The sequence below is a fragment of the Seriola lalandi genome, unplaced genomic scaffold, assembly GCF_002814215.2.
Source record: "Seriola lalandi dorsalis isolate HSWRI2012SDOR001 ecotype SW California unplaced genomic scaffold, Sedor1 jcf7180002054767, whole genome shotgun sequence".
Lineage (NCBI taxonomy): Eukaryota > Metazoa > Chordata > Actinopteri > Carangiformes > Carangidae > Seriola > Seriola lalandi.
Genome location: NW_019525320.1, coordinates 490,898 through 552,251, shown reverse-complemented (window position 1 = coordinate 552,251; position 61,354 = coordinate 490,898). Strand labels below are relative to the sequence as shown.

At 42.9% G+C, this 61,354-nt stretch overlaps 3 protein-coding genes and 1 long non-coding RNA gene across 4 annotated transcripts; 2 read left to right on the top strand and 2 right to left on the bottom strand.

Moving 5' to 3' along the window:
• Positions 1 to 1,392: 1,392 nt before the first annotated feature.
• On the bottom strand, positions 1,393 to 5,339 carry mafba (MAF bZIP transcription factor Ba). The gene has a single exon (XM_023425275.2). It carries the CDS (start codon positions 4,821 to 4,823, stop codon positions 3,597 to 3,599), a length of 1,227 nt encoding a protein of 408 aa, XP_023281043.1. The 5' UTR covers positions 4,824 to 5,339; the 3' UTR covers positions 1,393 to 3,596.
• A 22,167-nt stretch (positions 5,340 to 27,506) lies between these two features.
• Positions 27,507 to 34,370, top strand: LOC147818013 (uncharacterized). Its single transcript, XR_015438391.1, has 3 exons — positions 27,507 to 30,818; positions 32,945 to 32,986; positions 33,412 to 34,370. It is a non-coding gene; the product is annotated as an uncharacterized LOC147818013 (long non-coding RNA).
• A 9,377-nt stretch (positions 34,371 to 43,747) lies between these two features.
• rnf114 (ring finger protein 114) lies at positions 43,748 to 49,186 on the bottom strand. The gene is made up of 6 exons (XM_023425261.2): positions 49,012 to 49,186; positions 48,013 to 48,166; positions 47,617 to 47,723; positions 46,005 to 46,119; positions 45,770 to 45,877; positions 43,748 to 45,663 (listed from the first exon to the last, which is right to left on the bottom strand). The coding sequence occupies exons 1-6, from the start codon at positions 49,146 to 49,148 to the stop codon at positions 45,598 to 45,600; spliced, it is 687 nt and encodes a 228-aa protein (XP_023281029.1). The 5' UTR covers positions 49,149 to 49,186; the 3' UTR covers positions 43,748 to 45,597.
• A 1,911-nt stretch (positions 49,187 to 51,097) lies between these two features.
• On the top strand, positions 51,098 to 56,992 carry spata2 (spermatogenesis associated 2). The gene is made up of 3 exons (XM_023425085.2): positions 51,098 to 51,229; positions 52,290 to 53,132; positions 53,960 to 56,992. The coding sequence occupies exons 2-3, from the start codon at positions 52,782 to 52,784 to the stop codon at positions 55,313 to 55,315; spliced, it is 1,707 nt and encodes a 568-aa protein (XP_023280853.1). The 5' UTR covers positions 51,098 to 51,229; positions 52,290 to 52,781; the 3' UTR covers positions 55,316 to 56,992.
• Positions 56,993 to 61,354: the final 4,362 nt, after the last annotated feature.

Below are 61,354 nucleotides of genomic sequence, written 5' to 3'. Positions count from 1 at the left end.
CACCCCACCCCCACTTGGACCACGAAACACTTGTTTGTTTTGTTATTTTTGGTTATTATCATAACTGTAAATACATAGGCCCTCTTTCTGCTGGTTCACCCCAGGTGCACTCATACCCCCGGGCTGCAATGGCTGTCCAGAGAGAGAGAGAGAGAGAGAGAGAATTAGAGAGAGAGAGTGTAAACTAGACGCGCCTTCCTTGGGTCTCATTGGTTGAGTCTCTGCCTAGCGGTTTTGTCCTTGAGAATGTGCAGACACGGGGCAGATAATGTTCTGACACCAGAAACTCTAGACCGGGACCAGTTCAACACTTACTCCCTTCTTCTTCTACTTCTCTTCTTCTATTGTCTTACTATCCTGACATGCATTTTAAAGAACGGCAGCGTTTGTTGATGTTTTTGTGCGTCAAAATCACTGAGGTGTTTTTTTTCTTCTTCTTCTTCTTCTTCTTTTTCTTCCCCTTAACGCTGCACAAATCAGTGACAACAAAAAACACTGATATTTTGTGCACATATTTGCATGCAGCAACGATTAGAGGGAATACAGACTTCGAAAAAAGCGCCAGTGTGTTGACACATGGCAATCATAAATTCTATTAATGTTAACATAACAATATCACACCCGCAGGCGCGCACAGGGGATTATTTTGAAGCTGAGGTCTGGCTCAGCGCATTAGGCGACAGGGTCGGACCTTTTTTTTTTTTTTTTTAGGACTCAAATTGTGTAACAACCAGAGCCGGTTTGAGCCTTTAAGTGTATTCAAAGCCATGCATGTCAAAAAGCAAAAAATAAAAAAAAAGGAAACAAAATGTATCACTTAATGTAAATGTGAGGTTTTCATCTCTTCCCCCGGTATGATGCAAGGTCAAAGATCTCCTTTTACCGTGCGCTCCTGTGACGGCGGGGTTTCTGCAGAAGTCAGCATGCCAGCAGAGGCCAGCAAGCATGTGCAGGAATCTCCCTGCAGCGCCTCACAGAGCGGCCAGACCCTGGGATCTAATCACAGTAGGCCAGTAGGCTTTGATCCAAAGTCATTCTTAAGGCTGAAAATAAAATAAACGCCAAGGATGAATGAAATACAAACAATTTAAAGGTCGGCCCAAATGATTTCTTAGGAGAGAAGATAATTTCCCTAAAACTGCACAAAATTCTCTCTGTTTCTCTGTGACTGCTGTGGCTGCAATGACAACCTCTTCTCTCTCTCTCTTTTTTTTATGTTTTTATTTTTTATCATTGGCAGTAAGTGAGTGTGCCCTGGCGCTACTGTCGCTGCAGTGTGTGGGAATATTAATAACTGGTAATATGTTGTTACTGTGACTCAGTCTGGGCCTGGTTTTGTTATGATATCACAGATCTTTCCTATGGCGGCAGAAAGAAAAGTCTGAGAAGTAATTATTGCCATTTCAATGACTTTAATAAGCAAAATAGGAAACAATTTCTTCCAAAAACAACCAAAAAATAAGACAAAACAGAAACCAGCCTGAATGGAACAGTTCAAATTTAAGTGTTTAACTATTATTTATATAAACAGGATTGAAAATTGATCCCCATCATCGCAAAGTACACGGAAACGGCGAAAACATAACAACAACCCGCTGCTGCAGTTTCAGTTCCATTTCAACACAGTTGAATCAGTAATAAACCAAAGATTGTTAAATGCGTGACTTCTCAACAATAGGTTCAAATGCAAGCACCATGCTTATTCGATATGATCCAACAGTTTGTTAATTTAAATCATTAAAATAAAAACTTTTAACTATGCATCTGGCCAGCAGAACCAGAATCATCAAATAATAATAAAACAGACAAAAAAAAACATATTACATAACATACATATTGTTTTCATTTTGAGAATTTGCACAACCTGAATCCCCTTTTTTACTGACCGGCAGAAAAAAAATCAGGAAAACATAGAGCATTAACAGTCAAACTTTGTATTAAAACGCTTGTGTTATCTAAATATTAACTCTACATAAAACCCCTGACAAGTAAAGTTGTTGCACCTTTTTCTAAATATTGTTAAAAATATAAATCCTTAATATTAGGCCCAGTGAAAATGTGCTACAGGTGGCCGCCAATTGGAATGAGAGGATAGGTTTGGTTTGGGCTTGTTAAAGAGTTAATAGAAAGGCAGACGACACTTTTCTGAATTAGTGGCACAAAAGCCACGTTGATTTAAAACGACAGACAGCACTAACCCCACACTGTGTGTGTGAAACACTGTAGAAAACTTACTGCGCGAAAGCCTTTTCTGTGCACTCTGGGTGTAATAATATCGTGGCCACATGTTTGTCTCCTCAGTGTCACATGTGTCCGGATATTGCTCTAAAACGTCTTGAAGAATATTACAATATAGTATCATAGTATGTCTTCCTGGAGGGAGGTCTGCACAAAATTCAAAATGAAAACTTGCAAATCATTATTCAAAAGTGCACTTGACACACAAAGTTTGTTGTATTTTAAATGCAACTGAAAAAAAATGCACTCCTCTCTAAATCAAGACCCCAAATGTTAAAAAAAAACAAAAACAAAAAAAAAACAAACGTAAAAAATAAATGAAATAAAAACACAACACAAAGAAAGAAAGAAGTTCAAACCAGCCTCCTCAATCTTGTTGTGCAGTTTTGCGGTTGCATAATATTTACAAGCTCAAAGAAACCCACACCATATGATACTGCACCGGCAGTCCTGCTGTTCTGTCCCCGCTGCAATTCTCTAACCCCCCAAAACTATGGAGAAGCGCAGATCAACAACATGCTCTTAATATACACGAGAAGATGAAAGTACAAAATAGAAATTATTACCGTACATGTCCAGCATGCAGGATTAATATTTAATGCAGTTTTTTGTTTCAATATATATTCGAATATAACCAAGCAGGCAATAAATCAATGAGATGTTGCATAAAATGTCCCCCCACCCACCCCCGTGACGGGTTAGTAGACAGAAGTTAAATTTGCATAAAGTTGGAGTCTCTGCTTTTTGGAGATTTTACTCAGATTACGGGGCCCACTTGTCTGAATGGTGAGTCTCATTGATGAGTTGCAGGCTGCCAGAACAGGCCTATTTGTTGTTCCATAACAGTGTCATCATTTTAGAGAACAAAATTACAAGACAACAGCCTCGACGCCATCCCACACTACTTACAGATCATTTAAAAGCTGTAGCCTCAAAAGAGAGAGAGAGATAGAGAGACCGAGAGAGAGAGAGACAGAGAGGAGAAAAAAAAAGTTCATCAGCCGATCCTCTTCTTTGAAGAAGAAAAAGTCTCTTCACTAAAAGCAACTAATCTACAAAGATGCTGCGACTGATCGGACACTCTACGTTGCTCTTTGTATCTCAGTTGACACGTGGATGGAGAGATGGTTAATATATGAGAATACTATTTGATGGATTATTCTTCTAATATGAATATAATTGTTACCGTTATTCGTATAATCATAAACAGTATGGGAGGTGTGGATTATTATCGTTTGCTCATCAGCCAGTCAGTCACTTGTGGAGAAAGGAAAGGTTGGGGGTGGAGGGGGAGAGTTTGTTGTGAGGTTGGGTGGGGGGTGGGGGGGTAGGGGTTCACAAGAAAAGGCTATGACAACTCACATGAAAAACTCTGGTGATGAAGGGTTGTCACTGGTCGAGCCAGCCTCGCGGAACCCGTTACTGGCCCCCGACCCCGTCAGTTTCTCACACTTGAGTTTGTAGGCGTCCCTCTCCCGCGCCAGGCGGCTGATCTCCGCCTTCAGCTGCTCCACCTGGTTCATCAGCTGCGTCTTCTCGTTCTCCAGCACGTGCTTCTGCTGCACCCGCTTGAACCTGCAGGACTGCGCGTAGCCCCGGTTCTTCAGGGTCCTCCTCTTCTGCTTGAGGCGGATGACCTCGTCCTTGGTGAAGCCCCGTAGGTGTCTGTTGAGCTCCCTCACCGACATGGACACCAGCTGCTCGTCGGAGAAGCGGTCCTCCACGTTGAGCCCGCCCCCGGAGCTGTGGTGCCCCGCCGACTGGCTCAGGTGGCCGTGCGGATGGTGGTGATGGTGGTGGCGGTGGTGATGGAGCGGCTGATGGGAGTCTGGGGAGACCGGGGACGGGCTGTCAGGGTCCTGGCTGTGGTGATGGTGATGCTGGCTGTGTGGGTGGTTGTGTCCGCCCGGGTGCCCGGACAGTTCGTCGGCGTGGTGTGGGATGCCCCCCGCGTATGGGTGATGGTGCTGCTGGCCGTGGCCGTGGTGGTTGTGGTGGTGATGCGGGCCCCTGTAGCCCTCGAAAGCGCCTTGCTGCTGCAGCTGTTGTTGCACATGCGGAGGCGGAGGGTGGCCGTGAGCTGTGGCTCCAATCAGGGCCTCCACCGCGTCCTCTGGGGTCAGGCTTAGCGTTTGCGGGTCTATCTGCTGGTGGTACCCGCTGTTCGGCATCCAGTACAGCTCCTCTAGGTGGTTTTTCTGCTCTGTGGGGCTGAAGCTGGGTGAGGAGGGCACCGAGCTGCAGGGTGTACTGATAGGGGTGGACGACACAGAACCTTGGGGTTGGAGGCGGTTACACTGGCGCACCCCGTTGCGCTCCAGCCCGGCCAGGCCTTCCTTCTTCACGTCAAACTTCATCAGGTCAAAATCATTGACATATTCCAGAGCCAGAGGGCTGCTGGGTAGCTCCGGACCCATGCTCAGCTCTGTACTCATGTTGCTGTCGCGACTCTTTTGCAGATATGCAAAGGTACTTGCAAGCGTCGCAAAAACTGACTTATTAACCAGCGTCTCTTCTCTCCTTTCTTGTTTCATGCAATAGTTCTTTTGGCTCCTCCAGCGCTGTGCACTGACTTGCTGTAGCATGAAACACCGTGTGATTGGTGGAAAGAAAAAAAAAAAAAAAAAAAAAAAAAAAAAAAAAAAAAAAAAAAAGGAAAACGAAAAAAAAAAGTAGTGGAGGAAAACTTTCAGACTAATGCTCTGCACACGATTTGCGTCATATAGCCTACTTCTGCTGGGATAATCTGGCAGAGAGACCAGGCAGGAGGTAGAAAGCAGTGCGTCTCAGTGCAAAAGTAAAAACCTCAGTCCCTTCAGTAGAAGTGTATTCACACACACAAAAAAAATCAACATAAATAATAATTATAAAAAAGAAATACCACGTTTGTTCGCTGAGACGGGCACCAGTCCTCGTTGCAACTTCTTGGTTGTAAGTCCCTTTTTTTTCTCCAGGAAAATAATAGGAGCAAATAAGCAGAGTAAATAGGGCGTCTGATTTTCGCTGAGAAGCAGCTTTTCCAGCTCTGCACCGCAGAGATTCAAAGGCTCGCCTCTCTCACTCGCTCCCACTCTCTGGTATCCAGCAGACTGCGCTTGGAGCCTGCCAGCGCTTTATCCTTATAGCGCGCCGTGACGTCGAGCCGAAAGGCTGGATCCGGAGCGCTCTTCCAATCGGAGCGGGACTCTGCGCTGAAATAGAGGAAGAGGAGGAGGAGGAGGAGAACGGAGAGGAGAGGAGAGGAGGGCGCACAATACGGTCTTGACAGCTTCAGACAGTCAGCTGACCGACTTCCCTAAAAGCAGGAGGTGGGAGGAAAAGTGGAGGAGAGAGAGAGAGAGAGAGAGAGAAATGCCTTCACTTCACGGACACTATACCCGCGGATCTTTCGCGGCACTTTCAGATGTGAATGAGAGTAATGTGAGTGAGTTAAAGGCTTCGGTGCTCAGTGGAAATATCAATGCACAACACTCCCTTAGAAAACTTAAGAGTTTAACATAATGTTCAATATTAACACCTCAGTTTAGCCTGTAAAACGTGGAGAATTCTGGCGCTTACTGTTGTCTCCAAATGCACATTGATTCATTGTCCTGAAGAAAGGCTAGGCTATATGTCTATGTGTCATGCCTTTAATGTTGCGGCAACATTAATGGTCATCAAAGTGCTGGGAACATCTTGGTATGTTCTGATTTTTCTTAATTATCTTTGGCGATTCAGCTAGAATAGAATAAACACATTTATTTGTCTCATCACACCTTATCTTTATTGTAATGCCCCTATAAGTGTAGCTCCATAACAATCCAGAAGACAACCAGTCACCACTGAGGCTGAAAAGGTCAACAATAAAGTGAGATTGTAACACAATACATCAAATTTTTAACAGCGTTGAAAAGTTGAATCTTGACCTTTCATGCAAACAAGGACACAAACACACTTGGCTTACAGTCACATCTGGAGGTGTAGGCAATATTCCACCCACATAATCAACAGTCACTATAAAATCCTATGTAATTCTTGGCATGACTTATATGTTTGATCCTCGGTGGTGACGATATGGTGACCTCGCTGCGCTGAACTTCATGGATTCAAAAAGAAAAAAAAAACAAATTGATATAATGCGACCACAGCACTCCTGCGTGTATTTATGTAACCGTGTGTTATAATCATTATGGGTTAAGTGTAATTCTTTCTGGTGAAAGCAAACTTGCCGTTGCTCAGAGCCTGTTATTACTCCCAGGTTCCCACATCAGGCTCCTCTCTTGGCTCGGACAGTTTGTTTTACACCGGGCAGCATCACAACAGGGGATTCACTAGAAAAGAGGCTCAAGGCTGCCCCTGCGTGGGCAACACAGGAACCGGTGGAGCTGCTCAGATGCTGCTCATATAGGCTAAAGATTTCCTTTTATTTGGCGCTTGGAATTTTTTCTCTCTCTCCGCGCTTATTGCTCGTTTTAAAGGTCACATCCTGAAAATTATGACTGACAACAATTAATCTCTGTCATTTGAGTCTCATAAACACAAAGCCGTCACACGTTTAATCGCCTCACTGACACTGTCTAACAGGTAGTTTGGCCAAAACGGGATCAGATCCTGCAGGGTGTGTGTGTGTGTGTGTGTGTGTGTGTGTGTGTGTGTCTGTCTGTCACTGTGTGTGTGTGTGTGTGTGAGAGAGAGAGAGAGATAGAGAGAGAGATCATTGATCTAATCTGTATTTTAATTGTCCGAGGAGACAAGAAAAGGAGATGTGATGTGAGCAAATGTCTCGCTTCCCTGCAAAAAGAAACTGCTTGTAAATGAGTCAATTGGAGAGATCGATTGGATTATCATTTCGTTTCCACCTCATATCCACGGTTGAGCACAGCCGCGACCAGAGCCCATTGATCAGGCTTGGTGTAAGAGGAGGCTGCCAAAGATGAGATCCGATAACGAAGGGCTTATTTGTTTAGTTAAAATTCTTCATCAGTTTGAGTTCCGCAGCAGTGTATCAATAGATGAACTCTGAATCCCACTCATGTCATAAATCAATACCCACCCTCAGAGAGCCTTATATCCTAATATCCTGCTTTATACTTTTGATTCCAAGTCATAGTATTTGTCCACGGAGCTGCAAGTTTGTTTTACACATCTGTGGAGGTAAAAAAAAAAAAAGAAAAAAATCTAAAATCATAAAATTAAAAACTGTCAAACATTTTACAAAGAATATTAATAGTTTGATGATGCACCTTTCAAGCAAACAACTTTACACAAACAGCAGGATGATTTATGACTATCACTTACCTGTTTGTCACTGCATATTATTTTTATTATTAGTATTAGTATATATATTATTAGGCTATTATTATAAGATTTTACGCGCCTGCAATATTTTGAACCAAACTTACATTGTAATTATTGGCTATTTTGATGCGAGGATTATTCAAGTGCACTTTAAAGCCAGTCCAGACTATTTATTCCTCATGCTTTTTAGCTTGAATCGAGAAACAGTGGTCATTTATCCTGAACCTCAGACACTCACTGCTTTTTCATCATCAGCCTCAGATCGCCTGGATATCACCTTTTACTGATAAACTCAAATAAAAATTCAAGACAATTTTTTTTTTTTTTTTGCAGCCCAAAATCAGAAAAGTGCAGGTGGCGTGTGAAAGTTACAGCCATCCTCTCTTTTTTTTTATATATTCCCTGAATCTGCAGGCGAGCTTCTCAGTTCTCAGCTCCAACTTCAAAAGCGCCCTGAGCGAGTCGTGCCGTGCCGAGCCGAGCTGCTCTGAAACCTCTTCCCAGCGAGGCCGACCCGGCGGCAGCCCCCATTAGGTCGTAATGCTCTCTAATATAGCCCGAGCCCGCCGTCTAATAGATCCAGGCAGGCCTGCCGGCGGCTCTCCCCCTTCGGTAATAACGGGCTGTAATGGAGAGACGAGATGTAAAAAAGCGTCCATGTCAGCAGCATATCGGTGGTTAATGATCTATTAAGTGATCCGTGTGCTTATGGACAGCGAAAAAAAGTGTTGATGCTTGCTTATTCGCCCCCTAATGAGAGTCCCATCCTACGGATTTTAGGAATGAATAACAGAAATAAAATCACCTTTAAAATGTTACATTTAACAGTTGACGCATTGGAGGCTGCAGTAGCTGCAGAGCTTCCCACAGCTCACATCTCACACCTGCAACAGGCCCGCTGGTTTCACACAGGAGGCCCGTGGTGTGTCTACGGGAAGAGACATGATTCCCCTCACAAATATGGATTTCTATTCTGCTCCAGGACTTATCCATGCATGTGCACCTTCTGTCCGGAGGCCGGGCTGCACTGCCAAGACCCCTTGGATCTGTGTGTTAGCTCGAACTCCGGGAGGATGCAGTGACTATAAGGATTACTTTTTTCTTTTTCTTTTAGAGCCAGAAACCAGACTTTCTGTCTCACTCTGAGGTGAACTAATGGTTGTTTTATTTGGTGGTGTTTCGGCCGTTTGGCGTGCGTAATGATGAACTCTAATGGTCCTCCCTGCGATCATTCCTGGAAACGCTGCAGAACAAAACGGGGAGGCAGCCGAGTTGGAGGGCCCGTGAGAGGGAGAGTGAGGGATGGAGATATGGGGGGACGGTGCTTTCGGAAGTGCAGCTTTGATGGGCTTTGACGCAGGAGGGAGCGAGGAGACGCGCAGAGCTCGCCCACCCCCGGCTTCAAGCTCCAAAAACTTTTGAACGTAACCGCTTTCATTACACACTAACTTGTAATTTTAAAACGTAGACTATTACAACTAACTTTTCACTTGGAGAACTAATAAACGTAGATGTGAAATATCTCAATACGATATATAAAGCTGGTTAATGATTTATTTGAATCCAAGCCTATAGAACATAACTGGCAGAATATGTTGAAATAGATCCGTTGTCAATTTGCCATTAATTCACATTTGATAATCACCTAATTATCGTTGAATTATCTACTGAAATTTCACATCTTCAACATATTTAAAATGCATTTTATCACTACAGCTGTATCAACTGTATTTCCACACTGCGTGAACAGGTGTTTCCATAAATTAACTAACTTTTTTCCAGCATAAAATAATAGTAATTACACCATAAAAAAAAATGACTGAGCAAACATGTTTAATGCAGTTTACACGGGCTTCTAAAAACACCCCCCCCCCTTTTTTTGCATCACTAATCTCACATCTTCCGTTTACAATGTGCAGTTACTCAGGCATTCTTGTTTACTCCAGACTGATCGATTATCTCTGTGAAAACATGTATTATTAAGAAGCGTCGTCTGTGTAAACAGGCAGAGGCCAGTCTCTGAGCAAAGCTAACGTCCTTATCAGGAGTAATTGACTGAGGAGTCTTTCGGGAAAACGACATGAGGTGAGATAAGTGCAAATTCTAGCAATCTCATTAATATGAAAAAAGTATCGATTTAACACTGAAAACCAAATGTTTATCTTTAAACAAAAAAAAAAACAACAACTAAAAACTAAAAGAAATTCCCTCTGCATGTTCTCTTCCTCTTGCACACGCCTACTTTTGACAGTCATAATTCTTCCCCAGTGTTATCACAGCAGTTCCACTCAGCATTTACCCGGTGAGAAGGTGGTTGTGTTTGCAGGGAAAATTAGGGCTTATTTCTTGTGACAGGGCGCCTCTGGTGGCGCATTTACTCATTGCTAATGGTTTGATGTGTATCATCAGTGACATGCAGTCTTTTTTTTAGCACTAACCCCATGCAGACAGCTCCAACTCTCAGAACTGAAGTTTTTTGGTCTTTTTTTTTTGTTGTTTGGGAAATGCCAGAGAGGCAGAGAGGATATAAAAATACAACGGTGAGGCCAAGGCATAATTGTAGGCCTTTTCTGAGATTAGATGTCTCTGATTGACGTGCTGTAAATATAACAACAAATAAATGTCAGTATGCACTGTACTGGCTTAATCCCTGAAGAAAGAGAACAATAAATCTGCCTTTTGCTGTGGTCATTTCATTAATGTAAATTGCAATGCTATGTACAATAGTTTGGCTCCCTTCCAGCTGGCTCTTTGCTGCTTTGCTTATGCATAACATTGGTTTTTATCATAAACCGGGGCTGTGTGACCACAGAATGTAGGAGATGCCACAAGAACCAAATATCAGAGTGCATGCATAACATAATTACAGCCTGGTATTCTTCTGGTCATAACTGCGGTTTACATCTGTATTTTGTAAGCCAATAACTGGCTAATGTAATTCTAAAGAAACATACAAGTAACTAAATTCTTATGATGTGCTGAATGCATAATTCTAAGTTCTGCTCATGAGTAGCACCTGCTTCTTACACACACTTCATGTTGTCCACAAAACTAATATATTGCTTTTGCCCAGAATCACTCTGGTCTATGAAATCCCGTCTGGCATTAACGTGTCAGTGTTGAGGAGCATTCTTTGTTGTTCATGGTCTTCTCTAATTGTCAGCATATGCAGCTGTCAGACCATATCTCTGGCTTATATTAAATTTCCATTTCATATAATATTCTGGAAAATATACGTCATCTATAGTGAGGTATGTACAGCACCAGTGTGTTATTATGCTAAGAGTGAAGACAGGCTTTTAATAGGCCTCAGATGGCTCTGTGTAATATCTGAGAAGACTTTTTATTTCCCTGTCAAGTGTGTAAAATATAAATGTTTATGATCGTAGATAATTTGTTCTCACTGTCCACTTGCGAACACAAGCGCTAGCAGACCCCAGGTCAGTTTATTGCAGTGTGAGAGTGTGCGGGCATGATTGATCTGGAGGTGGGTGGATGCTGCATTGGGCAGTTCAAGGGATAAGAGCCGAACCGGCGTTTTTTCTTCAGACCCCTCCTCTCCTCTCCTCTCCTCTCCTCTCCTCTCATTGTTCACGTCTTACCCCTCCGTTCATCTGTTCTTACTTTTCCTCTCCTTTTTTTTTTTCTCCACTCAGGATGATCAGGATGCTGCTATCCACCACTTTCTCTGCGTGACATAATCTCCAAACTTGTCATTCACCGTGGATCCGAGGATGACGCTTCTATCAAGCATCTCTGCTCTCCACTCCTCCGCATTTCCCCCCTTTTTCTTTTTTTTTTCCTCTCTCCTCCTCTGTCCATCCTCCCTCACTGAGTGACCTCCTTGCCTCTGGGCTCTCTCACCCCTCTCCTCTGGCCCTGGCCCCGGCCCTGCCCACCCTGGGTCATTTATCATGGGCCAGGAGGGGAGCCCCCGGGCCTGCAGGCCCCTGTCATCCCCTGCAATCGCCTCTTTGTGGCTCCCAGCAAACAAGTGTCGGATCAGCAAAAGTCTATTAAAGCCTGGTGGGCCTTTCTCAGCCAATTGGGTTCGGGTCACTGAGCTGCTCTCCTTGCTGCTCCGAGAGCTCTTTGTGTCGCCGCCGTTCGCTGACACAGATCCCCACAAGATTAATGATTTTTAGCAGCCATTTGGGTCTCATTCGCAGGGTCCTTCTCTCGTTCTCTCTCTTTGCCCCTTTTCGTCTTTTCTCCAGTCATTCTGGCCTCTTTTTTTTCCTTTAACCTATTTCTTCTACTACCCTCCCTCTACCTTCTGATTTCTCGCTTTTCCCCTCTCTGGTTTATTCCGCTCCTCCTCCCTTTCACAGCTAACCCAATCAATGTTGACCATTTGTGTCTTCACTTTGTAAGGTCATTATCCATACAAGTGTGATTGCCACTAATGGCAGTCCCATATTTATCAAACAATTGTCTCTGTATTACAGGTTTTATGATACAAAGGATATATACTGCAGTTGGGAAATATGTTTCCAGTTGTTTGTTTTTGGGGCGATGGACTCCTCTCTGATAAATCCGAAGGATGTTCAGAAACCAACCCAAGCGTTCACATTACAATCCTGGCTTTCCCCTCAGCGTGCCTCAAGAGGCTCAGAGTAATTTGAAATCTTCGAGCCACTTCCACGACTTCCATGTTGCCATGTTCTCAGTGTTGTTTCCAGTAATTACTGCAGGTTAAGTGCACGTCCCGGAGCCCAGTGGAGGCAGCTCTATCCCTCACCTGGGACATGACTCAGCACAGTTCAGGTCATCCGTCCATTTCCCTGACCACTGGACCGCACCCCGACCTACTCTAAACCCACAGGACAAGCACCATTTACGAAGGACTCATGTTCACTTACATCACCTAATGTAATGGCTGTTTTATTTACAAGCTGAACTTTTTGCAGAGGCACAACCTCACACTGACGCAATTATTAATTTCAACTCTAAAAATTTATATTTTTTATTCTAAAATTTAGCAGTTTCCCTTAAATTGTAAGAACACTTGTGTGGTTAAATTGTGAAATAAAGTGTAGCCAAAGAATTTATACATAGTTAAAGTTAAATGTAATTTTGTAAAGCCAATGATTTTGCCATTGAAAACATTCATATTTAAATACACATCAGAGGCACGTTAGGAGAGGATCTCATTACAGCATCCAATATCTCTTATACTGTATCTACAGGCATGAGTGTTGTTGTGTGAACATGAGATATTTTCTGCTGCCGTTTAAGATCTTAACGTTAGAAATAAGAAATTTGCCTGGATCTTAAACCTGCAACTGCTTATTTTTTTTGTCCATTTGGGGGCAGAGGAAACAAGTTGTGAACAGTATATTGACATACCATCACCTGCTACGTTCATACTTGTCGACAAATAGCTGCGTATTTACACATCCAACAGTAACGGAGCAACGCTATCATCATCCAATATTCACTCTCTCTCTGCTTTGTTTTTGGTCTGTAGCAGCTCCTGAGGGCAATATGGAAACATCCTGCTTCTCAGCTGCTAATTGCTCCACTATGTGCGCCAACCAGTCGCTAACTGTGTCTGTCTGTCTGTTCGGTGCCGAGCAGGTAGCGTACAGTGGGTTTTTAGAGCCTTTCCCCTTAAAGACATCTGCCTGCTGCAGCTGTAAATGACGCCTTGAGAGCGGCGAGAGTGAACCAGAACAGCAGAGTTGCAGGCCTGACGACGAAACAATGAGCTGAAACTCCCTTTAAGGCTCCATAAAGCCGAGGGAAGATTCAGATCAGATCAGATTCGGGTAATAGTTCTCAGAGGGTTCAGCACTATGAGTGACCCCTTGCACGTTGTCACATTGTTTGCACGTTGTCACATTGTTTTCACGTTGTCATTTGATACATTTTTATTATAGGAATATCAATTATAACTTTGAAATACATTAACCTTTGGTTTATGTTAAAACTCAGATATATATCCTAGTTCCTTCATAGTCGACTCTGTTATTAACATCGCTGTTACTCCCTTACAGGATCTGTTTCGTCTCTGTAGTATTCCTTTATGGTGAAATGTGTGGGGCAGCAGTGAAATAAACTGTGTGTGCATGTACTGTCTGTGTGTGTATGTGAACGTGTAATGCTCTTCCTCTGTGTTAGTGAAGCTGTCACTGAGGCTGCCGGTTGGTCAGCATCTGCTTTCACACTAAAACTTTCCCTGTGTGTTTACAACGTGTCTGTTTTAGGACTGAATGGATGAACCCAGCCCGCCGCCGTGTCCATCCACCTGCCCTGTTTCCTGTCTGATTAATCTTCTCTGTGTGTGTGTGTGTGTGTGTGTGTGTGTGTATGTATGTATGTGTGTGTGCATGCGTGCATGCAAACGTGTGTGTGTGCGTGTGCGCACATTTGTTTGTATGTGTGGCTGTGTGTAAATGGTTATAGATGGGGCGACACCACCCCACTGGCAGTCTGAATCATTACTCACACAGATAGGGAGAGACCCAGGGCCGAGGAACCCCTAACATCCTCCTCCTTCTTACACACACACACACACACACACACACACACACACACACACAGACACATACATACATACACATATCCCCGGGTTATTCATTTCTAAGCAGAGTGCCTGGCATTTCACCACATCCACCCCCCTTTATTAAGAGTCTGAAGCTCCGGGTTCCCTGTTGGAGAGGGGGAGTGAGGGATGGGATTCGATTGGACCTCATACTCTTTGTTTGCTCCCTTCCTCTTTGCCTGTTCTCTCGTCATTTCTCTTAATCTTTCATTTTCGTCCCCCCGCCCCCACTTCCCTCTCTGTCTTTCTAGGGAAACTGTCCACCCCCCAAACCCCCCACCCCACCCTGACAGCTACTTGTTTCACAAGACCAAAGGTGAGGGTGTAAAAAATGCTTCTCCTTACTTATAGTATGTGTTTGCACATAGGCTTTAAGTCTATTAACACAATCACCGGCAGCTACTAGCCTCTAGCGTTAAAGCTTCACAATACTGATGTACATGACAGAATTCACACTGACTGTGGACATTTAAGGACTCAAGCTTGTGACCTCTGAGCAGGCAGGTACACCGTACTCCAACATCAAAATCAATACTGTCGTTCTCACCCCATTCAGGGATCAGTTTATAGAAGGAAAACCATTCAGAGAAGTTATTGTGAAGTAGCTGAGTTTATGAATGTACAATTTAGCAATAGAATTTAAGTTTCCGACACATTTATAATAATCATTTGGTATTTATAGCAAATATTACCCAGTTTCACCCTTGTTTGGTTCATTATTTTGTCTCTTTCCAGGCTGAGGAGGAGTCTTTGTTTTGTGGAATATATGAGAGCAATTACAGCCCCCTCATGAAGAGACTGTGGACTTAAACCGAATGGTAAAATGGCAATATTGTTGAATATCCTCATTGGAAAATCATAGAGTACACTGAGGCACAGACATAAAAAACGTGTGCGTATATTTGCACCTAAGTGTGTCGTGTGTGTTCATACATTTGATTTCAGATAAGGTGTATTTGTGGTCCTCAGTGCTTGAACACGTCTGCTGTTTATAGCATATATGCATGAGTATATGTGTCTGTAGCAGTATGTATGCATGTGTCAGAGGCGGGGAGGGGGGTGGGGTGTGTATATGTACAGGAGGAGAGCCTGTAAATAAATCTGTTTGGGGATTGGGGGTGTGGGGATGAAATATGGTCACAGGGATGTGGAGCAATGTGAAAAACTCTGCAACGCCAGGGAATAACAAATCTCCTGATGTCGCCTCGCCGCAAAATAAATACACTCCCCTGTACAAGTCATCCATCTGGACTATGAGTCGCAACAAAGACGCCCCCAATACATCCCCAATGCACCCCAACACACACACACACACACACACACACACGCGCATGTCCACACATACACCCAACACCCATCCCACACAGCAGCCATATTTATTTACACATTTCTTTATTTGTTTGTTTGTTTGTTGAATTAAATGGAAACTGCTAGTGGGGGATTTGAAATAGAATTTAGTGTTTGTTTTTGTTTTTTGTGAATGGACCCCCCCCCCCCCCCCGTCCTTTAAAATGCTGTCTGTGTCTTAATGGCTGGTGTGGAGGGGTGGCGATGAAGGGTGGGTGGGGGGCGTGCAGGGTTTGTGGATCGGGCATTTTAACTAATGATCGATCACGGGGGATTGAATAATTAAATTTCAGCCTTGACAATTTAAAAGTCTCCCCACACAAAGTCGCCTGAATGAGGAAAGAGGGAAAGATGAAAGATTCTGCCTGCAGCAATGTATCAGACGAATTCAACATTTAATACATTACAGGGAGAAAGTGTGTGTGTGTGTGTGTGTGTGTGTGTGTGTGTGTGTGTGTGTGTTAGCATAGGGATGTACTGTGTGCATTCACATACACACTCTCTACTGTCTTTTCCTGACATATAGGCTGTAGTAAGTACATTCAACTAACCATGTAGGCCCACCAGATTCTTCTTCACTCTCCTTATCGGGGCCTCTTCTCTTAGACACTCCATTACTACAACCACTGCAGTGCTAAATGCTCACATGTGGGGCATTATGTATCTATTTTAAAAAAAGAAAGAAGAGAAAACTAACCACACAGCAACCGCATGAAGGCGTTCCCTTTCACAATAAAGGGATGAGATGTTGCCATTTTGTTGTTTTCTTTAGAATTCAGTTTTCTTTTTCCAATTAAGGTCTATTCTCTTGGCTTAATTAGGTCATGCCGCAGTTGTGACTAAGTGTGTATGTGTGTGAGGGTCATTCTGTCCCTAGCAGGGATAAATATTAGCCCTTGTTGTTTGCAAATAGGTGATGTATGGTGGCCATATCTCTTGGTGATGAATGTTTTTTAGAAATTTCCTCTCCTTTATCAATTGACTAACAAACCCATGTATCACTGCCACTCTCTCCCACTCCCCACATAAATTAAATAACCAGCTCTCTCTCTCGCTCTCTCTCTCTCTCTTTCTCTCTCTCTTCTACTTCTCACTTTTTCTCTCATCTTCCTTGCTCCCAAACTCTCTTTTTATTACTGCTTTTAACTTTATTCATTTTCTCACATTTTGTTCGTATTACATCGGTTGCCTCGTTTCACACACACACACACACACACACACACACACACACACACACACACACACACACACACACACACATCAAACCTACAGTAGTTGGTGTTGTGGGAGTAATAATAATGCAGTTGTTACATACATCTCAATCGCAAATTTCCCTGTAATGTGATGGAGACAATTAATGGTGCTTCTCACTGATTACCACTTTGCCTCCAGCATATTATTTGATGTACTCATCATCAGGCGGCATTTGACGTACTTAAAGACGGATCATCGTAACAAAAAACTATGTTTACTCGTTCCTGTTTATCGCTGTGATGCTCTCTTAATCTGCCGTCTCTCAGATGGACGGCGGGTAAAGAGCTACAGGCTGGAGCTGGGCGGGTTCCTCTCTGTCACGAGATGATGACAGGAGGCCGATTATGCCAGAGTGCCATATTGTAAACTACTCATCATTAGCGGGCCCATCCCGGCTAACGACCACACTGGAGATAAACAGGGGCGATGTGGAGAGCCATCTTAATCAGGAGGGCCGTTTAGGAGTGGGGCTCTGTCATTAAGCACAGCTGTATCACACCAGGATATGGGAGATGTCGAGCTGTAAAGCTGCAGTGTGAAGCCAGCTCAGGTCCCAGCCTCGAGCTCCGCAGGGGTTCATTGTTTTTTCTCATCGCCCCTTTAAATCCACAATGATCAAGAATAGAAAGATATGTGCCTAAAACATGCAGCCAAATTAAATTATTACCCACCATTGACAGTCTCCAGTCTCAGCCTCCCAGGGACACTCTCAAACTTCAGTCAACGGGGGGAGGGGGGGGGGGGGGGGGTGAGTTGAATTTGTAGGTGATGTGAATCCCACTCCCTCACTCCTTCTGTCTCCTCCACTCTGTTTATACACAGCACTCCCTTTTCTCCTCGTCTCCCTTTCCGAAATCATCAGTGGCTTCAGAGAGAAAACAAAGAGACGTCTCATCATGAGAATGGTACTCCTCTGTAACACAGAAAAATAACCACTTCAAGGAGGATTTGCTTGTCTTTCCAGGTTATTAAACTTTCTGTTCAGACCAAGGTATTGAAAGAAAGTCTTCATTATGGTTGAAAGACGGGTTCACTATCATCTCTCTTTCCTAATTCCCGCTCTTCAACAAATGTATTTACAGTCTCATAAACCAAAATTCTACCTTTAACAATAAAATGTTTACAAGTCAAATTTTATAACCAATTTGGAATATGTAAAGACACATTTAATGCATGCATGCGTTTTCCTTGGTTCCTGTCTTTGCCTCATATTGTGTTATCCAGGTCTACCCCAGGTCTACAGCAAGTGCTTGTTATGTTACAATGACATAAGACTGACAGTTGTGACAGATTTCCATATATTGAGAATTTTGAGTATCACTGTAACTGTTACTGTCATTTTTTTCTTGATAAATGACAAACGATTGTTCCATTGTAGAAATAGTTAATATAGTCATTGATCAAGTAATCAAGCAGTGACTAATCATTGTTACGATTGTTTCCAACATTTTCATTTCAACATCATCATTTCAACATTTTCAGATTTTCGCAGATTCAGCTTCGCCTCCTTAGTTTATTTCCTTCCATCTTTCCTCATCTTTGTAGTTTTTCTTACCCATGGGGACATTGTCCAGTACACTGATGTTTTCAAATTGCTTGTTTTGTCCCTCCAATAATCCAAGATATTCAATCTGTAATGATATTTAATGGTAAGAAAGGTAAATTCTCTTATCTGAGGAGTTGTAACCAGGAAATGTGATGTGTGAAATGTTGATTCATTTTCTTTCAGTCAACTAATCAATTGATTATAGTTCAGCTGTGATTAAAACATCTTTCATTTTCAGTTTAATCTTAACATTTTATATTCTTACAGACTCAGATTTGTCCCCGCTTCCTGTTCTTCCTTTATCTCAACCTTTCTTTTCCTGTGTTATTGTCGTTCAGTGCATCCGGCGTCTCTCTCTCTCTCTCTCTCTTCATCATGTCTCCTAATAACGCACTCTCATGTCCCTCAGATGGACAGGCCTGAGTTGTCTGGACAGGCCGTAGCTCTCCCCACAAATGCTTGAACAATTGGAGGTAAATACGTTGGAGACAGCCCATTTGTTTTGGGCCGGCGGTGATGCATGCTTTTGCAGCGAGCAGCACATTTTTACCACGCAGCCCAAAGCAGCTGTGAGTAATGGACTGCTCCGGCCTGTCCACTCATACTGCTATTTTTATTATTGTATCCCTTATAGTTTTCATTTTTCATATCGGAGAGAGAGAGAGAGAGAGAGAGAGAGAGAGAGAGTGGACAGCATTCCCTTCAAGTATGTTCTTTCCCTAAAAGAGGCGGGAAGCGAGGGCCCCACATCCCCTCCTTCCTCTCACTTCATCATCTTCCATCAACCGTCCCTCGCTGTTTGTAGTCAGACTGAGAGATTTCGTTGGATGCCAGGAAGAGACAAATAAGGGATTATCAACAGACAGAACAATAATTCAGGCCGGACAGCTTCATAATAATTTTTCATGGATCCATCACTGCGATTCTGTGGCATGTTGTCTGGTTCAGCCTCTGGGGATATGGGGGTATTCTGAGTTGGAAGGAGTGAAGAAGAGAGAACTAAGTACAACTAACCAAAAAAAAAAAAAAAAAAAAAAAAAAAGCACAAATAAAGCTGCTGAACAGAGCATACTGTAATAATGTGTGCTTACTGTAGACGCTGTAAAAGCAGAGTGGAAAAAACTCGGCTCCAGCTTTGAAGATGATTCACTAAGTAGCTAAAATTATCTGCTGCTGCTGGCCCCAGGGAGGAGACTGGTATTTTGCATCGAGGCACTCATATGGGCACCTATAATGGGTGCCTCTTAATTCCACTGACAGCTTTACTGGACCTGAGTTATGGAGCTGCAGCCATGCTGCTCGTTAGGCCCTCGCCAGGCTTCACACTGGGTTACACTAATACACCCCCCCACCCCCTCCCCTGCCCTTTCCCCCTGCACACACACGGGCATAAAATCAGCCATACACACACATTTATGAGGGCTAGCACATCCTCACACACCCAGAAAGCTACTGGCCCACACAGTTCCTTCACACACCTTTCTTGTATAATGGGGGTTATTTGTTCAAGTTGTTCAGCTGATGCTAGTATCAGATTTATTTCCTCGCTTCTGCCCTTCATCTTGTGCTCCTCTCCTCCACTTGCATTTTCTTGTCCCCTTATCCTCTCTCTCACCGTGCCCACCAGGCCAACACCCCCCACCCCACCACCCCTCACCCCACCCCCCGACAGTAGCAGGGTCCTGCCGGGCGATCCATCTTTGTCAGCCCGCTAAAATGATAATGCCAATTAAAGCAGAGGAGTAATTGCCCTCCACTGCCTCTGATCCCCAGCAGACCCTCAACAGGAGCCATGGCCCCAAATACGAATGAGACCCGGGCCCCTGGAGGCCCTATCCTGGGCCAGCGTGAGGACAGGTGGGGAGGGGAGGGGAGGGGGAAGGAGGAGGAGGTGGGTTGGAGGGCATTGTGGGGGGAGGAGGGGGTGATTTGTAACTTTTAACCTCCACTGATCACCGATGGCCTTGACAAGGAAGAAGTGGAGGGGAGAGGAAGAGATATCACACACACACATAGATAAAGCACACAAGCACACACAGCCGGAGATGCTGGTAGTTGGTGCACATGGAGGAAGGCACACACGCACATACACACACACACACACACACACACACACACACACGTGTTCAAGGTCGCTGTCAAAGGACTTATGGCCCTTGCCACTGCACACAGACTCTCAGTGTGAGGAGCCTAATAGGAAGTGAAAGGACTACCCGGCAGTGGACTGTAACACCACTGATCAGAGGTGACATAGCTGCACTCTCAGGTCAGCCATGCAGCCATTATTACCACAGTCCCTATCACAAATTCACTTTTAAGGTTATTGTCTTTCTTCTGATAACGTGCACAACACATGGTTTGGTAACATCTAACGAATGATCTGTGTGACTTGGTGCGTCCTCTGTCTTTTCTAGAAGAGAGGAGAAGGTGACTGAGCATGGCTCCTCTGAATGCTCTGAAACGTTTCAACCGCGCCTGGCTCTCCTCACGGTGTGTTTGTTAATCACTTTCGGTGTGCATGTAGATCGTCTTTCCTCTGTTCTAGTTTTTACTGCATATTCTTTAACAATGATTAGATGCCAACTTTTTGAATAATTGCTTAGTCTATAAAATCATAATTGCCCAGAACCTTAAGGATAGGTTCACAATTTGTCACGTAAAACAATAGTCCAAAAAGGTTTTGCTTTGCTGTAATCAATCCGCTTGTTCATGCTGGCCATTATTATGCAGAGGTCGCTTCCTAATGTGCTTTCAATGTAAGTGATGGGAGACAAAATCCACAGTCCTTGGTCTGTGACAAAAATGCATCCTGAAGTTTATTCGGATAAGATAAGTTAGTCGAATCAAGTGGATATCTGCCAAAGAATTCCCACTGTCTTTTCTGAGCTGCAGTGGAAATTTTGTTCTAAAAATACTAGCCACGTGATTGGTCTAATTATTAAGCTTTAGATGAACTTTTGCAGAGATTTTTGCATGGAATGATTACTGTGGAGCACATTAGGAAGCCAGGATGAAGAGGAGGAATAATCTGTTTCAACATTCATATGGGCTCTTGATTTAAGATGGAGTTGAAAAAATTATGATCATATCCTTTAAGGTGATTGCTTCAGATTGCTTGTTTTGTCTGACCAATTGTCCAAAAACGCCCAAATTTACAAAGATGTAAACTAGAGAAAAACCTGCAAATCTTTACATTGGAGAAGCTGTAACCAGTGACTGACATTTCTTCTTGATAAATGATTAACTCATTATGAATTCATAGTTTTCTGTCAGTCGACTAAACAATGAACCAACTAATCGTTTCAGCATTCAGCTTTATGTGAGTCACATGACGAGCACAGGCCTTCTGCCTCAACTTTACCACTAACCAGGCGGCCATGACAGCCCATGCATCACAGCGTACTTATTGCAGGTCTTGTGTTGAGCGCGTGCGTTTGAGTATGTTATTACTTCTCAGTTACAGGACTGTGTGGGTGCAAGACTGGATGCCTGACGAAGTGTGTAGGTGGCTGTTAACACAGACTCCGTCACCCATCATGACTGGGTGGTGACCTATGGCACAGACCAGCGGGAGAGCACAACAGCGGCGCCACATGGCGCAAGGCCCAGGGATGAAAATCACTCCGCTGATCTTTTTCACCTAATTTTATAAAGGTAAACACAATGTTATAAAGAAATGGAGCTACCGCTGTATTATAGCTGTGTCTAATCTGTTCAGTCTGTGGTGCCCCTCTGCGTGCACGTTTAGGACACATGAGAGACACACTTGCGCGTCACGTGATGGGTTGAGGCGTTGACAGGAAGCTGCTGCCTGAACATCAGGAGAGCAGCTGACGAGCTCCACTACAGAGACCCGATGAGCTCCATCACAAGAGTAATGATCACCAGAGCCTCAATGTGACAATAATCTCCCCTAACTTCATCAACACAATTTATGCCAGCAGGCCACCAAATGCTTTCAATATGTTCTGCATCATGATCGTCCTCTCAGCTAAAATCACAGTTACTGTAACAATAATAAAACGTGGAGGCTTACATTGATTCTGCAGGGCTACTCTGCGCTGTGTGTCGCAAGGCCTTAGCACCACGTCGTGGGCTCGATGCTAACATTGACTTATTACAAGGGAGCGTGCCGCCAAATCCATAATTAGACTCCTTTTGTTGCCCCCGTTGTTGTTGAAAATGTAATTATGAAAGATGAAACACAGCCTTCAATGAGATGGCTGTAAAATAGCATAATTAATATGGGCTTTTGCGAAAACAATCCCCGCTTTACGGGAGCCCCGTGTTGGCCGTGAAATTAATTAAGTGTGCCAGGATTTATGGCCTGTGCTCGGAAATGAAGAGAATTAATCGCAGGCCGAAGATGGATGGTTGCTGGAAAATGATGATGCCCGGGACCATGTGGGGAGGAGGCGTCTAACTGCTTTAGGGGGGCGCACTAGGAGCGGAATAGAAGGTTTTGACACAATTACACACCCCTAGACAACAGCTGGGCCAGCGGTGGGATAGAGTACTTTTTGGGCCAGCTTGGAGTTATGATATTTTTTTTTTTTTATCTTCAACCCACCTGCACCTTTTCCCAGCACATTACATACAGCCCCAAGGTGGTGTTGGAGCTTTGGCAAGGTGTGTATTTCTTAGAGAGCAGAGGAGTGTTGTGTTTGTGTTGTGTTTTTGGCTGATGACTCATGTTTCATCCTGACATCCTCTCCATTCAGGTAGATGAACAATAACCATGTATTTGGACACAATTATGACAATTACAGCATAAACACACTTATTACCACAACCAGTGCGTGATTCTGACCTCCAGTGTGAGTTATTTGAAATCTAACCTGAGAAACGTCACGATGAAACAAACTGTGCCTCTCACATTCCACAATGAAGTATATGGGCATTGTTGCACATGTAAGAAAATAGAAGAAAACAGAAATAGATTGAATTGACAGTGACATTTATTGGTCAGTAACTGAAATCAGACTCAAATACAAGCACAGATATGCAAACAGGCATAGTGGTTAATATTCACCAGATAAAAATCCTAATAATTTCACTCTGCCTCCAAAAGTACTCCGCCCCACCACCGGCCCAACTATTGTGTGTTGAACGAAGGTGAAGAAAAATTACCAAATCACATGCTGTGTGAAATAACGGCCAATATTAAACACAGATTGTTAACTTTGACCTCCGACAGTGACCTTAGACCCAAAACAAGTCCTGAAACACCCTCCTCCTACTGCCCCCCACCCCCCCACTGACTGGTAGGTGTGTGTTGTGTGTTATGTTTTGTGTACTTGCGTGTGCTTGTGTGTGTGCGTGTGCGTGTGTGTGTGTGTGTGTGTGTGTGTGTGTGTGTGTGTGTGTGTGTCTGTTGTAATAATGGAAGGCTAATTACCCACCTCCCATGTCCCTGGACAGCGCCACAATGTCTGGGTTAGGTCTGTGTGTGGGATGGTTCATGGTGGTAATTAGCTTGATACACACACACACACACACACACACACACACACACACACACACACACACACACACACACACACACACAGACAAGATAAATGAAGGCTTGGGTGGGTGTCTGTTGTTGGACAGTTGATTGGGCAGGTACTAGGGGAGTGTCTGGGGTCTCCAGAGCATGTCCGCTCTGATAATTATGTGTGTGTGTGTGTGTGTGTGTGTGTGTGTGTGTGTGTGTGTGTGTGTGTGTGTGTGTGTGTGTGCGCACTCCTCCGCTGAGAAGAAGCTCTCAGCCCAAATTGCTGTCTCTTGTCTCATTGTCAGAGTGATTATGAAATATTGTTTAATTTACTGGGTGGTAGAGTCTAGTGTGATTTTGATGAATCGGACCTTTTATTTCTTCATTCCCTTTATTGTCTAGTGGTTAGGTGTCGTGTGTTTGTGCGCTCGAGTGTGTTGAGCGCAGTACTACTTACAGTTTTGCAAACTGCACTGATAGAAAGGTGTGTGTAATGTGTGGAAATATTAGATCCACGGAAGCCCCGGAAGGAGGAGGGGTTATGACAAATATTACATTACATTACATTTACTCATTTGGCAGATGCTTTTATCCAAAGCGACTTACAAGTGAGGCAACTTGGGGTTCAGTGTCTTGCCCAAGGACACTTCGGCACACGGACAGGAGGAGCTGGGGATCAAACTACCAACCCTGCGATGGACCTTGGTACTGGAACAAATACACCAACAATAACTTCGCTTTGTCAGAAGCTACAAGGCTCCTCCTCTGTGCCAATGTCCCTTGCGACAGTGTGAGCCCTGTCAGCACAGGTCACCGTTTCCCCAAGGTGGCAACCAGACCGACTATATCATTTAGTAAACTGTAAAGCATCATACAGGAGTTTGGTGGAATCAACATTTGAACAATCATTTTTATTTTCAGGCCACCTCAGAACTTTCGACTTGAAATGATTAGTTGAATTACTGTACCACCAAGAGTTGTTGCACATGTTGGTGTGTGTATGGAGGGGGTAGGAAGTCGTAAGGCAGAACAGAAATAGACAGTGTACAGTTTTTATAAACCAAGCTAGAGAGAGAGAGAGAGAGAGGGGAGAGAGAGAGGGAGATCTAGTAGGCCCACTCTAACTGATTATACAGCTATCGACAGGGACCCAGAAAAACAGGCACTCACTTTCCTCTTGATTGAATTAAACACCTTTTATGGGGCAAATCGATGGGAGGGGTGGCGGATGACGGGGATAAAGGGAGAGGAGAGCCGAACGTGTTATGATATGTGGAGGTGAGATCTGTCTCTACTCTCTCTCGCACATTCACACTCACCCAACACACACACACATACACACACGCACACACACGCACACACACGCACACACACAACCCTCCCACAGACAGGTGAGAGGTCTGATGCCATGTTGTAATTCAGGCAAATCAATGCTTTTAAAGCATTTAGCCATGCCTGGTGATGAAGTACAGTCAGAATAGGCCCGCCAAGCAATATATGTCCCAGACCCAAATCAATCACAATTACACGGCCAGGCTGGGACGGTGCAGTGAGTGGACAGAGGGATGACTGGACTCCACTCCTCCATTCACTCCACTCCTCCATTCACTCCTTTTATAGTTTGATCAAAGATGAATAGTAAAAAGAGGAATGCGTATCAGACGCCCACTGAGGAGAAATACAGTAGGCCTTTTCCACAGTAGACATTGTGACTTGTCAAAGGTGGAATTCAGTCATCATTGATTTTATCATTTACACCTGTGCTTTTCATACAGTGACGTGTCAGAATGTCAGATAAGAAGTTGATAATCTTCCAATCACGAGCCTCCTTCTTGTGCGCAGTTCTGTTTAATGGGGCTTCATGACTTTGTAACTTTTTGGGTAAAACATCTCATTTCACAGTGTTTATCAGATCCTTGCCCGTCTATACAGTTCTTCAACAGCTGCACAGACTTCCCGGGGATTGCTGTCTGTTTACTTTTAATCTGACTCAAAAAAAATGAAAGATTGAGAAGATTTCTGTTTAATTTTCTGGAAAATCTCCTCTCCCTGACTTACATTGTCCTTGCAGGAATCCACGTGTTTCCTGAATCTCTACAAAGCCGGTGGTGAGTAAATGTGTGACCATCAGTCGTATTTGTACTTAACAGATGTAGCATTGCAATTTTATAACATTGTCAGACTCGGTTTTTAAATAAAGGATCAAATAAAAATAAAAAATGTATCCTTTCCTTGTCAAAACACAATGCCTAAATTACCCACAATACATCTCAACTTGATCACTTCTTTCTAACTCCACCCCCCCCCAGGTTGTTTGGATTTTCAAACTTGTAGTCTTCATCAGAGTTCACACAGCTCGCTCTGCATGCACAAAATGCTTCTCACAACTTTTTTCACATACGCAGTAGCACTCCCCAGCAACCGTAAACAGACTTTCCCTTTAACTTTGGTCTTTAACAGATTGCGCTGATGTCAGAAAGCAGCAACACCACACCTCTCCGATCACCAGTATCAGACACAACAACAGAGCCAAGCAAAGTGACATCATCCCCCGCAAAACTGGCGTAATCGATACAAAACAGGATGCTGATCATTTTGAAACTCAGCTGTCCTCTAATTAGTATAAACTAACCCAATCCTCCTGGCCATGATTTTCATAGACTTCACCAGCTAGGAACAGGACAGTATGACCTCATGTTGCCACAGGGAGACCCCCCGCCTGCTGCCCGTCCTAATCAGCTCCTCTGCCTGGACGCTGTGTCCACTATGACCACATTAGTCACCAACAGCACCCTACCACTGACCCCCACAAACCACCACGCTAACTCCACAGTCCGGCTCAGCCAATCAACACCGCTGTCAACACTGGCCAAACCAATTAAAGTGTCTAATGAGCGTCTTGTATAACACTAACACGGCCATTAAAGAGCATTTAAAGAGAGTACAGGGGTATCGGGTGGAGGGCTGCGGGTTATGGTGTCATGGCTTATTAGTATTCAAGCAGCGTTTGGTTTCCATTAAGGCAGCGTTCACGAGCGCCTCAGGTGTCTCGATGGATCCAACGGCGGCGATGTGATGATTCACGCATCCAGGACTTTATAAACAGCTTTTACACCGATGAGAACAATCTCCTCTCATAAAGAGCACTTTCGATTTCATTTGCGAATACAGATATATGCAAGAAAAAATAAATAAAGAAAGTGCATATGGAATGTGTTTGAGAAAACAGTGACTTGACAGTATTACACAGGCACTCAGTTTAATACCCAGCCATAATATTGCTGAGGGAACAGGCCCAAGGCGCTACTCTCTTTTATTAGTCATTCACTGGGATTATGGACACATTGCTTCCATTACCTAAGAGAGAGGAGCAGAAGCCCTGTCCCCCTGGGGATGGCCAAATAACTCTCTTTCTCACACACACACACACACACACACACACACACACACACACACACACACACACACACACACACACACACATTAACATACACTCTATGGCCTAAATAGATTTGAGTGTTGGTGCGCAGATGTACACAGACACACACAAACACACTCCATCATTAAGATGAACACAGGCTTCTATGAACCCCCCTTTTACCAGCAGGATAATAGAATCAATACTGCATGTAAATAAATGGCAACTAAATAGATCCATAATAAAGTTGCTGAAAGACATTAGATCACAAAGACTTAGTGAATACCCTTCCTTCTTGTGCTTTTGTGTTTTGCCTGTTTGTGACGCTGTCTGAGGTTATTTGTGCTCATGTGTTGCTCTCTGTCTTTTCCCATCACACTTCTTTTAGATGCAGTGTCTGTGTCCTATGCAGAGATGAGCGGAGGTTACATATGATCAGGTCAAATTTGCACACATCAAATCCGCACATGCTCTCGCACAAACACGCAGCATCACACACCGACACGTTGGTTTTGTCAGCGGTGAGACGCGATGAGGCTGATTGATGGCAGCAGAGAGGGAAGGGATGGACAGATGAATTTGATTTGTCTTAATGCAGACGAAGTGTGAGGTGGCGGGGCCCTGCATCAGTGCATTACTACCACAGCCGCGAATGCATGTATCAAGGTAAATCAATTACCAATCGATAAGATTCTGCAATTTGCATAAATCCGACTGTTTTGAGCAGGATGAGACTCTTCCCCCTCCCCCGAGTTGTTTCTGTTTCAAACAGAGCGAGAATGCTCTTCACCCTCACTCTTCCAGTCCAAAATCCCTCCATCTCGACACACAAGCTCCATGACTTTGATGTGACATTGCTTACAAAAAGAATATAATGTTCTCTGGGGACACAGGTTGGCACCCTCAGTTCAGATGAACATGCCACTGCTGGCCTTTTAGCAAATGCTGTTTTCCAGACTGATTTACAATGGGAACCAAAGTTAAATAGCTTTCATTACTAGATTATCAAAATTACAGTAAACAAATAGGCTCAATAAACAAATAGTTCCTTGGCAATGTTCCCATGACTATAAAATAGTGGATACTAACCTCCCCACGGGTCATAAGATAAATCTAAGGGGGATGTGAGGTGATATTCAAGATAAGAAAGAGGGAAAAAATATCAAAATTTACCACTATAAATGGTGTTTTTCTTGCTTTTCTCAAATCTTTGTTTTGTTCGTGTGGAATACTGAATAGCTTTACCTCTTCCGGCCTCTAAAGATTATTCAAATCATCAAAGAAGGAAACATCACTCACTGTTTGAACTGCTTACATCTCACAGACATAAGCGATCTGTGACAAGGGATCATGAGTTGACATAGATTTGCTTTATAGGGTCACGAAACACTGCTGTGGAGTGATCATGAGAGAGAGATGTGCAAAAAGGGGAGAATATACATAGTATACATAAAAATAAAAACAGTACAGATGGAGTGAGATGAGAGCAGGAGTTTTTTTCTATGAAGTGCACCTGTATGGTTTGAAAATAGCCACAAACTAACTTCACCGGTGCTGCGTTTGTCTATTATGACAAGTAACTATGCAGCTGCAGAGACAGATCAAGTGATCAATCAGCAGTTCAGACCCCACTTTCTCTCACACCCCCAAATGTGCACCCTAAAAAAGAAAAAAAAAAAGAGTTAAATCCCCAAAGGCAGAAAGGAACTGCTCTGTTTTTTTTGGCTCAATTAAACCATGAGCTGAAATTCATGTCCGAACATTTGTCATTTAATAGAGTCAAGATGCATGAGCAAGAAAACACGAGCGGGGGAAAGTAGCTGCCTGTTGACATCAATTCAGAGAATTAATGTGTCCCAACAAATCTTGATGTTTTATTTCCGCCAGTGCCTCCATTATGCGCTTTTAGTCATTAGGGCTGATACTTAATGATTGACACCCAGTTAAAGTGCACCTACAGTGCATCGCTTATCATGACCTGCTCTCGTGCACCTCACACGCATGCACACATGCCCGTATGCACACACACATATTAATATTTACTCTCTTAAACACACAAACACACACAGCCAAGCACCCACTCTCCTAAACCCCAACGTGGGCATAAATTTCTCCAGCTGTGACTTAAAAGACAAATAGCCAATAAAAGTGCCAGGGGTGTTCACACATGCGTTTCTGGCACAATCAAATCAATTTCCTCTAAGTAGCCATAAACATGTTCTCTTTTAAAAGGTGTGAGAGGGGTCCCATTATCCCCAGGCCCCCTGGCCTGCTCCTCCACCCCAGAGGCCTCTCCATAGGGGTCAGCATCAAGGCCTAATCTGTCTCAGTCCGCTACACCCATGTGTAGCTCTCAGACACAGAGAGAGCAGGATCTCAGCCAAATCCAAGCCTTCTGATCACAAGACTATGTCCATTAATCAGTAGCAGGCAGCACAGTGACAAAAAGATTGCCTGGCAGGGGGTTAGAGTCCAGGGAGCTGCCTCAGTCCTGCTGGAGGGCCCAGGCCTGTGAAGGTCTGCATGAGGGACCAGACAAGGGGCTCTTTTATGGTCGATGTTATTAATCAATGATTGCTGTGACTGAGCTGTGATTTTTCATATTTATCTAAAGACTTCTAAAGTCTCTGAGATCTGTGATCGTGTTACTTTTGTCCTCATCCTTCTTGCACCAGTGTTTGTCCTATTGTAATGCAGTTACTGTAGTAGCTTCAAGGGGGGTACTGAGACTACAATTACCCCAGTTGTCCTTCCCATGGTAAATGATTGTAATTGTAATTGACTATAACCACTTTTTGCATATAAACCCCATGTAAAACACTCAACCCCCACCTTGCAAAGGCTCCCCATGCCCCCCTCTTTCCTCCATCTTCACTGTCTGCTAAACCTTGGGCCTCCAGCTTACACTCATGGGAGTTGACACTCAGTTCCTACAAATCCAGTTAATATTCAGTGGCTCATTAAAGATTGATTGTGAGCTGTAAAGAGGGAAATCACACACATATAAGAACACAAAATCCTGCCTTTAGCTTGTAATTATACTTTATGGAGGAGGTCCTGCTGATCCCCTGGTCCTTGTTAGTGAAGGTTAGGGATGTATAGACCTGCATGGTGGGGACCATGGCCCGGCCCAAGTCGACCCAGACCTACCCAGGATATAAACGTCAGGCCAGGGCAATCAGGCACAGGATTGCCCCCCTGAGAGAGCAGTTCATTTCTACTGCTGAAATATTTAGGAGTCTGAGCATGCCCTAAGAGACTCCAAGAAGCAAATCTTAGACACAGCCCTGTGTATGTGCTGGAAGGAGTAATCCCTGCACATCCTGGCCCAGGTGAGCTTTGCTGATGCTGAGGCAAATTACAGCCAGCACTGCGCCAAATGTGTATTTTTGCAAGTATTGTCAGATATTGGTTTTATCTGAATAATGAGCATTATTGTCATTATTTTAACCAGTATCTCAGGTTTTAGATTCAGTCTGTTGTTTATTCTGTCTCGGTTTCTTCCTCTCTCTCCCTCCATTCCCACTCCTTTTCTGTTTCTACCTGACCTTGTGACCCTACCAGTTTCCCAGGAGTCCCTGGCCTAGGCAATGCCACAAACACAATTTCCGTAATGTCATTTGCAGCATGGATGAAGGAGAGAAAGTCCTAGCTGTCAAAACCACCTCAGCGCTGCAGCGAAGAAAACGCGACCCGACACATGACAGATTCTTAGGTTTGTACAAATGGACAGCTCCCCAACGCCCCTCCTTCTCACTTCAGACCTCTCGCCTCTTCTCTCCTCCACCCAGCAGCACCTTGTTCCTCTCTCCCCCCATACTCTCTTTTTCAACCCCACACCCCTTCCCCTTAGAGTGTCACTCCCTCCCTCTCGCCATGTCAAATGGGCAGAAATTACTGCATTATTAAGTGTGCGTGGAGGGCCGAGTCATCTCATCAAATCTAATTAAATCAGCCTGTCACATGATTCCCACTCCTGTGGACATGATGCACAAATATGGAGTTTTGAATGACCGAAAATTAGGCAAACCTTTTTCTGCCAGCTAGTTTTAGATAATTATATAACTTAAAAAGTAAACTGACTGTTAATGCAGTAAATGCACATAAACAGCAGACTATTGCTGTTTTTTTTCCCTCTACTTGCTGTTTTCCTTTACGGTTCATCCCCTTACTTGAGCCTTCACCTCCTCTTGCTGGCATCGTAAACAAAAGGCAGGACCCTCTCAATCATTGGCTCAATCAATGAAGATGATTGGACCAGTGAACAGGAACACATTGGGTTAACACCTCCAACCTGCTCTGCACCTGATGTGACCCACAGCCACAAAGAGTGTGCTCGCATCCCATTTGTCACTGCAGTTTTTCCTGGAACAGGGGGATAAGATTGAATGGGCCGCCATGGAAATATGATTTTCAGTACGCATTGTTAACTCACCGGGGAGAGGCTTTTGCCAAATTCTATCAAAGTGTGCAACTGTGTATTAAATGACTATCAAAAGGCCAGCCATCATTTTTCATGCCATAACCATGGTGTGCCCCAGGACTTACCCCCTCTACGATCACAAAGAAGACTATTGCTATTGATCCACTGTGAAAATGTGTCGACAGCGGATGTGACATTGCCTCAGACAAGTAGAGGTGAGACAGTTTTGAATATGCAGTCATGGTTAGTATATCAGAGGTCTGTGTGGCGCGTGCAGAGGGCTGGGTTAATATAGCCGCTTACTCTATGTGCAGATGGAGGGGAGACCTCAGAGTCATTTTCTTCCCACGCTACAGCCAAAAAGTTTGGAGCTTTGCTGTGGTGATCCATATGGAAGCAGGTGGGCGCGGGGCCATGAGTGGGCGAGAGGGGGGTCCCAGTGGGCGGCGGGTCACGGATCTTGGGTTGATGAAACATCGGAATCTCCCACAGCAGAGAATGGTGGCTGAATGTGGTTTTCAGTGTGTAGGAAGAGAGCTGGTTAAAGTTTAACCAGCCCCATCCTGTTCTCCGCAGCCCTCCATCAGCCAGCCAGAGCCAGAGCCCAGCCTCGCAGCCTCCACCCCCTCTGACCCCCACCCTGTTAGGGACAGAAGTGATGGATCGCCCCTGTCATTGTGCCCCTGTGAGGGGACCACTGCAAAGAGGGACCTGGACTCCTTGTTAATCTGACCCTCTGAGCCAGAGTGGACAACACAACACATTATGACAACCCCCCCCCCTTTCCAAAAAGCAAAAAGAGAACACATGGCATGTTACTAAACTCACCCGCCTACATATGAGCCTCGGCACTCTCCTCTTTTCCTTTTTATTCAGCCTGCCCCCCTGCCCCTCCCAAGCTCCCATAAACCATGGCAGGAATGCCTTAGAAGCTGGGTGCGTTTGGTGAGGAGTATAAAAAGAACAGAGAAAGTTGAGCAGAAAGAGAAAAATGAGAGGTGGACGAGAGAGACGGCGAGCAGCTGTGTGGAGTGACAGGATGCAGTGCGGATGACTAATGGTGCTGGATGAACTCGTGATATTGACGAGTGATCAGTCATATGCTGATGCCATCTCTGCCCCAAACCATGTGTTCACTAGCACAGGGTGTTATAATGTTGATTTCTGTCTTGATTATAAAAAAAAAAATCAAATAAAAAAATCAACAACCTCCCAAATGATTTAATGAAAAAAAAGAAGAAAAAAAACATTTGCTAACTTACAAGGGGCTTAAGGAGCAAAAAAAAAACATTTCAACTTAAGATGGAAAAGTACTGTGGGTCAGTCAACTCACACTATACATACAATCAGTTATACTCTAATGCTCTAATTTTGTCATTATGATGACAATTAAAGAACTTTCTTTTTCCATTTCACAGGGTCTGATGAAGCTCTCAAGCCAGAAGACATCTTTATTCTTAGTAAGTTTTTTTTTTTTTTTTAATTCATTGCCATCTATCAAAAATGAGCTGAACATGAAATAAAGTGGCATAAATCCTTCATCTAAACACAAAATTTATCTCAAAGTGATGGAAAGATGTTCTCACTTTTTATGCAAAATTATAATTATAAGACAATTAAATGAAAAACAGATAATGAATGTCTAATGTAAAATGTCAATTAAAAAATATCATGCTAATTTGTAATGGTCCTCCCCTTGATTATTACATGTTTCCCTTGGGGTGAGCTAGCAAAGTAAATTTTTCTGGTTTGTTAAGGGAACAGGATGTCAAGCTCTCACAAGGAAATGTAATAATGCGAAGGACATGGGTCAAGTTTACCACTTGCAGGCAGGAAAAAAAGAAAAACCCAAAACTTGAATCTGTTTTCCTTCTTTTTGTGACAGTGGGGTCACCGCTCCACCCATCTGGGTCTAAACTGGAGACATGGGGTGTCAGTAGGTGACAGAGAGGGGCAACATACTGCTCTAGTTGGGAGACTTGATCACAGATGGACATGTGTGCATGTGTGTGGGTGGAGGGGTTGACACACACACGCGCTGCACCTCTCTCAGCTGACTCTGAGAATATGTTTGCGTGGGACAAGTCCACCAAGACCCATCCATCAACCGGGTCCAAATACGCCCTGCGCCACTGTTGACACGGGGGTTAACAACTTGACACTGACAGAGGTGGGCGAGGCCCGCAGCAGAAAGGAGACTGAGACAGAGAGAGAGATGGATTGGTGTGTGATCGACATTCAATTTGAATTATTGCAAATATTTCCATTTAGCAGAAAATTGAGTACATTATGAAGTATACAAGCTGCGGGACAAGTGAGTCCAGTGCCTGTTCAATGCAGCAGAAGTGAAAACAAGCAGCGGTGTATCTCCTCGTGACCTTGTCCTTACTTCAGACTATTGCTTCAGGACTAAATAGACAAGCTTGTCAAAATGGCCGCCAGAGATGAGTTACGTTGGAATTGTTCATGAAGACATTAAACTTCCTTCCTCTCAGTAATCACCGTGCATTATTACACATTAAACATGCACTAATGTACAAGTGATCAATTTTGTGGTAAGACGACAACCAGAAAGTGATTAAAAACTTTTAGGGTGCATTGATTTAAAAACTACTTTGCGGGCTATGTGGAAAAAAACTGGAGCTGTACATAAAGTAGTAAATAAGGGCCGTTGAACGGGTCTGGATGCCGGGAAAGTTCCCGTCCAATGGAGGCCGAGAATGTAAAGTAAATCTCTGAGTGGCTGTGGCAGGGATGCAGGTGGAGGAAAGCGCAAGGGAAATGTAGCGTAATCTCGGCCTCAGCCACGTTATCGGCTGGGCTTTTTAACACAGGGGCCAATTTAATTGCACTTAAAGCAGAATGGCAGAACATCAATCTTGATGAGTGGATCTGCTGTCTCTTATACACATCTTCATGATCTTTTTTCTTTTCTTTTTTTGCTTTTTACAAAACCAATTTTATATCCATTGTTTGAATGTTGGATCACGTTTGGAAAAGATATCTATGACAAGTAAAAACAATATTTCAACATCAGAGTTTATTTGTCCTTTTCAACTGGTTTTCATGTTTTTCTCATTGTCAGCAAAACACCAACAGCAACATTGTGTCAATCCGTCTCTCAATATTTTCCGACTTCTTCCAAATATATATCTCCGTTAAAAGAAATGGTGAAATAATTTCCGAAATTAGCTGTGCACTGTGGTTTTTAGCCAGTGTTGCTCAAACAGGAGTAATTGTTGTATTTGTTGGGAATTATTCCCTGCAGTGGATTTGGTGAGCTAGTGAGTATTTACAGCAGAAGGACATGTTCATCGCAGTTAAACAAGTCACCCAGTGCAACAGTGTGTCGCATTGATGTGTTTTTAACAGAGAAATAAACTATATCAGGCTTTGGATACACACACGACACATGTTAGATTGGTTAATTCCATTGGGATTTGCTGACAATAATAAACAAAATATTAAACATCAGAGGACTTATGCTTTAATATACTCCTGGTTTTACATGTTCAGTTGTTATATAGCAGAACCTGCCTAGAAATTTGTTTTTTTTTTCCTCTATAGGAATAAACAGATTATCCAGTTTGCTATGAACAGCTATGAACAGCAGTGCTGTCCACTATATAGAATCAGTGATTTTTTTTTTCTGATTAGCACGAAACTATGTCAGTTGCAAACCAGCACATTTTCACATTGACTGGAGAAGTAAATGTAGGGGAAATATATACAGGCATTAGGGCTTAAGCCAGTAGTTCTGTGGTTGGAGAACGGTAACTACCTCCTGTGCCATAAGCATCTTGAACCCTTAGTGGCTGTGGAACACTTAAATACAGAGAGTACTGGCTTCATCAAGGCCATAAAGCATAAAGAGGACTTGAAAGCTAGGGACAGAGCCTATACAGGAGTAATGATCCCTTAATGTGGTGGCCTCTCTAACTCAACCTCTCGCAGTCTTTCTGCCCCCACCCCCCACCCCCGCTTCCCCACTCCCAACTGCTACATTAGCAGGGATAATAAATGAGACTCCGGCATCACAAGCATAAACTTTTTATGACCCACCTAACCAGCCTTATCAAATGTGGATGTGATTACTTCACCAGTTGACAGATGAAGAGATGGATGGACAGTTGTGAAGGAAGGGATGGACTGCGAAGGAGGAGGGGAGAGGGGGGTGCAGATGCTTCTGTGGTGGAAATAAATAATTATTTAATAATATGTATGTGGAGGAATGATGAGTGTGGAAAAGTAGGAAGAGGAAGTGTTAAAATAAAGGACGAGGAATAAAAAATGAGAGTAGAATGAGAGAGGTGAGGAGTGGGAGGATGGGAGTGTCTTCGAGTGTTGCTCTGTGTAGCTGCTCTGAATGGGCTGGTAAGATGGAGTGGACAGGCTGTATGGGCCCAGTGAAAGGCGCCTTTCTCTTCTACATGATAACTTTGATCCCTCCTGTTTCCACACACCAGTCAGCAATATTGTTAAGCAGCAGTTGGTTAATACTTTAACCAAGTCCTGGTATAGAGACGAAGGGAGGAGGTACCCCCCCCCCCGCTCTTACAGTCGTTTAACCAGATGTTTCTAGAATTTCCTGTTTCTGTTGTCTTCGTCTCTACACAATAAAATTACAGTTATAACTCCAATCAGGTGCCAAATCATAAAATAAAGAGGTAAGTACCAGTCTATCTATTTAAAAAGCACTGTAAATTCATAGTTAGCTGTCAAATATATTTTTAAAAAATGTCTACTTTTATCTCATACAGTATTATACAGGATCTTAATGAATTCAGGTCAAACATTTGGCGTACTCTTTGGCTGCCACTTGCCATTTACAAGATTGAAAGATAAAGACAAATATCTGAAACCATTTTGCCAACTTATATTATTTCTATGCATCACCATAATATTGACACTAAATTTTAATATTAAATGTCATTGCCTTGGTTGTGGCTGTGGTTTGTGCCTTCCGGGGACTTTCTATTTTATTACTTAAGGAATAGTCAAATATTTTGATGCCAAATTGGCTCTTTGTCAGGTACAGATGAATCAAATAAAGACTGAAGAGTTGTACTTTTTCTAATGTAATAAAACAGAACTTTTAAAGGGAGAGTTCCAGAGCCTTGCAAGTCCTTATGAGGCAAAAATCTCAGTTACAGTTTTGGAGTGAGCACCTGTGCAAGATGTGTGTGTGTGTGTGTGTGTGTGTGTGTGTGTGTGTGTGTGTGTGTGTGTGTGTGTGTGTGTTTCACACTGATGGATTTGTGTGCTTTAAGCCATTGTTGTTCTTGTTCCTCACCGAGTTACTTTAATAATTTTCTGCTGAGATGCAGAACTCTTATTTGAGTCGAGAGCTTCTCTCACTGTGACTATCGTGCCGTGTTAGCTGTATGACTGATAGCGTGGATGCATGCTAAACATGTGTGACATGTAGTTTTTGTTCTGCCTCATTAACGAACGGCCTGGGTATGAAGAGATCAGATTAAAGGTAATTAAAATGACAAAAACACACCATCATTCCTAATGCAGCTGTAATGACGGCCTTAGTGTAGCTGAATGCCAGCCCCCTCCACCTCCTTTTTCCTCTCTGTTCCTCCCTCTGCTCATCCCTCTCTCCATCTCAGCTGTGGCAACAGAATCATTAACCTGGCTCTGTGAGTAGGATGTGCTGACAGAACACTCTGCTATTGTGCTTCCTGTCATCTTCAGGAAATCGGGGCTTCCCCCTGCTGTCGAGGTAAAGCACCACTGGGTGATGAGTGATGCCAATCTTTCTCTTCGTTCCTCCTTTCATTTTGTTCTTCTGTTTCTATGTTTATCTCACTCTCTTCACCTCTCTTTATGTCCCTCCTCCTAAACTGCTTACACACAAAAAATATGTATTTTAATAAAATATTCAACATTTGTCCAGAATCTCAGATTCTGCACAGCAACTTTTTTACAGCATTTTTTAAACTTACTATTAGAATTTTAACTCGAAATACAGGTCGGGAGAAACATCCTTGAAATAATTTCTATTCTTTCAAGAGCCATCACCCATGCTCTGAATACAGCGCCAGGCTAAGATATATTACACATATTCAGGGGGAGGGCAAAGTAAGAGCAACACCTTAATATATAATACAGTCCAGTACAACCTCACTTAAGAAATCAATACACTCCTTTCCAATAGCCTCAACTAAAACTGACGATTATAAACGTCACGGCAGTAGTATTTATAGCAGGACTACTATACTGAATTGCCTGGTATTGTCAGGTGTTCCTGTTATTTTGGCCACCCCCTTGTGTGTGCATGTGTGTGTCTGTGTGAACACCCTGATAGAAGTGATGGAGTGGGCATGCTCTGTCATGAGCAGCGCAGAGTTGACGCTTCCTTTACATGGCAGCTGCAAGGCTCCAGTGATGTATCAGAGTCAGCAGAAGCATTGATCAGAACCGGGGTTAATCATTGCTCCGGGAATCCAGAGGAGATAGAGGCTGCCTGGGGAGAAGTAAGCCAGGAGAGTGGGCGGCTGCACCACAGGAGGCCTGCAGCTCTACAGTAAAGGAATGCTGCCAGGAAGACATAACCACTTGTCTGTTTATCTCACTGTCCAACTATCAGCTGTTCATAATAATGAAAGGTTCTGCACAAGTTTTTTGGCATGCATTTGGATCTGTGTGTGAGTGTGCGTGGGGTTGTGGGGGTGATGGGAGCAGCAATGTAATCCCCTTAAATGGACGGATTTCCGAAATGTGGGCAATGTGATGCCGGATCTGTGCTCTGTCTACTCAGCAGTACCCATTCACTCCCCTGAGCTGGGGAGTTAATAATTCAAAAGAGAGAAGGGGAAAAAGGCCATAGGCCTGAGTGACAACACGGAGAGCGAGACGGAGACAGAGACAGAGACAGAGACCAGTGAAAGTATGGAAAAAGTGGGCACAGTGGGACGGAGGAGTACAGCAGAACCATGGAAGGATAAGAAGAAGAAAGAGCTATTCCTGAGGGCAGTTATATCACTTTGGAGATAACTGAATGTGACGTTGTAGTCGTGTATTTTTTCCAACATCTAAACCAACAGATTTCTACCACAAACAGAGGCCTTTCCCCCTCAATTCAGCTCCCCCCTCATCTCCTCTTTCCATCCTCTTCTCCTCTCACTACCCGTGCCACTGGGATGACTCTTCCCTGTGACCTGCCGTCACCAACATCACCGTTGACAACATCAAAGTCGAGGATGTTCTCTCCAAGCAACGCACATGAGGCTATGAGGGAAACGCACGTGAAACCAACAAATAAGGAGCAGCGCAGTTAAACACACACACATGCACAGATACTTGAAGGAATGTCAGCAATGCCAGTAGGAAGGATGAGGGGCAAATCGGAATACAAAGAGGTCCATCTCCTCAGAGACCAGGAAAAACAGGGCAATAAAACCGTCATGTCGAGCCAAGAATCTGCTGATGGCACACATACATATATGCAAGTTCAGAGAGACAAAAGAGAATCTGTCAAGCAGATAAAGCCATCACTTCTCCTTTTCATCCCTGGTTTTGTCCAGAGGCGTCCCCCTTTCACCTCTCCTCTGCCCTGCCAACACTTGTCAGGCAAGAGAGTCATTAATGTTTAGCTGGGCAGTGATGGCAGCGCTGACAGCACTCATCTGTCTAAGGAGACAAGATGAGAGAGAGGGACAGCCCATCAAAGGATGCCACTTAGAGAGTGAGAGGGAGAAATGAGGGGGGGGGGGAAAAGGGAAATGTGAGGCTGAGGCTGGACGGACAGGAGAGAGACCCATCTTTTTTTTTTTCTTTTCTTTTTTTTTCTATTCTCGCAAAGTTAAAGGTTACGTCACCAAGGTGGGATATAAAATGATGCCATTGTCATTTCCATCCTCCCCTCCTTTTCTATCTATCCACCTACACAGCCCCCACCTCCCCACCCGTCCACCCCCCTCCACATGCTTGTCAGCAGTTTGATTCAGTACCTGCAGCTTAGTTACTCATTGAGCTGAGGAGGGACCAGAGCCGGTGGAGGTGTATGGACGGCTGTCTACGGGCAGCCACCGGTGGTTGGGGGCTGCTGTTTTGACAGATCTGCCTGCGTCGTCCATTCCCTCCTGTAAAGACACGAGACACAAAGCACAGGAAGTGGAGGGAGGTAGATAGCTCTGAATATGAATGGTACACTGCAGGGGCGGTTAATAATTGGGAAGTGTTGGACTATTAATCTGAGAGACACGGCCATGTTGGGTTTTGTGTTTGTGTGCTGCTGTAGCTCTCACACTATACTGTACAGTCTTCACCTCTGCATATACTGACGAAACATCTCATAACGTTTCCTATAAGCCATTCACGGTAATATCACAAACACAACAGCAACTGCAGTACTTGAATAATGCCCATTATAGTGTATACTTAAAGCTCTGATGGCACTCTAATGAAACACTGAGGCCATTCCTCAAAACTTATGAGAACAAGCTTCCTCGGGTTACTAATCAATTCCGCTTTTACATTTACTATATGTGTTTGTGCCTATGCGAACATGTCCAAATATCTATGAGTGCAATGCAGTAAATGAGTGTTTCCCTCCATCTCTCCAGATACGTCAGAAGTTAATAGAGAAGGTGCTTTGACTGCCATGACAAGTTAAGTAGAGGGAACGGGACCATTGTCTTCCAAATCAGCTGTCAGTGTGTTTCTGCTGTCAGCAGTTTGACTCACTACCTGCCTGGTTAATCATCGAGCCACTCCGAGCTGCTGGAGGTGCATGGCCCACCATCACGGACCCCCATCACCGCCACAACAGGACAACATCTGATTGACAGATTAGCAAGCACTGGCGCTTTTTCAAAGGGAGGGGGTTGAAACAGGGTGGAGAGTAGTGATTGGAATTTGAAGGAGCTGTGAGGTAGAGGAGGTGTGTGTTTGTGTGGGCAGATATGGTGGAGGAATGAAGGTTAACAGGTCTTCTCTATGATGTATGTGTAGCTGAGGAGTATGAAGATGTGAGATTTCCTGTATGGGCTGAAAGTTTTTGCAGAGGAAAGTGGCAGAGGCGGGTCAAATGAGAACATTTGCGGGACCGCAGAGTGAGTGAAAGCGCTGCTCCTGCGCCTGTGTGTCAGCAAGAGCTGGTTGTGAGGATAAAAACATCAGGATGACATGTTTACCATCTAACCAGTCAAAGCAGAAAATGTATGACTTTGTCTTCAACCACTCTCATAACTGAACCAAACCAAACAGCGTCTTAATAGCGTGCGGTTTTTCCCTCAGGGCTAGCTGGACGAGCAAGACGCAGGGAGACAGTCTGACAAATAGAGAGGATTCCTTTGAAAGTGAAATTGCCTCCCCTATTGGACATTAACGCTGCTACAACCAACATTTACCCCCCCCACCCTGATAGGTTATGCCCACTTTAGTCTTCTCCCCACCTCCTTTGATTCCCTCATGCACGCCCGCTGAGGTTTGATTTCAAATGGAAAAATTAATGGGAGAATAATAGCCCTGGGCCTCACTCTCTTCCCCACACACACACACACACATACACACACACACATCTTAGTTGGTCTACAGGGGGACAGAAAGGGGGGAGTAAAATTTAGATCCATTCGCCTCACTTGGTCTACTATTCCATTGTGACACACACACACACACACACACACACACACACACACACACACACACACACACACACACCAGGGACTTTATACCCCCCCACCACCACCACCCTCTTTTACACCTTAGAGGGCTTAACTTTCAAATATTAGTACAGTGGCTGTGCGGGTTTCAAATAAATAAATAAATAAATGAGGACGCAATGATTAGCAATTCTCCTGATAGTTGTATCAATGTGTTTCATATTCATTTTCACTTCCAGGAGAATATTTCTGCAGAAACTGTGATTTTGAGAACTTTCCAAGCTTTTAGAAAGGCCCCTAAAACCGGTACAAGGAGTTTCATTTCCACATTATTTGCAGCAACTCACCAACAGTAGCTTCAAGAGGAATGCAAAATCCCTTACTTGGATTTACACAAAACAGATCAAAATAGGATTCTTCTTCTCCTCCAAATATGTTGCACGTGATTTAGAATACTAAAGTACCCAGGATGCGTTTAAAGACAAGAGTAAATATAAACTTTGTTATTCCTGCAGTTCTGAGTACCTCTGGTATAGTATTGGCAGGAGTCAGATGTTAGAGATCACAAAAATAGATGCATGCACACACACACACACACACACACACACACACACACACACACACACAAACAAGATGTGCAAGTTTCACTTTAGCTGATACAGGGCCAATTTGGTTGCAGGCATTATAAAATCAAAGTTAAGCCTCATTGCTCTTAGGCTAGCAACACAAGAAGTGTGTGTGTGTGTGTGTGTGTGTGTGTGTGTGTGTCTGGCTGGGGTAGGGGGTCGGTTGTTAAGAGTTTAAAAGCGGAAGAGGAGTTGGTGTAGAACCAGTATTGATGTCGGGGAAGCCCACTGGCACTTTCTGTTCAAACATTTGAGAGGACTGGCCTGCCGAGCTGCAGTGCCCGGGTGGCAGGATTCCCGCTCTTCCTGTTTCTCCTGACTTTGAGGAATTTTACGGTGAACAAACTCCCAGCGCTCCTCTCACACGCCCGCACCTCATCACAGATACCTGCCTCAGCAAAACTAGAGGGGAGCGAGACCGAAAGGGAGAGGGAACTTTCCAGGCATTTGAGGAATTCCTATCTCTTGTCACCATTTCTGTGTATCACACAGGATGTTTCAAAACTATTTTTAATACCACAGATGCACTATCACTCTTTTTATGTTAGACATTCTTCCACTGGAAGCACTGGGTGATGGGTAGGAGTCAGTCATCCTAATTCCTAGCTCACTGGCTGCAGATGTCCTGCGTGATGGGTGCGGAATAACCTACAGGAGACCATCTTTCTGGACCTGGTCCAAAAGGAAATATCTTCAGACTGTTGCCAAAACTCAAGCAGACAGACAGAGAGGAGTCAATGAGAGTGGGTGGCGCTGGGCCCTGACTCATGACTCAAAAGTGTGCAATTTCAACAATATTACAAAAATATTGACTGAACTTCTGGTGGTTTCATCTGTGACTGTTCCAAGTGTCTTGGCGATAATCAGTTCAGACAGCTACCGAGAGGCATGAATTTACAAGTTCAGGGATGCTGGGTTTCAATCATAGTGCCTTCTTCACAGGAGACTTGGGTGGAAGACAACACATTAAAAGAAAACAAAAGGGCTGTTGAAGGGGTGTCTAGGGTAGAGTGATGGTGCGGCACACTTATAAAACAAGCCACCGTCCCCACGACTCTCGCAGTGTGCCTTTGGGCACATGTAGCATTAATTGCTGCCTCCACAGAGCCTGCAGACTGCACACACTATCTATTGCTCGCATCAAAGAAACCACACGCTGAACTTTATGAAATTTTTATTCAATATGTTCACTTCTCTTCCCCTTTTCCCTCTCTTTCTTCCTATTCCTATTCCCCACCTTGGCCCCCCTCTCCCTTTTTTAGTGCCACCACCAAACAGACAAGAAAGACTTCTCTCTGCCATGTTTTTCGGCTCGACTTCCTTCCTGCCCAGAAGCACTCGAGTATCTCGTTAGTTCTCTCACAGCTAACATCTCTCCTCTATCTGCCAGGAGCAAAAACCTGATCGCGGAGGAGGGGGGGATGAAGAGAAGAAAAGAGAAGAAAGGGGAGACTACATCAAGAAGTTTGGTGGGTGAGATTCTCCGTAGAGCTAGGTGAGAAACTGTAATATCATTTAGCTACAGTAATTACAGATACAAGAAGCACACAAAGGAAAGAACAGAGATGAGAGGGTTTTCTCTCCCTGTGGACAATGTACACCGAAGGGCCTAAGTTTCATCATAAACTTAGCACAGATTCAAGTACATGCAAAATCACATCGCAAGATCATTGTTGGTGTGACATAGCATTGCCCTGATTTCTAATACATGAACAAAGGTTTGTAGAAAGGTTGCTTCCAGTTAGTTCTTTTCAATAAAACATCACTTTGCCCATTGCCTGATTATGACAGCTGAGCAAATCCAGAGTTTCGACTGATGCACCCTGCAAATTACCTTCCTTTTAACTGCGCTCTCTTACACACACACACACACACACACTCACCCACACACAGTGGTCATCCATCAAAGCAGTGAGTGTTGTTTCTTCCCCCACAAGTCTCATACACACAGGTATAAATCACTACGGCTGATTTCTGGGGCCAGGGTTTAAATAATTAAAGAGCTTTAATTTATCAGGATTTAGCACCCCTTGACAATAGGGCTGACAAAAGAGAATGAGAGATATATTGAGAAAGAAAAAAAAAAAGCTCATTATACATGAGAAACACATACAAAATTATTACACATTTTACTGGAGAGAGAAACGAACATCTAGGCCCAAGTGGCACCAAAGACTACGTGAAAAGGCATTAAGGTTCTGCTCTAGAGCTACTTGATCTGGGTGTATGCAGTTTTATTTACCCGTTGGTAGAAGACAAATGCAATGCAACTGTGTGTGAAGATTTGCACTACTGTATATGGTTGATTTGTGACAATTACAAGTCATTGGAAAACAACACTGGTGTAAAATAATAGACACAATTCACAATATAAGAACCAAAACAAAACATCCAGCAAAAATCAATTGAAGTCAAACAAATTCTTTGTTACTTCACATGCTGCCAGTATTTGGAAGCATACAAATAACTATGCTGATTTTTTTTCAGAACTGTTGGCAGTGATATTAAGAAAGATGAGAACCAGTAGACACTGTGAACACTGGGCATGAAAAAGAAAATGCACGACAGTAAGTTACAGTTAAAAGTCATATAATGTCATGTGAAGTGAAGTTATGGTTATTCTGTTAAAATTATAACCAATGAACCCCCCCCCCCAAAAAAAACCCTCAGTTTCCAGTGAAATTTTTGCATGCTGCATTTGATGCACAAAACCCAGTTAAAAAAGTCGGAGAACAACACACTGAGTAAAGCACATTTATAGCATGAAATCTGTGTTGAATTATGTCTTGCAACAGAGCCAGGAGGCTGGTGAGGGTCAGCGGCTGTCATGGGTGGCCAGAGAACGGTGGAACTCTACTGCCCTCCTATGGCTATAAACATGCAAAGAAAGTTTCGCCACATGGAAAAAAAAAAAAAAAAAAAAACTCACATAACTGACCAGTTTTGACACACTGATGGTCTCCTATTTGCATGTTTTGGTTCACCGGATGAAGTGTTAGCCCTATGAGTTTTGGAAGTCAGAAACAAGATCTACCAGCAGGCACAAAGACATAAGGGAGAAACATTACAATAAAGCAAACAGCCATCTCTGGCTTTGTTTGACCCTCGTATTATTTATTCTTTCCAGTAGATCTCTGAAAACAGAACAAACACATACTCTCTCTCACACACATACATACACACACACACTTCACCCAGAAACAGCATAAAAAAGACATCTCCTAATGAACTCAGAAACAAAAAAACAAATTCCCCTCTTTTGAGAGTAAACATGCATCGTCACTCTTGAGCAGATTATTATATATTATTGTTAACATTACTTGACTGATGACTTCACTGGGTGAAGTTTGTTGTTTGCTGGCAATAGTTAGCCACCTAGTGGTCAAACCCTTTTATAACATCAAGTATTGACAACAGGGAATTTTAATTACAACTTTGGAATTTTTGGCTATATGACACCATGTCATAAATGAACGAACAGCTTAATAAACATAGTTTAGTAGATATTCAACAAACTATCAAATCTACAGACTCAACTGGGGGAAGGTAAGAGATTATCACACCAGAAACACAGTATCACTCCTAAATCAGACAGTACAATATGCTTTTTTTAACCATATTGCGTGATTTATTATCTTAATAATAAACCTATAGATTCATAGTTACAATACCAATCCCGTGTGAAACTGATTACCCACAGCAATGTAGTACCACCATCCTCATGATAGATGAATGATGATAAAGTGTGGTATTCTGTCTTCAAAAGACTTCACGTCACCATCTCCCCTTCACTTCACTGGATCTTTCTTCTGGTGGATTGTTCCTCACACTTCAGTTGTCCAAAAGGGAGCGTTGTAGAGCCTCCTGGATCATTGTGTGCTCATCTGTGGAGTAGTCCTGCAAATACATGGGTGTGAGGAAAATAAAAACAGACACAACATAAGTTCACTAGTCAATAACATAAAAAAGAAACTCTGTATAGTTTTTTAGTGCCTCAACCTACAACAAAAGTATCATAGGAGAAGGTGTGTCTGATCTTCAGGTGCTGGAAAAAGTCAGCACTCCTGTAGTTAGGGTCCCCCCAAGGCATTGAGGCACAGATGGGGCATACCTAAACAGATATAAAAGTGTTAAGAAAGTGTAAGAAAAACATTTCGGTACAAATTATTAACCATGTTTAGATCCAAACAATGTGTGAAACCAACTGATGGAATCACAATGGAAATTGGGTTTCTTACTACTTGGCGTGCATCTCGAGCATGCTGGGAAGTGCAGTGTTCAACTAGGCCGTCCTGATCGAGGTTCTGGCAGTTGCAGTATGGGCAGGTGAAGGTGTAGCGATTTGGCACTGGACTGTGGTAAAGAAACCAAATAAAAATAATGGATATTAAAATATGTCACGCTGCTGATTCTGTATTTGAACATTTTTTCTACAGAGATTTGTTTCTTAAATATAGGAATGTTTTGCTTTTTGTTGCACTTTGGATGCAATGATATTATCCATTATACTGGTTAATATCAATATAATATTGATATCATGACATGAGAGAAGATGTCATCATCCTAGATTTTTGCTAAAATAAGTCTTTTTCTGTTTTTTTTCTGGTGCTGCCTTACTGCAAAGAGAGGCTGTTTCCTAATTAATCCAACTGCGAAATGAACAATAGAGGCCACAAAGTTTTATTGTTGCATCTCCAAGTGAAAACAAAATGTTATGTTTTGGTCTAAATGAAGGTATATGTTTTTACCCCAATAATCCATTACTACTGTCTCCTGCACTGCAGATCTACTTACTTATGGCTGCAGTCTGCAGGTTGACTGTTTTGTTTACAAAGGGATGAGGTTAAAGAACTGGGAAGTCAAACCTAATGACAAGTCATGCAGATAGTTTAATGAAGCATATGTAACTGCTGTTGGGGAAAAAAAAAAAAAAGGGTTTCCTTGGCTACATCAGACTAGATTGTAAACAGGTTTCCAGTGGAGTCTATGGTGATGATGCTGAGAAAAACATTATGCTGTCCTATACAGATTCTATGTAAACTATGACAGTAAGACCTATGTTGTAATATACCAGAAAATTTCTTTAGCAGTCATACTTGAAATTAGGGCCATCCCTAAATGGATTGTAGAAATGGTAGAACAGTGAAGTCCTGAGCCATGTCGAACATCTCTTTATTCTCTCAATTTATTTGAGTGCCAAAGTTATGTTTAAAATGTACAGTATGCACTATAAACACAGTGAATAGTAGCCTCAGAAATCCACCTCTACTTTTTGTCCCCCCAAAAAACCCACAACACAATGCCTTGTCTTTGATAAATATATTGTTAGACATTTAGGCTGAAAACAGCCCTGTGTTTAAAAGTGAAAGTGAAAGTGTTGATGTAGGCACAGTCCAGGAAGTCCAGTTTATAATACTATAAGACAGGATTATTCTACAACTCTGGAGAATTATCTTAGCAACAATTATTTTGCTTTGTGTTGCAATGATAACAAGGTAAACAGCAGAAATACAGCGTTCATGTTGCAAAGTAATCTACCTGCAATTTGTGCTTGTACCAATTTAAATGGCCTAATCAGCACCTTGTCCTCTGCGATGGCATTGCTTGCTGTGTTAACACAGTAATTCCATTGACATGAATGAGGGGGGTTGTGCTTTTACACTTAGGGCAGGATTTGGTTTGAATATGGCTTTAAAGTTATGCAATACTACAACTGACAGTGATTGCTCAAAATAAACACAAGTGTCCAAAATCACAATGTACAGCTCACTATAGTATAAAAATGTTGAGGATTTATTATGTAGGGAATAGTGATTGAGTCATATTTTTCCTTAGTGCGCTGTACTTCACCTGATGATGGCAGGCTGGGTCTGGGCAGTGGTCCTAACTCCCTCCTCAATGTAGTCCTGGTATTTTGAACAGGCAGCTGTGTGGCTTCTCATCTGAGAAAGGCCAATCTGCAAAGTGAGAAAACACGTCAGTAACCACCACTGCATGACCAGCATCACATAATTGCTGACTCGAGTTTGCAATTTTTAACTCTGCTACTGTCTGAGTATAAAGGCTGAAATTTAGGCTCAACATAAAATGAAGTTTGTGCATATGCAGTCATGGTAACTTAAGCCTCAGTTGTTGCCTTGTTCAAGGTTGTGATCTGTCTTAACTCTTGCATGTATCCAAATCCAATTTACAACAAACCAGCAAACGTCTTTCGGACACCTTATGTCGGCTTTTGCAATGTCATACCTGAGCTCCACACCCCTTGCAAGCCGCCACAGATGATTGGATGAGGGCCTCTAGTTCAGCAGCTTTAGTCCAGTTTTGGCCCAGCGAGGCCCTACATACAGCGCAGACAGGCTTCTGTGGACGCAAACACTCCTGCAGACAACTCTGGCAAAACCTGACAAGAGATGAGAGTAGGAATGTGATGATGATGATGATTTAGATCATACTGAGGATATGATGTTTACATAGAACATGAGAATTGTCTCCCTGTAAACAAGTATTCAGGTTTATGAAAATCCATGTGCAGTCTTCTCTTGATTTCTCACCATCTCACATTATCCTGGTTTCTATTTGAGTACTACAGGTATTTATTCAAGTTAAGCAATACTGGAATAAGATCTTATCCAGGTTTCTGAACCCAGAATGAGATGTTTACATGCACAGCGTGTAACCTCCAAAAGCCTGATCATAACCAGGATACTAGAGCACAGGTGATCAGCTTTAATTTGGTCCCTGGTGAGCTGCAGGACATAGCTTCAGGTATCCCTTCTATTTATAGGCAGTCATTAAAACACACTGTCTGACAAGAGAAACTGGAAACTGTCATTTGCAGGAATATCCCTGTTAAGTCCCTGACAAGAGCTTCCTGTAAAGCAGATGGAAAGTCCCCACCTCAAGAGGGCGCAGGGACTTGTAGTCCTTTAAAGTGATTTGACAAGTTGAGGCAGTGGCGATATAAACTACAACTCCCAGGTGAGGCCTCCTCTTTGATGTAAACAAAACTGAAACTGATTTAGCAAGCTTGCACTAGTTTTTACCAAAAATTCAAATAAGCAGAATAGCATTACAGGATCACGGCAGAAGCAGACACACGCATGGTCGATGCTTTGCGAGTTTGGTGGCACGACACATTCATAAACAAACCGTGTCCCCCATTATTTTTAGCTCGTACCGTTGCATCGCTGGTGGTAGACGTGGGTTAAGGGGAGGACAATCGGGTAAAAAAGGCAAAATACTCACGTATGGCCGCATTGTGTCTTTACAGGACTGTCGAAAATTTCAAGGCAGACTGGACAGACAAATTCTGACATGTCGCTGCTCCCGTCAGAGACGTTTTTCTTGTGCTGTGCTGCGCTAAACCCTCCGAGCATCGCCATTTCTTTTCTTCACTGAGACAGCCCCCCACCGACCGTCCCGGTATCGACGTCACCGGCTCCTGGTTGTGCTTTAAAAGCGCGAGGGCGGAGTTACGGCTCACAGTACAACGTCATGGTAACATTCCCAAATGATTTAGTAAAAACCAGGGGTGGAGGAAGTATTTAGATCCTTTACTTTAGTAGTGGTTTGCTGGATGAAGGAATTGTTAGTGTAAGGCTTCATATTGCACAAAGATGATGAGGTATTAATGTTGGGGCCAGGTTAAACATCATAAAACACAACTGGTTGATATCACACACACACACACACACACACACACACACACACACACACACACACACACACACACACACACACAGAGGCATGTATATGCATGCTGAGATGGAGCATCCATATATATTTTCCACCCACTGCTTCCACCGCTTTTTTTTTAAAAATCTAATGAAACTGAACAGTTTTCTCTAACATCTGTGTTGATTGGTTTCCAGTTGTTTAGATTTTCCCCCTCACCCTGTTTTGCATCACCACCCCTTCTCTTTGTGTAACTCAGTAGTGACTTAGTACTCAGACACACAGATACACTAATACACACCAGAGTCTGCTGTTTGAGTAAAGCCCTTTGATTAAAGACCACAAAAAACGTGTAGCCTAGTTTATACACCATAAATCATCTCTGGACCCACTTGTCGATGTATTAGTCACAACCATGGTTGAATTTAAACAGTAATAATTAGGTGTTAAAAATCATGGATACAATTGAAGACAATGAATAGAATGAAAATGTCCCATGGCTGTAATATTATGATAATATTACTTTAAAAAGATATCTGAAATGTGGAGGGCCCAACCATACACTGTTTCTTGTAAGAGGTCTCCAGCCAAATATATTGGGAACCACTGGTTTAATCTCTAATTTTAAAACCTCATTTTATGTCTTTTATGTAAAATATAAATCTATAAAGTAATGAGTAAATATAGCTGTAAAGTAAATGTTGTGGAGTAAAAAAATACTTTTTTTTCTTTCTAAAATGTAATGGAGTAGTGTACAGCAGCAGAAAACAGAAATAGTCAAGTAAAGTACAAGTACCTCAAAAGTATGAAGTCTCTTAAGTAGAGAAGTTGGGAAGATGAACTTATTTCCCATCACTGATAAAAAACAGTGGACAACCATTGAAATATTTTGATCTGTAACCAATGATGTTTTAATTGCTCTATCTGCTTATATTCTTGATTAATCAATAAAATGTTTTGTCAAATAAATAAAATAATTGCAATTATATACAACAGAGAAAAACGGCAAATCCTCAAATTGTATACGCTAGAACTGTAGAAAGTTTCACATTGTTGTTGGTAGGATTTATATTAATTGTTTAATGAACATAGTACAAAAATGTTAAGCATTTTAGATTCTTATCCATCATGCAATACCATTGGATAGGCGTCTGGCCCGTGCTAAATTAATTCTGCTGCACGACAACGTAACCCAACATACAGCTCCAACAACGGAGTCATAAAGAACTATCTTCAGAGCCTAGAAGAACAAGGAGTCCTGCAACAGATGGCCTGATCTCAGCATCACTGATTTAGTCTGTGATCACATGAAGAGACCGTAGCCAAGCCTAAAACAGCCTAAGTCCACAGAACAACTGTGCAAATTTCTCCAAAATGCTTTGAACAACCTACCTGCCAAGTAATACAAGGGCAATCTGTGCTGTTTTAAAGGCAGAGGGTGGTTACACCAAATATTGATTTTATTTTTTTGTAATGTTTACTGCACTTTGTATGTACTAGACAGTACTAGACACAAATATTTCCAATGCACACAAATACACACTGCAAAATTAGTAACAAACTGCATGCGGGAAATCACATTTATGTCTCCCAAAAATACTCTTGTCATGCAACTAATACATTCTGCACACTGGTGGTGTTATGGATGATGGGCTCTGTATCCCTGCCTCCTCAGCACGTGGGCTCCTGATGCTGATGAACTGTCAGAACCAAGCGCATGCGCGTTGTGTTGATGGGAATTTCCAACAGTTGAGGAGGCGTAGCTAGCCACGGCTAGCACTTGTTAAAGGTAAGATGTGCGGGTGGTAGTATTTCTGCTATCTAAACGGTGCGATCTCTCAGCTGAATCAGAATTAGACTGGGTCCTACAAGAGTCACTCTATAGTTACGGTATATGTTTTGATAATTGACACTAAAATCGCCAAAGATTTCTATCTAGCGATGGACCGCCCTGCTAGCTAAAGCAATTGTTAGCTAGCCAGCTGCGCAGAAATGGGCGTTCACTGCTTAGCTTATACTCAGCTGGGGGGCCCATGTCAGTCACAGCATCAGGTTTTGTCGGATTTGAAAGTCATGGAAAATTCATGTGCAGGCTGTCCTCAGACTGTTTCTCTTATTATCAATATTGGTCGGGGTGGAGGGGCTCTGTTGCGTTTAATGCGCAGTGGTAAGGCATGCTGGTGTTAGCTAAGGCATGCTAGCTCGCTAAACGGATGCTTGCTAAGGTTGATGTGCGAGGTAACTGGAATAGCCGGTCGGCTCGCCTGGGAACGGGAAGCACCATCCTTTCCCTACTTTGGTTCAAGCCTCATAGCAGATGTTAGGCTTACACGCTTCCATACATTTAATTTTGCCTTCTTAATGTAAGCTCACTAATGCTAAGTGCAGGTAACCATGGGTCACACGCCTGTAACGTAGTACCGATAGCTTACATATTCACTGGCGCAAACAGGAGCGCAAGATAAAAGGGACACGTTTGTCAACATTAAGTCCCGACCCTAGTTATGAACCTTAGTTTTGTTTTGCGTACATAATTATGAAAATCTTTCAGTCCAAACTATTAGCTGAACAACCGACATAAAGTAGCCTACACATCCTCACATCATCCCACTCAGAGTACAGCCTCTGTTTCTCAAAATAGTGATACCTATACATCCCCCCTCTTATCTGAACCAATAGTTTTTTAAAAAACATGATTTAATGATGGTTGGTACATATGCATATTGTTTTGAACAGAATTAACACTGACTGAATCACAATTAAGGAATTTGACCTAAGTTTCCTTCCGTCTTTGTGTAAGTCAGACTGAGAGATTTCCATTTCTCTAATGCCCTCTTGTGTCATTACAGCTTGGAGACAGCTCAGAAGAATCACACAATAATGAATGTGTCCTCATGATGAGTGACCTTGAACCCTGCACATGCTGAAACCAAGGAATGGAATAGATACAACTCTGCATTAACAGAGTGTGAAGCAAAAGCTGCTCCTGACCTCATCTAGCACGACATAGGCCTGTTTGTCTGGAAACAACTCAGGCTTTGAGCCAGTACCAGAGATGCCCGTAAGAAGGCATCCCTACAGGCTGCAGCCTAGCTACGCCAACTGAAAGCATCAGACAAGTGCGTCTCTTGTTTAGAGGATGTGCTTCTGATTGGACTCAACGTTTCATTCCTCTTCCACCTCTCCAAAACGTTATTAACGTTGAGTGTGTGCCAGTGTGTACAGTGAATAATGGTGACAAAAAATGGTGCTTGAATGTAACATCCTGGTGCAGGGTGTGCTAAAAGGGGTGAGGCTCTCTCAGAAAAGTATAACAGCTGACTGATAGTCTGCTGCTGATAATGGATGCTAAGTTAAAAGAGGACCTGTTTCGGAGGTATGTGACGGCACTGGAGAGGCGTCTGGAGGAGGGAGGGGAATACACAGGGATTGGAACTGCACCAGAGGGGGACAGAAGCAGATACAAGGACAGTGAGGCCCTGCTCTCCACAGCCACAGCTCTGCTTGGGGCATACCAGCCAGATCCGGCACAGCGTTTCCGTATGGTTCGTTTCTATGAGGTGGTGGAGAACTCGCTCCGCTGCCAGAGAGGGGGCAACCTGAAAAGTCTGGAGAGAGCCTTCCACACCCTGGAAACCATCTGCACCAACCTCTTGCTCTTTCCTTGGAAGAAGGAGTTCAGATGTATAAAGGTGAGTTTAGTTTATTCACAGCATTGTTTTTCATGCTTACATAAAGCTTAAAGCTGACATCAACCAGTATCTGGTTATTAAAACACCAACAGCTTTCCCCAGTATTCCCCATATTTGCATACATACATTTCCCATTCTCTGTATGAACACTTTCAAAATTTCAAAATGAACACCTGGAAAATAGAGCGAGTTGCAAAGAAATAAAATATTACTTTATATTATAATTTTAATATGATCTTTCACAGCCTCCTTTTATAGTAGCCCTGCCACTGGTCACAAAGACTGCAGTGGTTTTTAAGCACTGAAATTGTACAGAGGTAGTACAGAATATTTACAGATTCACAGTGATGATGTGTAGGATGCAAAAAAACTTTTTGATTTAAATGCGAGATCACATTTTTGTCTCCATAGTTTATCGAGCACCTAATAACTTCTATAAAGAATACATCAACACAAGGCTGCCCAACATTAGCACCTGACATATTAACAATAACATATACATCCTTTTTATATAATAAACATCTACACGTAATCCCCTGGTTTATTTAGTATTTAGTTTGTTAGAAATATTTATTTTCTAATCATAACATTTAAGGGTGTGTTATATGTAAACAAAAGGGTAGCATCACCACCAAAATATAAAACACAGGACTCGAACCTGCTGCTAAAATGATCTTCATCTGTAATTTTTGTAAACACTGTAGAAAAACAAACCTATATCAGAGGAATTGCATGTGATGTCTATTAATAGGATAGATTTTAGCTTTACTGTGTCAAGCTGTTATAAGTGACTGACACTAATGCTGATTAACTTGTTTCTCTTTTAGACCTTCACTGGCCCATACGTGTACCATCTGCAGTCTGCCATTTCTGATTCTGAACTCCGAGCTCTAATGCGCACCATTGGCTACGCCTGTGACCATGATTCGCAGTTCCATTTGCAGGAGCACCCAGGAGGCGCAAATCATCTCCGCCAGTTGGCGTTTGAGCTCTTCCTGGCCCAGGCAGAGTGTCGTCTTCTGGGAGAGGTAGTGGCTCTGGCCCGTGGTTCAGCCTCAGAGCTGGAGGCCCTGGAACTCCGCAGAGGTTGCAGAGATGATGCAGCTGGCTGTGCTGAGGCGCTTCGCAGACGTGACAGCCTTGGGGCAGATATGGCTCGGCTGTCTGTGCGGCCGTTGGATATAGAGAGGCCTCATGCCCACCACCTGAGGCGAGGCAGCCGACCATCAAAGTCTGTGGATGTTACAGATGGGGCTGGTCACTGGCACGCAGCTGTTAGCAAGCCTGTCTTGAAGGCCTCATTGAGTCTGAGGAAGGAGCCTCTGTTTGTAGATGCAGAGGAGGATATGAAGGATGAGATCATCAGGCCCAGCACCTCAGCATCTCTCTTCTCAGTGGTAGCGCCACCTTCCTATAGCCCTGTTGCGGATTTCTTCCCAATTCAGTCACCTCCCCCGGCTGATGCTTACACGTCCTACCACCTGTCCTCCTTGGATGAAATTGACTTGTACACTGAGAGGGGTGGTGCTGGGACGGGAGGAAGGCAGACTCCATCTCGACCTCCATCCAGAGAGCCTCGGGAGGCAAGGGATGCGTGGCTGCTCAAAGCTCACGGGAGTGTGAAGTGTCAGGGTTGTGGGCTTGGCTGCTCAACTATGGCTTCCTGCCAGAGGTGTGACATGATCCTATGTTCTGCCTGTCATGATGTAGACCCCTCCCCTTGCTGTGGCCTCCAGGACTACCACCCCAAATCCCCGCGACCCCTTGATGGATACATCCCTGTCAAGGAAAAGCTTTCTGTCTACTCTAATACTCACTCCCACTCCCATCTCCACCCGCACCCCCTCACACTGACTCACTCGCACTCTCACCCGCATCCTCACCCCCAGATGGTGGAAAAACCCCTCATGTCCACTAAGCTGTTTCAAAGCAAGTCTGTTGCCTTGACAACGCCAAAGGGAGGCAGCAGTGAGCGAATAAGCATGGGGGGATCGCGGTGCGGGTTTTGCAACAAGCCAGGTGCATCACACACCTGTGTGAACTGCTCGAAGGTGTCATGTGACTCGTGCATGGGCTTGTATGCAAAGGATATGTGCACGCGAAAGAATCCCCAGCACAGCTTTGTGCCCAACCATCAGCTCAACTTCAAATCTGGCACCATATCTCACCTGGTGTACCGATGAATCAGGCAGATTTTTTTCTTCTCCCTTCTCGTCCTCTCCCTTAACCCGCAGCGTAGTCTTGCACTATTGCTTCAGCGCAGTTCCTACTTAAACAAGTAATTCACTATCTTCCCCTTTATCTGATGGTCTTATCGCTCTCAATAACAGTCTCTTGAACTTTGTACATTTTCTCTTACCGTCAGTAGGGCCCTGGAATGCACATGCCACAGAGAGCCATATCATGTGCCCATCTCTCTGCCTTGTACAAGTTCAGGCCTTTTATCTATTTCTTCTTCCTTTTACCTTGCTACCTGCTCTTGAGTAGTCATGTGATGTTGTAGCGCTTCCCAAGTTCCTCAAATTTTGTCCTCCTCAAAAAGGGAAACTGGAGAAAAGAGAGTTTATTCCTTCTCATCTTGAATGAATTCCGTCCAAATGAACATATATACTTTGCCTAACTTCTCAGCTAAAAATTCCTCTAATATATAAATATATATATATACATATATATATACAGTATATATATATGTGTGTGTGTGTGTGTGCGTGCGTGAGTGCGTGTGTGTGTGTGTGTATGTGTGTGTAGAAAAGACTTCTGAGCTTGCATTCTGACAAAGGAGATCTTTTTAAACTTGAAAAATAGTAGGGAAAAACAGAAATCTTACACTGGAAGTCAATAAGTCAATAGTATATATTTTTAATCTCTATTCTCTAGAACAATGCGAGACTGTTAAATGGGCATGAGGTCTAGCATTGGGATTTTGGGGGTATAAACTTATGTCTGTGGGTATGGGGTGGGAGATATTGCAAAGGGACATATTGAGACAATGGTCAGATGCCATATATTCTATTTAAAAGATTATGCCTTGTAAATTAACCCTCAATTGTTTCTGGTTCCATGACTGAGGTTCAAATGCTGCTGTTGACTTGAGACATTGGAGATGTGTGGTGTTGACTTCTTTCTGGTAAATAGCCTGTTGAGTTGTGTCAGTTCCAAGCCCCCTATCCCATTTCATTACACTCCTCAAGCCTCCATGTCCATGATGTTGTAGTGCCCCCTTACCAGATCAGTGGTTCCCTGTCAGTCTCAGGTGGGGTCACAGGAGGCCTCACGCTAGGCCACAAATCAAGTGATTGCAGTTCTTGGATAGTGTGTGAGCCTATTGATTGGTCTTAGACAGTATGAAAGTGTATACACTGACACAGTTTCTGTCTACCTCAAATGGCTTCAGCTTATACACCCAGTTAGACATTGTGGTTTCAAACTAGCCCTGAAAGCCTAAGAAATACTGTATTTATTATAATATAATTTGTGACTTGTGTTTTGGCTAAATAGAATACATCTCCTTACAATCGATGGATTCAGTCACTTTTAAAGGTTAGCAGAGGTTATTTATTTTGTTTAGGCTTTTTAATATTTAAACAACATAGCACAGGGTTTTCTCTCTTATAGATCGTTACAGTTATATAAGCGAGGTGGACATAAAAACATTAACAACTGTGAATTATAATTAAGCACCTAAATACAGTAGCCCTACAACAATACTGCCTTCGCAAAGCTTAATTTGGTTGAGACCTTCAGAAAGGTGCTGGAATTGTATTGTAATTTTTGTGCCTGGGTTTTGTGTTGGTGGTGTGCTTGATTGCATAGTACCGTAAATTGTTTTCTCATTCAATAAAAAATGAAGTTGCAGTTTAGTACAGTGAGAGACTATTGCCTCAAAAATGACAATTCAGTGATGGTGAATTGATGCCTCTCTGCCACCGTGTTGAAAGCATTTAGCATTTTAGTTTCACAAAGATAGGATTTATATATTTTACAGTGATTCATGTTGTTGCATCCACCCAACTGTACACCACAGTAATATCAGGTGTAGTTTTGTGGTGAATTTCCAGGTCTGTTATGGTTATAATGTTTGTTATTTTGCATATTTTAATACCCTGATAGACCCCCCCAAGGCCATTGAGTTTCCTCAAGCAAGTCGCTGCCATTTGTTGTGGAAAAGGTTGGGGTCATCACAGGTAATCAAACTCTGCTAACATTTAAAACTGTGAGTGTCATGAATTTGTAGGGTTCTTTTAGTGAGTAGGCTTTGATTCTCTGTGTACTAGGAGAATTACTGCTATATATTACAGTTGCTACCAAGGGCTAATTTTAAATCACATTTCATTAAAAAAAAAAGTCTGGGTTATTTTGACAGACTGTTTAGGCTACCGAAGCCTTTATGTTCTGTCAGGAGTAACCTCCAAATGCCTTAAGCTCATTCAGCTGTCCTGTCCTTGAGTATTTTAACTTTTTGCTGTTGTCATTTATATTGCTCTGTTTTACCAGCCTGTAGCCTGCTCCATGACAGCTAAGGAAGTAATTTAAAAATGCACACTAATATTGACTAAGCGCCACACAGGGTTTCTAAGATGGAGCATATTGAACCAATGTGAATGCATGTCATCAGAATTATGCAGCAATTCACACATTGTAAACAAATATATATACATACTATAGGCTTACAGAGAAGTCAAATTTGATATATATTTTCTTTTGCTTACAGATACTAGCAAAGACACATTTGGTTAAAGGGGGTGGTGTCTGATCTCACACTTCTGTTCATTCCTTCCCTTTAAAACCAAGTTCTGTGTTTTGTGTCTTCATCATGTTAAGCAGCATAAAGAAGATATGTTTTGATACTGTTTGGATTTAGCTTAAGGGTTCTTTCAAGGACGTTCTTCGGTCAACATTAGCTAACTAGGGTATCACAAAAGTCTTGAGTGACCTTAGGGGAGGTGTGCAATTGTTGTATTTTCATCTAATGAAGCCTTTCTAAATAGTTTGAATATTTATCATAGATATATTTCAGTTGCTCGACTCTGTTCATTGCAAATCATACCAGCAACAAAAATGACTTTCAGAAGTATTGAGCCATGTTGCAAGAGTGATCATATTGCCAAATGAAGAACAAATATCTTATTGGAGTAAAAAACAGAATCCTGTGGCTTGCCTGGATGTACAGTTGATGTAACATTAATCTGTGATTTTGCTAAAGTTTAGCCTTGTGTATGTAGATGTTGGCCTTTTTAAGAAGCCTAGAAAGAGAATAATCAACATAGATACCTACCCGCACACCATGGGACATGGATATGACTCAGATCAGTGGACTGATAACTTGTAGAGGTCACTACAAAGGGCTAAACAGTCTTCAGGGCTGCTGCTAAGTTTGTGGGCACTGTTTTAATCTTTTAGTGAACAAATGACTGATTGTCATAGGTAAATATCTAATGTGGAGCTTACTTTACATTCATCAGTGGAGATGAATTACTGATGTTGGAAGAACAAAAGAGCTATTTTTATTTTGTGTCATGGAATACATTGAGCCATTTGAACATGATTGGTTTAACCCACAGCGGACACACTCAAGTCATTGTGGAAGTCAGTACTCCCTTTACCTCTTTGTGTGGTTATCTTACTGATATTAACAGTGGTGGTGTACTTAGGCAGCCCCTTTACCATTCCCTGTTTCCCCAAACTCTTTCTTGGCATGCTCTGTACAAGGCCCAAACCCATACCTCTTCTCCCTCAACCCAACACGTACCCTCACCCATTGTCTCCCCTCTCGCCTTCCCCCTTCCACCTTGGCACTGAGGATCATTGCACAACGTCTATGTGAAGGGGTATGGACCTTATGATCAATGTGTGGGCATACATGGGGGTGGAAAGGGAAAATAGCCAAAATTGTTAATTGGTGAATATATATATATATATATATATATATATATATATATATATATATATATAGTATAATATAATGATATTGAAACGTAAATGAGATTTTATAAAATAATTTAAAGAATAAAATTCTGAAAAAAATACAATTTCTTCTCCCTTCAATTTGTGTATGATTTATTGATTCTTTTTTTTACTGTCTTGCCATCTACTAAATTGAATACCCGTTTTATTTAGCAAAGTGTGCTCTTAGAAATATAAAGGTGGGAAGTTTGCACATTTATAGTTACTATGACATTTTAATACAGTTCACCATCTAACATCTCCACTGAAGGTTCACAACCTTTCTGCCCTGAAAAACATTATTTCTTTGTTTCCTGTCAGTTCAGTTTTTAAATGATGGCCAACTTCCTTATCTTCCTTAATTTGTATCTCACCTCTAACTCAATCACTCGGTATCTGTGTGTACAAGCTTTTGTTGAGTTCGCAGTCTGCCCACTTGTGCATGGTTTGGTTATTCCTTGTATGACCAGTAGATGGTGATAAATACCCACACACATATCTGACTGAAGCTGCATAAAATACACCAGTCCTGTTGGAAAAATGATTTTTAACTGTATGTATATGACTCAAAGTAAGAATTGATTTCATTTAATTTCTTAGCTTGGTCTACATTAGTAATATCAGTTACTATGATGAGCAGCTCTAAGACAGGTTTGAATGAATGCTGTATACACATATCAAAAGTATTCTAATATTTAACCATTTTTATGCCACTCTTTCCTTCATTAGGGAAAGTCGAGCATCATTTTCTCTCCATGTCATGCCCCTCTGTTTTTGACACTAGATGTTGCATCACAGAGTTTACTAAAATAGTCACGTGTCAAAACAAAACTTCTGTATGTTCAACAAGGCGAGAGGAATCGGTGTTGAAAATAGTAAAGAGCAACAACAATGCATTGTCACATTTCTGTCTTCAAGTTAGACCTATCCAAGTCACTCATGATGCCTCATGACTTCTGTGAAGAGAGGACGAGATGTCTAGACATCACATTTCCACAGAATAAAACCAGATGACTCACACGGTTAGAGAGAGGGGAAAGACCGGTCATGTGCTAAGTTATTTGTTTGTCCATATCTTTGGCTCAAATGGAGAAGAACTACCTACTTAAATAATAATTGAACAGATGGAAGAAACCAAATAAGAGACGGATAATCTGTCACAGAGCTCGAATGACATGGAGCAATATCCGTGAGAAATTACTTAGTTTTCACATGAGCAGCATTTACATTTCCACCCAACAAACAGTCGTTAACTGTATGAGATATACAAAGTGAAAGTTTTGATTATCTTTGGCTGTTGCCTGTTCTTGCGATCTCTCAGTATGACTGGCAGGCAGTAGAGTTCCAAAATTTAGAATAGGATTCCTCATTTGTACCAATAGACACAATAAACTTCAGTTAGCTGTCACCTAAAATCCACATGGTATGTTTCATAAACTACAAGAGAATCATTTTGGAATGGACACCTGCTTGGCATAAGCCTGCAGATGCTTGTTTTGGCTCAAAGCCCTTTAACAAATGAGAACTGCTGTCTGGTGCCAATCATTAGCCTAGATAAGCTAATAATAACAATAATGATAATTGAATAATTTTCTGGATCCGCGCCTGCTTCTGTCAAACTAATGTTAGATATCTGAGAGCTGTAACTGAGACGATCCACAATATGGGAAAAGCAGAGATGGACGTCAGCAGAACCTCTGCAGCGACTGAAATGCCGAGTGAGTGCCAGTCCCTGCGTCCTGCACCATCCTCTCCTCTGGGACATGTCAGAACTGTGCTGACTAACAGTGTTTACCAGCCTTGGAGGAACCTAAGACACACTGAGTAAAGAACATTACTGCTCAGCAGGAGAGGAAGATAATGACTGATGACACACTGCTTAGCCTTTGAATAAATCCACCAGAAGCAGCAGCATTAACGCCATATTAGTTAATGGTCTCGTTGAGGAAAGACTACCATTGAAACAATTACAGCACAGGCATTCAGATAACTGTTGTAACACAAGATGTGGTGGGTTTGCATGTGTATTCTCACAGTACAAATTCACTGAGAAATGTATCTTGTATGTACTGTATTCTGTACTTTCATTTCCTCCATTTATTCAACCACCTCCGCAGTGACATCAAGCCATAACTGTTGAAGAAAATGGACCAACTTCAAGAAATGTGCACCGTGAGGTTCCAGCAGCGGGAATTTCCACAGTTTGCAGCAGCTCATTAGCCGAGCAAGGTGAGCACAGTTTTTAATGGACTACATTTAGAATATGAAAGCACATCACT

Excerpts from the sequence above, each read along its gene's own strand:
- mafba (XM_023425275.2), bottom strand. The coding sequence starts at position 4,823 with ATGCTACAGCAAGTCAGTGCACAGCGCTGGAGGAGCCAAAAGAACTAT.
- spata2 (XM_023425085.2), top strand. The coding sequence starts at position 52,782 with ATGGATGCTAAGTTAAAAGAGGACCTGTTTCGGAGGTATGTGACGGCA. Across the intron at positions 53,133-53,959 it reads AGGAGTTCAGATGTATAAAG|ACCTTCACTGGCCCATACGT; the intron begins GTGAGTTTAGTT and ends TTTCTCTTTTAG.
- rnf114 (XM_023425261.2), bottom strand. The coding sequence starts at position 49,148 with ATGGCGATGCTCGGAGGGTTTAGCGCAGCACAGCACAAGAAAAACGTC. Across the intron at positions 47,724-48,012 it reads GCAAGGGGTGTGGAGCTCAG|ATTGGCCTTTCTCAGATGAG; the intron begins GTATGACATTGC and ends CTCACTTTGCAG. Across the intron at positions 45,878-46,004 it reads CTCGAGATGCACGCCAAGTA|GTATGCCCCATCTGTGCCTC; the intron begins GTAAGAAACCCA and ends ATATCTGTTTAG.